This window comes from Diadema antillarum, unplaced genomic scaffold (genome assembly GCF_040938485.1).
Source record: "Diadema antillarum isolate AM-2024a unplaced genomic scaffold, OU_Dant_1.0 seq00000658_RagTag, whole genome shotgun sequence".
Taxonomy (NCBI): Eukaryota; Metazoa; Echinodermata; class Echinoidea; order Diadematoida; family Diadematidae; genus Diadema; species Diadema antillarum.
In genome coordinates, this window is record NW_027271570.1 from 152,900 (window position 1) to 224,988 (window position 72,089).

At 37.8% G+C, this 72,089-nt stretch overlaps 1 protein-coding gene across 1 annotated transcript; it reads left to right on the forward strand.

Annotated features, from left to right (window-relative positions):
• Positions 1 to 3,345: 3,345 nt before the first annotated feature.
• On the forward strand, positions 3,346 to 28,474 carry LOC139736609 (galactosylceramide sulfotransferase-like). The gene is made up of 4 exons (XM_071647355.1): positions 3,346 to 3,761; positions 10,332 to 10,401; positions 12,743 to 13,154; positions 27,539 to 28,474. Exons 1-4 carry the CDS (start codon positions 3,643 to 3,645, stop codon positions 28,318 to 28,320), a joined length of 1,383 nt encoding a protein of 460 aa, XP_071503456.1. The 5' UTR covers positions 3,346 to 3,642; the 3' UTR covers positions 28,321 to 28,474.
• Positions 28,475 to 72,089: the final 43,615 nt, after the last annotated feature.

Here is a 72,089-nt window from a genome sequence, read left to right on the forward strand (position 1 = left end):
CTTAGCACAGCCCCTCTTCCAGTATGGGCTACACCCTTATCGTTCTCATTACCACAGCATTGTCGAGTAGGTCTAACTTCATCCCAGTTAGTAACAAATATACAAATAAAAATAAAAAATCACTTTTTTTTTGGGAGGAGGGGGCTTGCTTATCCTACATCACAGGCAAATGTTTAGAGTAGTAGAGGTGTGCAAGCATGAACAGGTAGACTACAATTTAATTTTTTTCAATTTATTTGTTCAATTCCACCAAGAAAACAAAGTACAGAGATTGTAATACCTCAGTATTGGGTGAAGACAAGAAATCAATGATTACACAAACATGACATAGCTAAAAAAAAGAGTTAACATATACTAGTACATGAGGTGGAAAAGATGGGAGTCCTGCTGAGAAGCAAAGCTTGTAAATTGCAGAAACTCCTATTTACAAATACAAAACAAACAAAAAAAAAAAACACCAGATACACAAGACTGGAAAATTCAGCCTGAAAACTATGTACAATATATACATACAATATGCGAAAATGAAATGATAATTGTGGGGGGGGGGGGAGAGAAAGCACACTAACGGATGTTAAAAAAAAAAATGTATTTAAAACAGAATACGGGATTGAATAATGGGAAGAAAAAAAAATAACTTGGACTTGAACACACAGTTACAGGGACAAGAGTAAAGAGGGTGAAATAAAGGCAATGACTTACAAGATATCCAGTGCTTAACTAAGATGTAGCTCAGCATTAATCAATGAAAAAAAAATGTCAACCAATAAAGCAGATTATATCAAAAAGCCTACTTTATATCTGATTATTCATAAAGATGTGAATTTAACACTCAGCCCTATTTAAAGATTACAATTTATGGAACTTTATCAACAGTGGAAACACATGTATGTATTCCCTCTGACAAATTTCAGTGTAAAAAAAATATATATATACAGGTTCAAATTTCAATACACAGAAGGTCAAAATATTTGACACAAGTTGTATGTCACACAAATCTTTTGTACAGTAGGACCTCAGTAAACAACAATTTGAAAAAGGTCCCAATTGCTATTCATAAAACAGACTCACATTATGCACAAAATGTATATTTATAACTATGCAAGTTATTTCATCTGAAGTACAGTAATACAAAAAAAAACCCCATCAGGATTCATTGTATCTGTCAAGAAGATAAGATTTCATCTTATACGTTTAAATCCAGATAGGCTAATGGCCTGTCTAAAAGAGGATTGCAGAGAGTTCCAGTATTTTGGGCCTGCCAATGCGACAGTGTTATTTCTGAGTTGGGTTCTGACTGATGTGAAATGATATAAAGCAGCCTGTCTTGCCAAAATGCTATTTGGAAGAAAAGACTTTAGTTTGTTCATCATACCTATATTTCTAGAGAGAAGATTACAAAGGTGAGTTGTATGCATTTTCCAATTCAACTTGTCATCGATATGGATGCCAAGAAATTTGGTTGATATAACTCTTTCAATCTGAACATTATCAAAAATTACAGGACCATGGCATTAAGGTGTCTCTATTACTGAATAACATGTATTTTGTTTTAAGCAGATTCAAGGATAACTTATTGGCATGAATCCAGTTAGTTAATCCATGTAATTCCATATTTACTGTCTCCAACAGGACACGCAGGTCTTTGTTAGAGCAAAAAATACTAGTGTCATCTGCAAATAACAAGAAAGAAAAGACATTTGATGATTTTGGAAAGTCATTTACATAGAGAATAAATAACAGCGGTCCTAGAAGAGACCCTTGGGGTACTCCACAGGTGACAGACTGCATTCTAGAACCAATACCATTTAGTTGTACAAACTGTTGTCTGTTTCTAAGATAACTTTTAAACCATTCAAGTGCTGATCCTCTTATACCATAGTAATAGAGCTTATGCAACAAGATATCATGATTGACAGTGTCAAACGCTTTGGAATAGTCTAAATATATACCAATAGTATGAAGATGATTATCTAGGAAACAAACAAAGGTGTACGTTTTTGTTCAAACACCTTCAAAGGTCTGCTAGACTATACATATATATTTTTTTCCTTCTCAGTACTCACGAGCAGGGCGAAGTATAGGTACAAGTTTGTTTGATTGCTCTGAATAGTACTTGACAATTCGCTGCAAATATGCTTGTCTTGTGCGCTGTGTAAATTCCAGACTCGATCCCTGGTGGGTCTAACTTATAAGCTAGGGATATAGGGCCTACATGATATTCACCACCGATAGAATGTAATACAGGGCCGGCGCATGCACTGTTTTCAAAACTGTGGGGGCTCACTTCCGGGTTTCATGAGCTAACAAGCACCCAAAAAAAAAAAAAAAAAAGTCCTCAGCTCATCTCTCCCCGTCCCCGTCCACTTCCGGGTTTCTTCAGCTGACAAGCAAAAAAAAAAAAAAAGAGTGGGGGGGGGGGGGGGGGCCGAGCCCCCACGGCCCCCACGGCTGCGGCGCCCCTGTAATATACCATCCTCGGCAACTCTGTCATCAAACAATACATGCTTATAAATTACCATCATGGCAAAAAAAAAGAGAGAAAAAAAAAGAAGTAGGCCCTAATACTAATAAAGAAAAAAGAAAGTGTTTCCCTTATTCCTTAGAGACACAGTACAGTGTCATCTACTCAGAGATCCCGTTTCGGATATGAGCATTAAGATCAGAGGTAATGGTCATTGACTACTAGTATTGGTATCAGTTTTTGAAGAAATTCTCCTTTTGACGAAAGTATGCCTCTATCGAGTCACGTTATCACGCTTTGTACTCTGGTCTGTCATCATCTTGGTCGTTTTTTAAATACATGTACAATGTTGTCTTATTGTAGAATTAGACTTGATAAGATAGAACAGATGAAAGGATATTAAAAGCTCACTGAGAGACACTATGGAAAACAAAAACAAAACATTACATTTTAACTCTAGCTCTCTAACGACCAAATGCAGAATATGTTTGTCGCACACTTCTGTCCAACAACCAAAAATTTCGCGATGATTAGTGGGCTTCCCTCCTCCGGGATGCGCTTGAAAGAAACAGGAAAGTGCATTTTACTGTTTATTCATAGTGTGACACCTCAGCGGAGGTAGGACCACTTGGCAGGCAGGAAAATCAATAAAAATGCTGGTGGTCTAGCAGAGGAAGTACGAATGAGCACTGAGTTTTATGAGATGCACTGACCAACTCACGGGCGGGGCCGGGGTAAACAGCACTGGGAAATTATACACTGCCCGCTCGCGATCGCTAGCGCTGCGCCGACACGCGGAGCCAGGCGTTTCGCATGCCCGACCGACTCCTTACGTACACGTACAACGAAATGATCTTGCACGACGCTGCGGCGAGCAACGAGCCTTGCGCCTGTAGACACTCCATCAGTGAAAGTGATAACTAATGTCCGTACAACTTTGGCTGGAAGTTAACCTCTTCGGAAGGCGATTTTTCTGCTTCAGTTGCGCCCTGGCATCAGAAATAATGCCTTAAAAATGACTGTTACACTCGTTTGAGTTTAAAACCAAATGAGCATTTGTCTTCGGAAGGTCGTTAAAGAATTTAGCCGGTAACCCGAGAATGAACTGAGGATAATTGAACCCACCTACCCCCATCATAGGGGTCATAACAAAACAACTTTCTGTTGGCCCTGTTGCAATGGCGAACCGCGTACCGAAGAAAGTGATCATTTTCTGTGTCATACTTGCCACGGTTTTTCTCGTCTTTCATGGAGTTACTAAGGAATACTCTCTAAATGGAGTCTTGCAATCTGAAAAGTAAGTATTTTGACTTGTGTTTGATATTTACTTTGCTTCTTCTTAAACGAATTTCGTCCTTTTTAGTTCTAGCGGTTAAGAAGGGAACGGTGCCAGGCAGTACACGCGTCTAAACGTCTTTAGTAGTGAGGGTGAGGTCACATATACCTACAATTGTAGTACCGGTACCGGCACCTCAACAGTCGCTGAACAGTCTGTAATAACTAACGTTTAGTAGGGTGGAAATGCAACTTGGGCAGTTGGGGATGCTAGGTAGTAGAGACGCGATGTCTAACGTTATTATTAGATCAAGATAGTTTTAAGACATTGCGATGATATCATGAGAAAGACCCCTGCTGCATTTAGTAGAGAGCCTCTGCTCTGGGCTGTGAATGATGGAAAAGTGCGAAAAGTGTAGGCTGTAGGCCCTATAACGTTAGAGTTCTATTGTTTAACGTGTTGTTAAAGGGATCGTATAGTTTTGGTTGAGACCTAATTTCAGGTTTCCAACATTTTTGGTGAGATGATGAGAAACCTCTTATGAAATATGAAAGAGCATGTAATTCTATGAGGAATTCAACATTTATTTGATGAAAATTGGTTTTGAAATGGCTTAGATATCCAAAAAAGAGCGATTCTATTTCTAATAAAGTGTGGGACCCACACTTTATACCATCGCTTTGTTTTACATTGTTTTTGGATGTTTCAGTCATTCCAAACCCGATTTTCATCAAATAAACTTTGAATTCATCTTAAAATGGTATTTTCTGTACTATATCATAAGTGTTTTCTTGGTATCTCGCAAAAAGTTAAAAGCCCAATTCTCATCTCCACCAAAACTGTACTATCCCTTTAATAGATAATCAAGGAAAGCAAAGATTGAAGTGGCTTATCTTTCATGATAAGAAAAGCTTCCTTCTTGAAGTTGTAAAAAGTTGTAAATCTCAGGGGCAGATCCAAGAATTCAGTAAAGTGTGTGGGGGGAGGGGGGTTGTTATTTATTTATTTTTTTTTTTTGGCGTTGCATTCAAGCAAAATTCGAATAGACCTATTTCACTGCAAACAATCTTTTAATGTTTTATTTTATTTTTTGATAGATCTACATAAAAAAATGGACAACTCGCCCCCTCCATTTTTTTTCTTTTTATTCCTTGTGTTTTAACAAAAAATAAAGAGGGTGCCTGGTGCGCTCCCCTGGATATCCCACAGAATCTAGACTTCTAGTTGTAAAAAAAAAACAACAACAAACAAAAAAACAAAACAAAAAAACTCCTGAACAAGTCCTATTGCTATGAATCATATGATTGACATACAAAATGCCCAGTAGGGATGCATGTTTAACTCGCCTTTGGTCATAGCTAACATTAGAACATCTGTAGGCCTACATAATTTGTCCATTCTTCATGTTGCAAAATAAACAATAAGAACTAGATACCCTATATCAGAATGCTCCTTTTTTATCAACTTACTTGGTCTTGTCAGACAAGCTTGTCCATTGCACAAGGAGAGGTGATATGATCGATGTTTACAAGTATCTCCATGGCTTATATACACTGTAACACTGACACTGACCTGCTACATCTTAAAGGACAAGTTCACCTTCATAAACATAAGGATTGAGAGAATGAAGCAATATTAGTAGAACATATCATTGAAAGTTTGAGGAAAATCAGACAATCCGTTCAAAAGTTATGAATTTTTGAAGTTTTTGTGCAGTACCCGCTGGATGAGAAGACTACTGCAGTGTATGAATAACTTAGATGTCACATGCGTACAACAATATAAGGAAAATATAAAGAGAATTTCACAAAACTCCATCTTTTGAAAAAAGTACACATTCCCCTGACTCCTTACCGACAAATGTTATGGGTAATATAATTCCCCCTGCCTTTAGAAAGAGGCAAGTCAAGTGCTCTTTTATTATGCGAAAAAAGTGAAAATATGTTGAATTTTCTTTTACATTTTCTTTATACTGTTGTACGCATATGACTCACAAGCTGTAGTTAGTCTCCTCATCCAGAGGTTCCAACACAAAAATTTAAAAAATTCATAACTTTTGCATTGATTGTCCAATTTTCCTCAAACTTTCACTGATGTGTTCTACTAATATTGTTGCATTTTCTCAATCCTTATGTTTATGAAGGTGAACTTGCCCTTTAACAATGAAGACGGAACACGTGGTCGCACTCTGAATCTAAAGAAGACATTCGCTCACCTTGTTGTTAGAAAAGTCTTCTTCTCAAATAGAGTGGTGGAATCATGGAATAAGCTACCAGAAGAGGTAGTCAGTGCCCCATACCCCATCTGTGAACTCCTTCAAAAACAGACTAGACAACTACTGGAAAGAATTACCATCTGTAATGACCCTGAAAGATAACAGATGTCTTGAATCCTCTCTCTCCACACACACATCTTGCCATAGAACCACTCATAATTGAAAGATTGATTCAAATGACCACCAATCGATCGATGAACAGGCCCAGACCTACTAGCATCGATGGATTAAAGTAAAGTAAAGTAAAGTAAGCAGATTTTCAGATTGTTGCAGAACACTTGCCTGAACATGACTTTTAATTGCATGTAAAGAAAGTTTAAAAAATATATAAAATGATATAGAATATCACTTTTAAGCCAAATGCTTGATAAAACACAGTACACATGAACTGCACACTTTGATTCATAGTTCACCCACTTACATTTCACACATTGGGGAGTAATAAACTTGGTTGGATCGAGTGTTGCTGTTGCATTGCATTGGGGCTTCTTCACCTATTGTATTCCCCCCATGTGCATCTAAGTAACAAGTTATTACCTTTGGGCCTCTGTATGGTTGACTTTGTGGGTTTGAAAGAGGAAAAATGAGAAAAAAAGTGGCTTTAATACTAATTGCTCGCCCAATTAATGCAAGCATATTTTTTTCTCATTGTTTCACAACACTTGCCCGACTTTGATGTTTACTTGCCCCGGCAATCAGGCAAGTGCTCACCTTGTTCATTTGATCAAGTCAAATCATTATCTCCATTGAAGACTTTTCTGTAAAACTCCTACACTGTGTATGCCAGTTGAGTTTCCCTCAAAGTCAAAGGTGTTGACATTCTAAAGTCAGACAGTGTGAGATGCATGCACACATATATTGCTTGCATATATAGATTATAATTCAAGGGATACCACAAAAATCTTTTAAGGGTAAAGAAGTTGTCACTAGTAATGCCTTGGAAACTTGTGACTGCAAGACTTCCCTATGCACCCCCCCCCCCCCCAAAAGAAAAAAAAAAGAAAAAAAGAAGCTATACTGGGATGATAAGCAAATAGAGCCATTGGAAAGAGTGTCAGAACGTGCAGAAATGGTGGTGGGCAGACATAGCAATTAATTACAGTTGAGTAAAAAACAGTTGTATGGCAAAATATGTGTGGGGGCACAAGGAAGTCTTTCCCTGGTGACTACATGCCATCCTATTTGTTCCTATGGAATTATTCTAACATTACAATTTGATGTCATTTTTATGTTCAAAATCTTGCCTGTATTGTAGCAAATAGTAATGTAGTTTAACAAAACAAAAATAAGTACACTGTACATCAGAAACTTCCTAAGGTGACAAATGTGGATTATATTGAAATGTATATTTTTGCAAAGATTATTTTCTTGTTACTTTGTTGTTGTTATTACCTATGACAGTTACACAGAATGTATGTGGTGTAAGTCTTCTGATCACATGACTTACTTTCATTCAGGTGAAGAAGGGACTGTCATTATGGACAATGGGTGTAAATTAAAAATGCCCATTAACTCAGACCTGTCTGAGTTTGGCAATACTGCACACAAACATATAACTGCTTCACCTATTATTATGCAGAAGTGGGCTGAAGTACAATTGTGTATCACTACCAACCGAGACTGCACTAGCTGATTTCTCTGTGTTGCAGCAAAGTTGCTTCTGTCACAGGATGTACAATTGTGTGCAGTCAATGGTTAATCGTATGATTTACATTTATAATGCAAATCATATGCATGCAGTTAATGACGAGTGTCCCTTTCCACTAATTTCATTGATCCACACTTCCACATCTAGGGATGCGTAACGTGGATTTATTGCATCTCTTCAGTTTCTGCATTGAAGCTGGAGAATTTGCTAATGTTGTTGTGGTAGCTGAAACTGAATTTCCTGCCCTGCAGAGAAAGTCCTGTTTTGTCCCTGCTTTGATATTGTACTTTGTGTACACAATTCCTACCAAGGTCTGTAATTCATGTATGTATTCTGTGCACCAAGTAATGCTGCCCACTAATGGAAATTTAAAGAAAGTTTGAGGATCTTTGAAGGAGGACTATACTTCAATGCCAGTAGGCAGTATTCAAAATTGCAAGATCCAAATTTTAATACTTTTATGGTCAAGATAGGACATGGTACTATTAAAATTTATGAGTAAACGTAATATTGTGCAACTTGTATAATGCACAAGTTGGTTGCCTTGCCAGGAGTATCAAAGGTTTAGTAGAGTCAACCCAAAGGTCATATTTTAATAGAATTCAGAACAAGCACAAACTTTGGTTTCATGATTTCTACAGGCTCTCAAGAATCGCCGTTTTAGATACTTTGTGCTATCAGCACAATAAACCACTTTTTTTTTCTATTCTTTTTATGTGTTAAGCTGTACAAGGTGTACAGGTGTACCTCTATGTAACAAATTTTGTATTCGTTCCTGACAACCAGGAAGTTTATCCAAGGACTGTCCAGCAAAGCAGCAACTACTGTACAACTCGTACTCTACATGCTGGATTCCAAGCATACAGCTGTAGAAATGTATTGAGTGTCGTAACATACATTTTGTACCATTAGTCTGAACAGACCTCCCAACCATTCTGAATTTGGAGGAAATAATTTCAATTTTGACCATTCTCAGCTCGTGTTTCAATTTGAGTTTCTTATTTAACTTGATAATTTCACTACACACTTCTATGTTAACTGCTCTTTCTTTTCTATCTCGCGTACTTTTGCAGCCCAGTCATTCCTATTTTAGAAATCTCAGTTTAAAATAGAAAGGTTGGGAGGCCTTCCTGAAAATTAAAGGCTTGTTTATACATGGAATCTAATACAAGTAATTGGAATGCATTATTTATATGTTTTTTGTGTGAAAACGATTTCCATATATTGTTATATTGAGCAAGCTTTATTATTTGCATGTGACTTTGCAGGGCTCGACACTAACGGTGGCCCGGTGGCCCGGGGCCACCAAAAATGAAAGTCGGGCCACCAAATTTCCAAAAAGGGCAAATTTGGTGGCCCGCCTCGGGCCACCAAAATTTTTTGAAAAGTATGTCAATAAATTCGTAACTTTTTGCGCTGGAAATTAGCAGTTAAATTTGTTTAAAGGATAGATGAAAAGGACTGAATGAGTGCCTGAGAGTGAGTGTTGCAAGTTTGTTGAGTAGATATGTCCAACTTCTAATTCTTACTATCATAAAACTTAAATATTTGGCTCATTAAAAAAAAGGACTTTTAATGTTTTTTATTGTGTTTTTTTCGGGCCACCAAATTTTTCTCTCGGGCCACCAAAAATTTGAAATTTAGGATTTTGGTGGCCCCATCGGGCCACCGAACAAAAAAGTTAGTGTCGAGCCATGCTTTGAAAACAAGTGACGTGCCTAAACCAACTGAGAGAAAGATAGTTTATTATCCTTATTATTATATGCTCTTTATGAGCTAATTGCGAACTGACTTATACACTGTACAACACAGTACAAGAGCAACTCCACCAAGTAACTATGTCCTCAGATCAGAAATTGATAAGGCTGCAGCCAGAAATGGATTACTGTTTGTGTGGCATATTTTTGTGCAGATTTCTTTGCACATTTTGAACAATTTGATACAGACCCTTATAAGGCCGAGAATGCAAATGAATTATGTTTGATTTCATGTACATTAATTTAAACTGTTGCAACTGGTGACTTTTAAAAAGTTAATGAAAATTTATGAACTAAAAGAGAAAGTTCATTTAAAGATTGATAATGTGAGAATTTCTACTAAATATTTTCAGTATGGCAGTGCATGATGGGACTGAGAAAGTTTCATACAGTGTACAATACATTCTTATTTCACATAAGAGTAGTATTGACAAAAATAACCTGATTTCGAAAACTACATTTTGTTTTCTAGATGGAAATTTCTTAAATAAACAATGTTAGTTTGCTTTTGTCTTCAAGTGTCTGAAGTAAATAATACTATTTGTGTGTGTGTGTGTGTGTGTGTGTGTGTGTGTGTGTTTATTTCTCATACATGTACATGTATCACAAGTCAGGGCTCCATTTTAAAAGCTTAATCTTGTTAAGCAAACTACACCTTATGGTGCCAACTAGTGCAAGAGTGCAATGTTATTGATGATTAAAAGAGCAATTGATAGCAATATTGGAATGTTAACTACACCTATACTTCAAGACATTATGTTTTACATTGGTTTTTAGAAAGTCCTATGTTTCTTATATCCCACAACCTTTCAATACAGTGTACTTACTCTTGAACATTGATTGATTTGATGCGTGGAAGCTTAAAAGTTAGATTAACTGTGGTCTTTCTCTGTCTATATCCTCAAAAACAGAGCATCATTTCTGGATCCTGTCAGGATATGGAGGAACTCATATCACCAGACAGAACCAAGAGAAACATCAGTGAGTAGATTGTTTGTCTGTCGTTGTTTTCCCATTTTCAAGAAATGTCAGTTCGAGGACAAGGTCACCTTCATACATGTGGATTGAGTGAACTTGAAGGCAACAATAGTTACGTTCAGACGGCAGGCCCTAACCTCGAGGTTAGGAAACCTCGAGGTTTAGCTCTTGCCCCCTAACTACGACGTGTGTCCACACGACGAATCTTAACCTCGAGGTTACGAAACCTTGAGGTTAAGCTTCTGCCCCCCCCCCCCCCCCCCCCCCCCCCCCCCGTAACTACGAGTGGGTCCCACTGGATGTTAAAAACCACAAAACCGGAAGTTTCAGCCCACACTGCTAACAAGGCGTCTATTTATTCTTTAGTCCAACCCTGTCGGACTCGCTTACAGGTACTCTTTTTCTCTGTCATGGTATGCAGAGATAGCACTGCACTGATGACTTTATGCCTTTATGAAGATATTCGTCGAAAACATTTTTTTAGCGTCGGAGAAGAATATAGAATACAGTAGCGAGTTCGACGTGTTCAGTTTCAGAGATCAAGCGCATGGGAAGAAAAGATGATGTTGTTGTGTCGTGCGTCATAGGTTTTTCACGTGTAGTGTATTTGTGGTGTACGTTTAAGAGGTTGACCCGGAAGCAGAGGGAAATTGTGGGGGCTGGAGTTTACGGCAAGGTCACTCTTAACTTCGAGTTCGTTGTTTTTTGTGTCCACACGGTGCTTAACTACGAGTGGGGACCCCCCGCGGCTCGTGGTTAGAGCGCTAACCATAAGATTTCTCGCGGCTCGAAACATCGAGCAAACCTCGAGGTTTGCTAACTACGAGTGCGTCTTCACGGTCCCTAACTACAAGCTCTAACCTCGAAGTTTCCTAACTTCGAGGTTAAGGGCTCCCGTCTGAACGTAACTAATATTGGTAGAACACATCAGTGAAAGTTTGGGGAAAATCCGACAATCCGTTCAAAAGTTATGAATTTTTAAAATATCTGCGCAGTCACAGCTGGAGGAGAAGACTACTACAGTGTATGATGTCACGTGCGTACAATGATATAACGAAAATAAAAAGAGAATTTCACAAAACTTGACTTTTTGAATAAAGTGCACATTTCTTTGACTTGTTACTGACTTATGTTAGGGGCAATATTATTCCCCTGACTTCTGAAAGAGAGTAGTCGAGTGTTCTTTTATCATGTGAGAAAAGTGAGAATATCTTGAATTTTCTTTATACTTTCTTTATATAGTTGTACTCATATGACATCACAAGCTATAGTAGTCTTTTCATCCAGCCGTGACTGAGCAGAAACTTCAAAAATTCATAACTTTTTAACGGATTGTCCGATTTTCCTCAAACTCTCATTGATGTGTTCTACTAATATTGCTGCATGCACTCAACCCACATGTCTATGAAGGTGAACTTGTCCTTTCATTTAGACTGAGGTACAGTATTGTGTAATTCTGTAGTGGTACAGCATCATGCTGCTTTCAGTGAGAGTTCATTAAAATGCAGTGGCACTGTATCAGTGTTCTTCTTTACTAAGTGTACACAGGATATTTGTAGCTTTTACAAAAGATGTGCAGAACACCTCTTTGTTCACTTAGATACAACAGGGTTTCTTTTTTCTTCATTTTGGAGAGTGTGTATTTTGGAACCAACCAAAGTTCCCTGATTGATAATGTTTTGAATACAGTGTAGCTATTCGTGAAGACAGTTTAATGCTGGTCAAGAAAATTGTGAAATTACAGGTACAGTATTTCATGCACAAAACAAAGTATGTAATAGAAGTAAGTTTGAACATAATACTTACACTGTAGGACATGCTCAGGATTCCAATCCTAATTGGAGGAAGTGACTAAGAAGGGATCTAGTACTTAGTTATTTTTGATTTGTTTGACCTTGCACTAACCCTTTGCTTTCTATTTCTTGTCTTAATATTCCAAGATATACGTAGTATATTTAGCATGGATCATGTCTGCCTATTTTTTCTTTTAATTGCTTTTCCTGCTGATATTGTTTTGTGGTACCGTACCAAACTCAGTGTCCTCTTATACAGATCAATAAAAAAAATATCTCTGACATTCATGTTCAATATCTTATTAAGAGTAAGAAGAGTGTTAATTGCTTTCATGACTTTCTCAGATTACACTTCATTATTGGTTGTTGTGGTTGGTGTAGCTACTCTAAAGGCAAGCCATGGAGGGGCTGTATTAATGTGATTGATGGTTGCATAAAATGCCATGGAAATCTTTTTTTAAATTGAAAAGTTGTTTAGTTCTTCCTAAAAGACTTTATCAATTCTGACATCTAATATATTCATCTTATGTTCTTTTGTCTTGTTAACTCAGATTATCAGCAATTTAACAAGAAACACTGGAAGATCAAATGCAGAGGAATCAAATGTAGGACAGTCAAAAAAGCAGTCGAAATTTTGGAATGGGACGACTCATGAAGATGAAGAGAACGTGATGAAAATGAACAACCAGGATGCCAATGAGGGGCCTATGGTGGAGGGGGAGGGGGAGAAGCAGACAGAGTGTACAAGACGAAACAACATTGGCTTCTTCAAGATGCACAAATGCAGCAGCAGTACTGTGCAGAATATCCTGATGCGCTACGGGGACCGATACGACCTGAACTTTGTTCTGCCACCTGCGGGCAACTACTTGGGGCAGACATACTTCCAGAAGCAATTTGCCATGTCCTTCCCAGTCAAGGAGTTTAATATACTGTGTCACCACACACGCTTCAGCAGAGAAGGTGAGAGGCTGCTTTGACATTTGTTGGAGATAGTAATTCTCTTAAATGCAGTTAACACAGTTATTTCCCTACCATGGGGGGGGGGGGGTCCCCCATGGTAGGGAGGTTCTTTTATATTAGTATTTTTGTCATCATGCGATTTCATGCGTACTTATGGTAAAAAAAATATATTATATAAAAAAATCAAAGGGTGGCATGTTGCCCCCTGGATCAGCCACTTTGACAGACCACAGCTAAAAAGAGGCATGCATTACACCCCCCCCCCCTTCCTCCCCCAAACCCAATTTGTTGCAATTTTGGGTAGAAGACACGTGAAGTGTTTTGATCATCAGAATAGCTTGTAAAGAACCGCTCACCCACTGGCATAAGCATGGGCCAGGATTGGACACAGATGTGTCATCTGTGCTGTGTACACTTCGAAGTTACAAGGGTACTATTCTTCTTCTCTTTCCTTTTAGCAAATCTTTAAAATCAACATGCATCACTTGTGTGACTCTTAAGGCACAAAGACCTATTTTGTTGGCTTCTATTAGCATGCCAATGTATATTGCAGAAACCCAAGTTGTTCCTAGAACTTCAACATTATGTGCCTGCATGCGGATGCAAGGGCTGTATTAGTCAGTAAACAGTCTTGTATGAATGCAGGAAGAAGGAGGTCAATTGGGGGGAAGACTTTGGAAAGCTTTCCACATTGTGGTGCCACATTGTTTAGCCCATCGTCTGCCGCTTTCTGCATATTGAAGCCATGAAAAGAGCAAGGTCTTGAAAATCTTTCTGACTCTGGAGTCTTGAGTCAGTGCAATGACAGTATCCCTGTGGTGAGAACAGCAGCTGTCCATGTGATCATTCAAATGCTCCCATGGAATGTCAAGCCTCTTCTGCTTTGTACATTTGCACTTAAAGGACAAGTTCACCTTCATAAACATAAGGATTGAGAGAATGTAGCAATATTAGTAGAACACATCATTGAAAGTTTGAGGAAAATCAGACAATCCGTTCAAAAGTTATGAATTTTTGAAGTTTTTGTGCAGTAACCGCTGGATGAGGAGACTACTGCAGTGTATGAATAACTTAGATGTCACATGCGTACAACAATATAAGGAAAATATAAAGAGAATTTCACAAAATGCCATCTTTTGAAAAAAGTACACATTCCCCTGACTCGTTACCGACAAATGTTATGGGTAATATTATTCCCCCTGCCTTTAGAAAGAGGCAAGTCAAGAGCTCTTTTATTATATGAAAAAAGTGAAAATATGTTGAAATTTCTTTTACATTTTCTTTATACTGTTGTACGCATATGACTCACAAGCTGTAGTAGTCTCCTCATCCAGCGGTTCCAACACAAAAATTGTAAAAATTCATAACTTCTGCATCGATTGTCCAATTTTCCTCAAACTTTCACTGATGTGTTCTACTAATATTGTTGCATTCTCTCAATCCTTATGTTTATGAAGGTGAACTTGTCCTTTAAGCATCCTTGTACTGGTCTGCATACGAATACCAAGGTACCTAAAACAAAACAAAAACAAAACAAAAACAAAACAAACAAAATCAAAATCAAAATTGAAAAGAAAAGGAGCATACATAATGAGGAATTCCTATAATAGTGCAGGCAATGAATATATATATATATATATATATATATATATATATTTTTTTTTTTTTTTTTTTTTACAGACTCTGTTAGAGATTTTTTTTGTTTGTTTGCGACTTTGTATTTTTTTTTTGTACTTGTTTTGTAATAACTGCTAGTAATTGCTGGCCAGTAAACAGTCTTAAATGCAGGGAAAAGGAAGTCAATTAGCGTGAAGACTTTTGCAAGCTTGCCACATTATCATGCATTATACATAGTGTTTTGTCTGTCGTGCATTGTACATAAACTTTTTAGCTCATTTGAACTGTTGTTATCATTCACTGTCTGGCTTATGGTACGTGCATACATTAAACTTTTATTTTCATCTTCTTCTTTAAAATCCTATAATGAGTTTTTACCAACCTTGGAAGGCAGCATCCCAAGGGGAAAAGGATGTCAGTTTCATCAAGTGGGCCCAAAGCCCCGAAATCAAGGATATATATAAAAAAATCTCTTCTCTAGAGCCAGAACAAGTAGGGCAAAGTTAGTGCTACAACTAACCATTACTTGAGTAAGGACATTGGTGACTGCATTTTGAAGTTTGTTCATTGTGGATCCAAGGGTGCCCCCTCACAGATTTGTTAGGGCACCAAATGGGGGAATGATTTCCACATTGAAGTCTTTTTCTTGAAAACTTAGGGGCAAAATTTTGCCAAACTTGACAGGTACATGTATTATCACTGTGATTGTAGAATATTTATATGCACAGATGGGCTCCATGCCTCAATTTGGAGACCCCAAAGTCCCAAGTTTGCCATTGTAATTGTCTACAAGAATGTGTGGAAGGTGAACTTGCAATACTCATGTGAGCACTAGTCTCACTGGGTCTCTTTGTCATATTTGAAGTATAATGAAAGCGTACTTGACTTACTTCTTTCAGAAGATGGGGGAATAAATATTGCCCTTTATAACTAAGGGGAATTCCAGACCAGTTAAAAGTGAGTCTGAAAAGAAAGAGTAAAATATGACAAGCACAACAGTTGAGATATGATAAAAATTGAATCAAAAGCAAGGAAGTTATGAAATTTGAAAGATTTGAAAGATTTGCTAATTTTTGTACAACAGTTCTTGAATAGCTGATATGAAAATGTGTAAATGAGTGAGGCAGTGAGGTGATGTATGTTATCGCCCCACAATTTTTCATTGATCCTGTACCCCCCCCAAAAAAAAAAAAAAGATGGCAGTTTTTTTGTCTAAGAGTATAAAACATCATTTTGTCCCTGACTGAATAATTTCAAAATAATGACCAGTCGAATATGTCAGGATTTGACATTGTGAAAAATTGAAAACTGAAAATGTTATGATTTTATGTATATGTGTATACTACATTCTGGCATGAAGGAGATGATGGCATCAATTTTGCATAATTCGTATTGACTGTTTAAGGCCTGTTTCTTGGAAATTAGCAAAACTTCATAATTTCAAAACTGCTTTCATTTTTGTCGAGTGCACCGGAGGTGAAGGTAGACTAAGGGATGGCCTGTGGCGTCTGTTCGTCCGTCCGTCCGTCCGTCTGTCCGTCGTCCGTCTGTAACGGTACAAAAACTTGAATAACTCTCTACTGCGGACTTCAATTTCAATCAAACTTGGAGGGAAGAGTGGTTATTCAAGGTTACACGTTTTACTAAACACGAAGGTCACTCAAGGTCAAAGGTCACAGGCAGGGGTCAATGAACTTTGCGGCCCAATGTTAAGTTTATGGCGCATACTGTAGCTTTAGATGTTTATAAATTTCCGTTTGTGACCAAACTTGGATGGTTGATGTCCCTTGGGGAGTTGAAGGTCACTACAAGGTCAAAGGTCATAGACAGGGGTCAACAAGCTTTTACGTGTAGGGCCCAATGTTAAGTTTTTACGGAGCTTTTTGATTATGTCTTAAAACTTTTGATCCATATATGGGTCATTCCATGGGGTTGGGTCTTCTCTAGATTTTCATGTTGTGTAGGGAATAAAAGTCATATTCTGCAAAATTTATCAAATAATTGTCCGTGGTTTGCAGTTATTCTTGGAGAGAAATGTGTGAAGAATTATTTGATGAAAAAAAACAAGCCTGTGTACAAATGTATTTTGTCTATGACTGTTTCACTAATGATGTCCCATGGTTTTTTGTGGTTTATGTTGTGACATAAATATATGCCATTTTCATGGCAATGTAAAACAGGAATATACAACCTTTCAGCATTATGCCTATCATAATTAAGAGAGGCAAGGTGACTTCTACAAAGACTATAAGGCACATAAACATTTGTAACAAAATAAGAACACCAGAGCATCTTCAAGCAACCTCATACCTATGTTACAAACGATGTCCATGGCAATTTTTGTTGTAACATAGGTATAGCATGGTTTTACATACACTTCCAATCATATGATTAGAAACTTTATTTCTATAATGAGATTTATATTTCAGGAGTATTCTTATCCAAAAATTAGCATCAAAATCCTCCAAATAAACGAGAAAATACGGAACATATCACTGTACTTCAGTGCGATGTCCGGCCTCTTCGTGTAACGTAGGTAAGGAAAGATGCGTCTCGCGATAAAAAGAAGAGCTACTAACTTCAGCAATCGTATTCATGTCACTGGCAGTCCTCCCCCAATGGCAGAAAAACTACTCACAGCCAATATACACCTACCTGGACAGCACAAGATCTGTTTTTCTGCCGTTGTCCATGTAACGTAGGTACAGGAGTTTTAATGTTTCTGATGTCAATTGGTAAGCTTTTACGCTATTTTACGAAAATAATAACATTTGTCATATTCTGTAACTCTATTAGAGGAAAAAAACCGACATCTAAACCTCTGAACTGGCCAAAAATACTGTGGACGATGATACTGTAGTCCCACATACTGAGATATTTGTTACAGGTTCATGTTCATAATTTTGATTGCCAAATTTTCCGTCCATGCCGGTCTCTGCAAAAGGAGCATATATTCCTCTCTTAGAAAACCATACAAAAGTATATCAGTGTATCTTCACTGCAATATTAAATTGTTTTACCTCCCGATTATTGCGAATTTTTGGACCCTTTTGTCATTAGGTATCTACCAAGGTAGACGTGCTAGAGTTAGTATTAATCACTATATACTAGTTGGAAAACGTAGATGTCCAGACTGCATCTGAACTAGAGAAATAGAGTTTGCCTTATTTTGCTGGTGATATTGAGGGAACTAGGAGCTGTGAAATTCTTTCTCTTTAACAGATTTACTTCGAAAATGTCAATGTTTTCCTTCCAAGATTTCACTGACCTGTTAGATGCTCTGATGAAGTTGTTAACATTTCACAAGGATTCACCATTTCCATTCCATGTTCACCCACTGTGAAGTCTCAAAGCTAAAATGCCAGTGTCCTATTCAGTTTGGGTGGGTAGTGGGTAGGAAAGGCTTCAATAAAATTATGAACCCCAATCAAAATTGGACTATTATTGCTCTACACTATCATTCAAAAAGAGGGCGACAATTTCGATGGGGGATGAATATAAAATAGGGCCTAGTATTATTTTGGGAGTCTATTAAGGACCATAACCGTAAACGTAACCCTGACCCTAGCCCTAACCTTAGCTAGGACACTGGGGGCAGCGACCTGCCCTTCCTACAGTGTAGCTTGCATCTGAAAACAAGTTTTTAGCATAGAGTATGAAAATGATATTTTCCTATGTTTTACATGCTATATTATTAATATTTACATCATTTTAAGCATAACCCATTTTTTTTTTTCAATTTTGGTGGGAGGTACACATGGAACTCTAGCTAATGGGTATGCCAAGAGGTAGAAATGTAAGCAAAATTGTTAAAATTATTTAAGTTCATTCATAAACACACAGATACATCAACAGGAATATATAGTCAACCCCGACAAAAATTTTCTTTTAATTTTTTTATTCTATTTCTCTTTACACCTTTTGTTCAGTTTTTTGATGAATCTGCCATGGCTCCTCCTCTACCACCGCTACGTGTTAAACTACATGAAAGAGTGAAAAGGACACATCCACAGCACTCCACAAACAGAGAGGAAGCCAACAAAGCAACACCCAAGAAGAGTGAATGTAACAAACTAGACAAGAAGAAAACTGCACAGAGGGAAAATGGACAGAAGAAAAACAAAAATCGAGGGCTAAATGGACATTGGACAAAAGAGCAGAAATTAATTTCAAACAAAGAACATGGAAAAGACAAGAAGACTTGTCTGATTTCTCTTTATTAGTTTTGTTAGTTAGTTGCCAACTAGTTGATGATGTTGTTAGTGTATATTAGGTCAAATTGTGTAAAGCTTCACTTTCTTCTTCTTCTTCTGATTAAGTCTGCCTTCTTTCATATCAGAGTTACAAAGAATTGAAGTCTGTGTAACATAGGTATTGTTCCACAGGTGTGCAGTAGATATAATTCCAAAGAACTGTTACAATAGTGTTATTTTTGGGAACATACATAAAGTCTATATGTGTAGGTTTTAACATCTCACACCACAATAAAGGAAATCAGTTGATATGTCGTAGTGTACCTATGTTACAAAGACATACTGTCTGTGTAACATAGGTAGTACACCGTGGGCGAGGTTGTTGTCTGAAAACCCCTGATTATAACAATAAAATCATGTTTTCACTTGAATACCCATACAAATCACTTGCTTCAATTGTGGTGCTTTTAAGAATATTGTCATTGTATCACTCTTGATGAAAAAGTTAAACCTTTGATTGAAATTGTTAATGGTTTGTAGAAAAAAACATGTTAATAAAAGTGGCTTGCAGTTGACATCAGAACATACAATCTTACTAATAATGATCTCATGCGCCTGTTACATAACATGTTGATGTGCTATGGACAAAAAAAACGTGGATGTGTTCATTGTTATCATTTCAGAACACAAAATGATGAAGGATGTCAACAAATGAAGTCCGTGTAACATAGGTATTTTGCCATACCTGTTTACCCATGCTGACTGGAAGTGTGCGAAGTAATAAACAGATTTCTAGTGGAATATGTTGAAGAATGGGAGTAACAAATCAGGGGGAAAAAGGAAATTTCAATTTACCCAACTTGAATTTTCAACTTGTATGTCACAATTTCAGTCCCAACCCCATGGAATTGCCCATATATCCATTTGTGACCAAACTTGGTTGGTAGATGTCCCTTGGGGATTTGAAGGTCATCACAAAGTCAAATGTCATAGGCGGAGTCAATGAACTTCCAAGAGTTAGAAAAACATTAATTTCTTCTACATAAATGGGCGAGACGCATTTTGGCACTGGCCTTGTCATCCAATTTCGATCAGACTTTGACTCTTGTGCCCATAAAGTATTACTTTTTCTAAAGCTAACATTTATTTGTCCTGGATTCTCCCTTTAACATCAGTAACAAGAGAAAGGGCTAAATTTTTAGAACAAATAAAACATCTACGTTTCATTAAAAAAGAATGAAATTTTATGGAATTCTTATTAAATTTTCTTGATCTTTTTGCCCTACAGTAACATCAAGTATTGATTGTAGCCTTTTCCACATCAATGACCAGCACATGGATTTAACCAAAATTTTAACATATTGTAGTTCTTTTAACAAGTCAGATTTTCCTCAAACTTTACCAATGTGAATTATATTTCTGCATTCACTGAATGTGCATGTTTATTTGAGGTAAATTTCCCATGGACAAAATGCTCACTCACCTGGTCTGGTGACAGGGGGAAAAAATTAAGAATATTCATGAGGATGGCTTACTGTGTATTAATCTATTAATTTTCAGAGGTAGAATCACAATCCTTGCTAAATGTGTTTGAGGCTTTTTTGGTAAATAGATAAAGCAACCGTGTTTTCAATAATGCATTTAGAAATGCCAATTTGAAACACCATTCAAAGGGCAATTTGGAATGCTTTTGAGACCAAGATAACCTTTCTGCGAGTAGATAGATGCAATGCTGTTTTGAAATGCATTTAAACCCCTGTTTAGACACAAACCAGATTATAACAAAACTTGATAAAGAGGCAACATATAAAAATTTTTCGTTCAGACGCATAATCTTGACTGTTCTGGAAAACATCGTATAGATGCACAGTTCTCACTGCGCATGTTGTTGAGGTCATGATGTCGTTGCCAACAACGGCCTGACCTTCATCTTTTGTGTTAATGCCATTCTATGGTCAGCATACATTCAGATGCACACACAATGGTAATTTGCTATTGAGTTGTAGTTCATTTCTTTATGTGTCATTTTGTTACACATTGTTTTGTTCGTCACCATTTTCCTTGAATTTGCTGTATAGATTTTATCAAATGATGATTTCTGAGGTGAGATACTATGATTGTCCTGCCTGCAACACTTTTCTAGCCGTTTTGCTTCAAGAAGTTGTTTACTTTTAGATGCAGATTAGGCAGCAAGGGTGAAAGCTTTTGGCGAGTTAATTGCACTGTATCGCCAAGCCTGGTCAGATACATGTAAATGCAGCTTTAATCTCCTTTCCAGTACCTTTTCAGAGAGCTTTTCTATTCTGTTGTGTTGGCATTCAGCAATCCACTTGTCAGAATAGAGATTTGTGCCAGCGAATCAGGAAGTGCTGGATATTCTGACATTCTTTGACTATGGAAGGTATTTGCCCACTTCAAGCTGTCTTGTTTTGACTTAAGAAAGATGGTGAGAACAGAAGCGTGACTCTTGGTATTTGTGGATGGGGCCAAGGTTGTACTTTACTGCTGAGAAAACCACTTCCCACTTTGCTACAGGTTAGGGATAGGTACAGATAATAGCCTATAGATGATGGTATTCATTGGTATGCACCTTCAAAATTGACATAATTTCATCTAGTCAATGTTTTGCTTTTTTAAACATTCAGTTTTTCTCGCATCCTAATTAAAGAAATAGTGCTAAGGCAGGAATACATGTACAGTGTCAGTGGGTGCAAGTTATAAAGAGAATCATAAAGAGGGATGCTGTTCTTACTAGAGATAATTGAGATTTCAGCATTAATATTCATGGTAGTTGGTAGTCTTGCTCAAAATCCAAGCCTAAAAATTGATAATCAGTGTTGTCATTCAGAAAAGTTTTACAGTGATATCGCTTGACTGCTGTTTCCTGCATTAATCACAGACAGGAAACGACAGAAAAAACGTAACCCATCAAAGCAGGTCTAGCTTCTCATCCTCAAACATCAACTTTGTCCCAAGGCTGTGGATTTGACAATTTAGGAGACAAGCATCTTTTTTGCTTGCTGTTGCAACCATACAGTCTGCAGAGTCAAGACATGCTCATGTAAGAAGCTCGGCATTTTAATATTCAACTAGTGTTTTTTAGGATTTCGTAGTTTTGCATGGCTCAGAATCTCATGACCTTTTTTTTTTTTTCTTATTTCTTGTTTTATAAACGAAAGCTCTTGCCAACTTTTGGTGCATCGCCAGAAGATACCCTGGAAATGCACAAATCCCCCTATATCCTGCCCCAACAAGGCCAAAGCAAAGCCATAGTGAATGATGACTTATTCAATAATGTAAAGATCAGTCGTGCGTGGGGCACATGTGGGCTTACATGCTTTTTTTTTGTCAGCCTGATTTGCTGAAGATACATCATTTACATTGGTTTAAATAGTGGTTTGCCCTCGGACCCTGTCAAGTGGCACAAGCAAGGTCTGTCTACCATAGTACATGTAGGCCCATTCGCTTACAAGAGTTATTAATTTTTGCATCGCAATGTAAATGTCAATTTCATTGATCACTGTTGACACATAATCTAAACAAACTACTGATGTATAATTCTGCAAGCCAAGCACTTTAAATCTCTCAACTGCATGTGCCTAAGCAATGATAGGAGCATATCACCCAGTATTATATAGTGTGGATTTAGTGTGGCTAGTTGGATTATGGGATTATATAGATTTGGGGTCGCTTGATTTTTTTGTGTGTGTGCCATTGTAGGTTTATACTACTGTATACGCTATATATTTCGCGGGGGTTTTATTTTCGCGAATTTCGCGAGTTGGGAGCTATTCGCGAAATTAACAACACGCGAAAATATTACCTTCCAAAATGAATCCCTTGCCTTGATGATACGAACATTTCAGTACTTATACCATGTCATGACTTACCGAACAGACCATACTGGCTGAGCTTGTTTACGTACATGTAGCACGTTCACGTCTACTTACGAATACTGTAGAGAGCCGATCCATTATCGCAAGGGGACCACTCATCAGAAATCTAGCGCGATGGACTTAACCACTTCAAAAATGTTGAATTCTAACTTACTAGTTCGCAGAGTTTGGTAAGTTTTTTTCATGCAGTGTATAACTAGTATCATTCTTATTTGCTAGTAAGTTGAAAATTCACACTTTCTTTGCCACTTCATATTTTCTCTGGTCCCCCAATCGCGAATTTAACCACTCGCGAAAATGTGTGACAGCGGCAATTCGCGAAAATTTATGTACGCGAAAATTATAGCGTATACAGTATACAAGGTAGATTATCACAACGCAGGGCTGCCAACTCTCACGCATTGAGCGTGAGACTCACGCATTTTGGTCCTTTCTCACTGTAAAACTTTATTTCATTTGCATGCATTTCTATTTATCTCACTCATTTTGACTCCTAAATTATAGCATTGGCCTATGGGAGTCTCACTCTCAACTAGTTTCCAGTGTTGGCAGCCCTGACAACGGTCAAAACAGAAAAGAAAAAAAGAAATGAACTAATTCTTGCATTGTGATGTAGATAGCTGTATGTAGCGATCTGTTTGTGTTTCCACACACAAGAATTAACAGTTTTTTGCATCACATTTCAAAAGTAAATTTCTGAAAACATTTATTTTGAATATGTGTGAACTGGTCAAATGATGTTTGCTTCACTTGCACAAACTCCTCTCACAGCTGACTGACAATGCAAGCAGCTCCACCAATATGAACCATGTTCACACTGCCAATGAATGAATGTGCTTTATCTCATACTCTGCTTTAATATGATAAAAAATGGTGACATATACAATGTGTACTGGTATCTCCTGGAGACGCGTCGCATGCCTGTACTGCAGGCACTGTAGTGTGGGGTTGATACCCATTCACTCGTTTGCTGACAGTACTGATCTCTCTCTGAGACGGGTAGAAAAGCTGGTTACCCGTATCTGTTTTAATTCTGCAGCAAGGTTAACTCATACCACATTCACATGGTGCCCTGCTTCCTAACTTGTATTCATACTGTCGCATTATCTGTGTGAATGGGAATCATATGTTCTGTGGGATTGGACAGCCCAATCACCTTTTGTGCACCACCTGATTAACCCGTTGAGGACGGTCTGACTTTGCTTCAATACACATTTCCCATAGACCCCTGCCCAAGTATACTCGGACTCGTCTTCAATGGGTTAAAGGGTATGTACAGTTCTGGTCGAGGTGAGGATTTAGCTTTTAACGTTTTGCGAGATATTCAGAAACCACTCTATGAGATGTCAAAGAACATGCAATTCTAAAGGGTATCAAAAGTTTATTTGATGAAATCAGTTTTGAAATGGCTGAGATATCCAAAAACAAGGTGAAACAAAGAGATCCTAATAAAGTTGTGGCCTGTCGCCTTTTATTATGATTACTTTTTTGGATATCTCAGCCATTTCAAAGCCAATTTTCATCAAATAAATGTTGAATCCTTCTTAAAATTGCATGCTCTTTCATATTTCATAAGAGGTTTCTCATTAGCTCACTTAGAAATATTCAAAACATGAATCCCGTACCTCAACCAGTACTGTACAGTCCCTTTAATAGCTCAGGACAGTAACAAAGAAAAGTGTTGTTTTATGTGTGAGCAAACATTTGCTGATCTACTTGTATGTACTTGTTGATGGCTTAGCAGTCAATGCCTCACTAAGTTCTGTACATTCAAAAGCAAATTATACAAAATTATTCAATTTCTATAATACTATTCGCTTTCCGTAGATAACACTTGTGTTGTTACAATGTATACTCTTTGTACACTCTATGGATTTTGACTTCAGCAATTGCCGTCTGTGCCCATATTTTAAAGTGTAAGATAGTGTGTACTTATCAGCTGCTTGACTATGCCAAAATTCAATTTTACTAGAGAACTATTCTAGGGCCCTGTTTTATCAAAAGATATAAGCGATTACATGTATATGTATTTCATTAACACATACACTTGTAGACTGCCATAGACTTATGATAGCAGTCTACTACATGTATGTAATCAATCGTAACTCTTCATCAAACAGGGCCCAGGTCTCACAGCTGCTCCTCACCCCCTCCCTGTCAGAGCAGTGTGTGTAAAGGCAAGATACAATGTATACAAAGTACATTCAGTTACTTCCATTCAAGCTAAAACTGCTCCACTTGGGAGGGGAGGGGGATCAGTGTGCTGGAAGGGGGGGGGGGGGGTCTCTACATGTATGGTCTCTGTGAGCACTTGCAGGACTGAGTAAATCCTGCTAGCCTAATTAATCGTCGGCACTCGCAGCTCAGTTTATTGATTGAAGATGCCATTTACCGTAACTATGTAGTGTGTATGTTCAAACAACATTGTATTTACATAGGCCTACTATGCTATAAGTCAATATGAGGTACAGTAAGATAGAGATTTGCTGTGGGGTCATTTGTACACTAGTGCATTTTTTTTTCTATTCAAATTCAAATCTATTCAGAGTTTGCAGCTTTGAACTTACACTGTACGTCAAATAAATTGCAGTTGTTTTTTCGTATTTTTTTTTTGCAAGACAATAAGACATACAATTTGCACATTCAAACATAACAAAAAGTACAATTATACTATGTACATGTACAGTAATCTGATAAAAGATGGAAAGATCAGACAAGATGTTGATTTTGAACTATTCAGGAGAGGGAAATAAACAGTGATCTGACTGAATTACAGCGAATGTGCTGGTGAGATTGGAATGCAGAAGAATTTCATCAAATGAGCAAAAAGAAAGTAACAATACAAATGAAAGAGAAGCCAGATTATCTATTATTCTAGCGTTGCATTGTGATGACAATAGATTGGGTATTTATAAGGGGGAGGGGATTTAATAGTTTTACGTGTACAGTTGACTGCTGGTGCGAATGTGTACACGTATGCTCCGTAATAGTGCAGTACCAAATGCCTTTTAATATGTTCTATACCATGTGAATAAAAGAGATTTATGTCATCAGAGATTAGTAAGGAATTAGTATCATTTAGAAAACGGAATGGGTCCCAGAATAGAACCTTGGGGCACACCACATGTAGAGAGGGAAGAAGTTGTTATTGAAAAAAATAATAAATTGTTAACAATTTGAATGGTAGTTTTTAAACCAAGAAAGGATAATGCGGTTCGTTTTATTTTATTTAGATATTGGTAATAGGGATTAAAATTTGGTGATCAGTGGGATTGACTGCAATTCTTGAATACCTTTGTGAAAAATCAGCTAACACCAAGCTTCAAAGTGTGTATTGAATCTGTGCTTGGTACTTCTCCAATGCCCAGGTGTGAACAATAATGTAATACTTAGTTTGCATGGTTTTATATTACTTGTCACATGCCAGAGGAACATACAAGCACCTCTGATCTAGTCTAGATGTTATGGAAGTAGCTCATTTACAGTGTAGGTGTTACAGTGAACTGTGTACAAGTTCACAGGATCAAAATAGCTGCACCCATCAATTTGCAGGAAGTTGTATTAGTCATCCAATAATTTTGTCTAGTACCAAATAGATTTCCTGTTTGAGTGTCTTTACTTTTTTTATCATTTATAAGCAATATCCTTTAAGGTCTTCCCAATTCACATTATATGTAGTGTTGGCACAACATTTTATCTAAGGAAAGTGTACATTTACAGTGTATTTGAAGTGTCATACTGACTGTGCAATACAGTGATACATGTATATAGCGTACCAGGCTTTGCCCGCTAGTAAGAAAGAAAATATCCGTTCCTAATAGTTTATTCTACAGTCTATGAATGAGAACCAAGGATTAGAAATATGATACAAGGACATTCATTCACTGTAAGCTCAGAGCCTGAACTTATTTGTGTGACATATGTGTTTGTGTAGGTTTGTAGTATGGTAGTACCCAGAAATGCATTACACTTTCTTTGACATTACATTGTAAAGATCAGAGTTGTAGTACACAGGTCTGTAGAAATGCATACCACTCTTTGTAGTGTAGAGTTTACTCTAAGAAGTTGGGAAAATGTTACAAAGCATTCATAGCCAAACTATCTATAATTAGTCTTGTTTAACATGAACCAGAAACAATAATTTTCCTTCATCGTACAATTCTGGTACAAATCCCATCTACTTTGTGATGGTGTGATGACATCACTAGTGTTTGGATTAGATAGTTATAGTATGATTGGCATGGCTTACGTTGATATGACTGTCAGTATTAGAGCGTGATTTCATGCTGCCATTTGCAAATGACATCAAGCCGTCAGTTACATACATGTTGTATTTTTGCTTGCTTGCTGACATTCATTGATTTCATCAGGGTCCAGGGAATAATTCTACCTCTCAAATTTGATTTACATTGTATAAATAGCAGTTTTGATCAATGGTTAAATACTTTAAACAAAGTTCCGACATTTCTATACGTAAAACCTGCTACACACAAGAAATTTTGTATAGCACTCATGTAAAAAAATGCATAGCAAATTGCGATGCGATACAAGGAAAATTATTCCCTGCGGGTCACATGAAACAACTCAATTTAAATCTGATCAAGTACACTTAGTACATCATTCTTTTATTCTTGCTCTAATCTTGCTTTCTTTCTCTTCTTTATTTGTTTTTCTACAGGATTTGAGTCAATTCTACCGTCAGATGCAGCTTTTGTGACAATCATCCGAGACCCTGCCACCATGTTCGAGTCAACCTTTACCTACCTGAACTACCCCGCAAGGTATGGCATCCCTGAGCCAAATGCCCTGGCAACGTTCCTAGCGAATCCATCCCGCTATTACTACCATAGCTTTGGGCAGAATCATGCCAAGGACTCCATGCTCTACGATCTGGGCCTCCCAAATGAACAAAAAGAAGACCAGAAAGCAGTGGACAAGAAGATCGGTCAGATCGCTCAAGAATTTGATCTGGTCATGATGACAGAGTACTTCGCTGAGTCCCTCATCCTGCTCAAAGACCTCATGTGCTGGGACTTTGAAGACATTGCCTACTTCAAGATTAACGCTCGCAGCAAGACGTCGGTGAAGACTGTCACCGATTCGCTGGCGCGGAAGACACGGGAGTGGAATCGGGGCGACACCAAACTGTACAACCACTTCAACAGGACATTCTGGGAGAAAGTGCGGGCATTTGGCGAGGAGCGGATGCGCCGCGAGGTCACCAAGTTGGAAGAGATGAATCAAATGATGAGAGACAAGTGCGTCGAGAAAGTTGTGATCAATGACAAAAATGTGTGGCACCCTGCCGGGATCAATGTTGAAAGCCTCCGCCTGAAACCCTCCGCTGAGAACGATAAGGACTGCCAGCTGATGGTTAAGACAGAACTGCCATTTACAACTTACATCAGACAGAAGCAGCTTACAAAATATTTTGGGAGACGGGCGGCCACTCTTTTATGAAAAATGCAAGAAACGAATGTCATATCCTGATATGGAGGAGCGGCCATGCTTCGCCAGAGCATGCTTGCAGTAATAGCAATTACTCCTTTTAATGTTTTTTTTTTTTCTTACTGTAATTCAATTGCAATTACTGCATCTGTAAATGTTTACTTTTTGATGCCAAATACTGCAAATTCATTTTCTGATAATATCAAATATGAAATCTTACATTGGTTAGCAAAGTACCAGTTATTTTCACCGTTCTCAATTGACAGCACATTTTGGAATGCCCCCCCCCCCCCCAACCTTTGGGAGAAAATCTTCATGTGATAAAATAAATGATAAAACGATACCAAATGTTTGAACACAATGGATTAAATACATTTTCATACTAAGGCAATGCATAAAAATGATAACCTGTAACTTACTGCTAGTGAGATAAAATGTCATTTAGGGAAGGGGCAGGTAAAGAAATTATGTGTGGACTGCTTGCATGAGGTGCAACAGGCACACTGTACATGCAATACTGTGGTCTTGATAGAGTCGTTGCGGCAATGGCTGCCATAAAATATTCAAATGGCAGTGTGTACATTAATCTCCAAAGTACTTTGATTAACCCATATGATGTAATAGATGATGACTTTTGTTACCATGAACGTTAGGAATGTGCTTACCTCGGTGTTTGAAGTGGTATTTTCGGGAGGTTACTCAAGGCTCGATTAAACATCTCAACCCTTCTAACCCTTCTAACATTCTGCATTTATTTTCTCCTTCCCTGCCATCAATCATAGCTGAGCTGCAATTGAACTCTCGTCCCCTGAGATAGCATGTGTTGCAGCATTCAAGGTAAAATTGTGAAATAATGTGTACATGTAACCCCTGCTGCTTTCAAAAAGCTGCTGTCACTGTTGTTTCTCTCTTCTTAATGTAATGCAGTGAAATACACTGCACACTAAGTGGAAAGTTCAAGAGTGAGGGTAGATAGAATATGAGCTCCTAGTAACTTCAAGGGGAAAAAAAGACAAAAATAACACTTGGATGAAATGAACAACTCCAGCGATCATCACAGTACCAGTATAAAGCAAATTTTCCATGCGGGTTTTCAGGAAAGTGACCTTGGCATTGTGGGTTCCAATCTAAAAACAGACAAACAAACAAACAGGAAATTGCATGATGAATGCAAATTTCACATTAAAATTAGCTTTACAGACCAGTCACCAGAGTCTTGTTAGGTGGAATCTTGTTATGTCTGATGGACCATGCAAGTTTTCATCAGATGTTGTTGAATTTGCAAGCACAGCTTGACAAAATGTACCTTTCACTGGTTGCCATTTGTTAACATTTCTTTTTGTTGCCTTCTGGCTTTGCGTATGTATTCTTAGGCAGTATTGCACAAGTATTTGTTGGATATTAACTTAAATTTATGAACAATAAGGCAAACCACACCTGCATTTGTTAGGTTCTGTTGCTACTGTAGGTAAACGGAGGTTGTTAAAGAATATGAGCTAGCTTATTTAACACCTCCTGAAATTACAGTGTGTAAGCAGATATTAACCACTAATAAAATCCTTCAGTTTACCAGGCAGGTGGATTTATGGTTTTTATAGCACCACAATAAAGTTGGGGACCATGGATACATAGCACCTCCACTCACAAGTTTATTGCATCGCTCTTTCATGCCGCAGTATAGCAGATGATTTATGCAGGGTTATGATAATGCTCACACTATAAAGTTTGCTGTTTGCTCTTACTACATCTCACTAATATCGCGTTCACATTAGAACCTGAATCGGTCATGGGGACAGTCACGAAAGATCTCATCTTTTTTACGACTGACCATCCACAGAATTATCTGGACTGTCCCCGAGCTGTGAAGGCATTCCGGCTTGGGACGAACCATGCCACTTTGAAACCAGGCATCGCGCATGCGCACATTTGATGAATACAGCTGGGTGCCATCAGTTACGCCCCAAGGTCACTCTCCCCTCCAAATTTTGTCCCGAAACCGACTAGCTTCATGGGAATGGGGGAGGGGGTGGGACAAGTCCCAGTAAGTGTCCACACTATGGTTTGGGAGGGGAAAGTCTTGCGGCGTGACACTCACCCCCCAATACGGGGACTAAAGTATGAACACTGTGTGCATGACTTGGCAGGCATCTACAACTGTACCTTACCCTGCATTCACATTGGACCCCTTGTTGCGGGGACAGTCACCAGAGATCTTATCTTTTTTATGACTGATCGTCTGCACTGCTATCTCAACTGTCCCATAGCTGCAGGGGCAATTGGGGCTTGGGGTGAGCCATGTTGTGTTAAACTAGACTTCACGCATGCACATAATTGATGAATACAGCTGGGCACTTTCAATTATGGCCAAAGATCACTCTCCCCTCCAAATTTTGTCCCTGGACCCGACTTGCTTGGTGTGGGCGAGGGGACAAGTCCCAGTGAGCATCCAGACTGTTGTTTTGGAGGGAAAAGTCCTGCGGTGTGGGACTTTCCCTGCAACTTGGGAAACAATTTGAATGCAGGTTGCAAAGGACCCAGTAGGCCCACTCCCAGATCAGGGAAGAGAATATGCAAAGTTTTAAAATGGTTAGCAGTTGATGTTATCATGATCACACTGAGGACATGCAGTGTTTATCTCAATCAAGTAAAAGGGATGACTCTCCCTTGAACTGATGTGTAGAGTCTTACCCTGTGCTCACATTAGGCGTGTCTTCATCAGCCCGAAGTTTCAAAATAGCGCGCTATCTTGCGGTTACCAAACTAGTCCGATGTCAAAATAGCGCGCTATCTGTGTAGTGAAGACGCAGATAGCGCGCTATTTGATCGGGAAAATTTCCCCCAAAATCTTGGTCTAGTTCGTCAACTAGAGCGCTAATTCGTGAAATAGCGCGCTATCTTGGGTGCGTCTCCATCAGCCCGAAATTTTCTTGATCCCTCCACGCTTCTGGTTAGCCAGCTGGCAATGGAAAGCGCATGTACAAGCAGCTAGTGATTGTGTGTAGTACATTACATGCACGGTGTATTCAAGGATCACATGTGTGTACTATAGGCCTACTGTTGTTGTCATCTGAACCAGGGAGGTGATTTCTCTCACCTCCCTATTAAAACAGAGCCGTGCATGCTGGCTGTTCGTTTGTAAACTTCTTCTTCTGGTCCACTCTACCTTAGCTGAAGATTCTTGCAGATTGTGTACATTTTGGATTTGTTTAAACATTTCAATTCGTTAATTTCATACACGTGTATAAGATGCCTCACTGGACAGAAGAAAGAGCAGCGTTATTAATATCCCTTTGGAGAGAATTTGCTGTACTGCTCACCTCCCTGGTTGTAGAATCGTACATACGGTGATATGGGAGATTTTGAGCGGGGAAATCCACTTTCGAACCGCGAGCCAGGCAGAGTAATATTGCAAAGTGCGCATGCGTCAATTTTCGAACTAATTTCCCGAAGCAGGCTGTTCGAGCTGATGAAGACGCACATTCGCTGTATCGGGCTATTTTCTAAGACCGCAAAATGTCCCGCTAGTTTGAACTTCGGGCTGATGAAGACACGCCTATTGGACCTGATTTGGGGGGACAGTCACCAGAGATCTTATCTTTTTTACGACTGACCGTCCACACTGCTATCTCATCTGTCCCAGAGCTGTGGGGCAATTGACCCCGCGTTCACATTGGTCTGTGAGCTGTGGGACTTTCTCCCCCAAAACCATAATGTGAACGCTCGCTGGGACTTGTCCCCTCGTCCACGCCAAGCAAGTCGGTATGGGGACAAGATTTGGAGGGGAGAGTGACCTTGGGGCGAAATTGATAGCGTCCAGCTGTTGTCATCAAATGTGCGCATGCGCTATGCGTGGTTGCATGGTTTCAAGTGGCAGAGCTCGCCCCAAACCCAAATTGCCCCCACAGCTCGGGGACAGATGAGATAGCAGTGTGGACGGTCAGTCGTAAAAAAGATAAGATCTCTTGTGGTTGTCCCCGCGTCGCGGGGACCAATGTGAACGCGGGGTGAGGCTTGGGGTGAGCTCTCTCGCTTGAAACCAATCATGGCGCATGCACACATTTCATAAATACAGCTGAATGCTATCAATTGCACCCCAAAGTCACTCTCCTCTCCAAATCTTGCCCCTGGACCCGACTTGCTTTGAGGGGACAAGTCCCAGTGAACGTTCACATTATGGTTTTCAAGGAGAAAGTCCCGCGTTGCTAGGAATAATGTGAATGCAGGGTTACTGCACTTAAGCTCTTTTCCTGAAGGACACTTGAGAAATACACACAAATCTCGTGGGGGCAGAAACAGCAATGCACTGGCAATTTCTTTATCGTTCAAAATGACGCAGCCTTTCATATCGGGCAAAGTACAGGGATCCATAAACCTATAAATTTGTGCAATAATAGCTTTGTTTTTATTGTATGAAGCATGCATGACTGTTACCTGTGATTGTGTAGCAGGAGAAGATATACTACCTGTATAAATCTCTGCAAATATGCACAACCTGCTCTGTAGTGTCATATTACTTTTACAGCGTTCTAGTAATAAGTATGATAATATTAATTGACAATATTTATGATATTTACTCAAAAGCCAGTCATTGCTGGTAATGACTACCAAAAAAAAAAAAGATGAATCAACACACTTGCACAAATTTGGCTTCTGTACTGCCCCCGCATTATGGCGTGCCAGCGTCTGCTATGTATAGTGGCATGTACTCAGTGTAGCCCCTTTTTATGTTGAAAGGTTGTGTCGAATTTACAAATAGTTCAAGAAATGTGTTATCTTCATGACACGCATTGTCATGCCAAGTTTACACCATACGCATTGTCATGCCAAGTTTACACCTTACACATTATTCATTCATCGATATTCATTGCCACTACATACTTGCTGTGGTCATTTTTTTTTTTTTTTTTGTGGGGGTAGGGGGAATCGTGAGACTTGTTTCAAACGGTTCATGTACTTATGCACTGCCCTGCCTGAAATGGCTAGTTTGCACATAGGCTGCCTGTAGTTTACGAAAGATTCTGCATAGTTCAAGAAGGGTTCATCATGAAAGTTGCCCAAAAGTTTAGTTGTGCCAAAATTTTGAACGTGTTGACAATTTGTTAATGCAAATTATGTATTGAACGCATTGGCCAACATTCTCTGACACTTTGTGAATTGCCACAATTAATTGTTTCCCGCATTGGTACTAAATGGTATGTGCCAAGGCGCAAACCATGTGCAAGCCCAATGTGTTCAAGTGTCAGGGTAGCTTTAGACTTACTGTTCACTGCTAAATTTTGTGCAATTCTTCTTTGAGTGACAATGATTTTTTAATATCTGTATGAAAAAAAAAAAAACATGGACAAGATAAATTTTGTGCAAATTCCATGTTATGTATTAATGCATGTATGTAGCTTTCTTATTTTGCATTTCATGTAACATTTTAATGTAAGGACGATTGAAGCAAATTGTATTCCCTTTATGTACAAGCGTATGTTGTTTTCTAGGAAGTTGTAATACAGCTATTCAAACTTCAGATTACCTGTGAGATGGCAAACACAAAACTTCTGGAAATGGAATCTAGTGTGAAACTTTGCTTGGTAGGAATGGTGCAAGATGTGATCATCCCATTATGACAGCAAGAAAGGGGTAAATGTACAGATGTGAGTACTGCCCTTCTACCACCACAACAAGAGGTGCATAAGTTTCTTACTACTTCTCTGATTTTAATGAGATTCTTGCTGTTATCGAGGGGAGTTCCCTTTGATTTCACAGTCGTGATTGCGGTTCTCACAGCCTCATTTCTAGATGATAAAGTCATTGGATTTTACATTTGTCTGCATTCATTTCGCAACTACGTATCTATCACTGTATTGTGGAATCTTGCCTCTTCAAGCCCATTTTTCAACTCGACTCCCGATTAAACTTGGCCTGTTCTGTCAAAATGTTCGCATCTATTCCCAAATGCCTTTTATTTGTCTATTTAAAAACCTATTCATACTTATGTAAGTGATGTCTAGCACAACATAAAAGTGATTTTAACTGTTTATCTCCATGTTTCTTTCTCTATCAGGCATCAATGTATACATGTATTAACTCTGTTTTACCATCTTTTTATTCAGCATATATCTATGGTTTGTATAAATTGTCTATCTGTCTTCAGTAATAATCATCTATTGTCTATCTAGCCATTTATGTCTTTATTTAGATATCTTTGTCTTTTTCATGCTCATCTTTGGCATTGGGCTAAATATGAGCAGCTTTACAAGCCCAAACCACTTTCAGTGCCGCCCAAAGGCCGCCAACGAAAAAAGAGACACAAATATCAAGTTTGCTTGTCTCTTGTAAATCAAAGCTTATGGTGGAAAGGGGAAAGGGTAAGTGCTAAAAGATCTCATTGCTGTGCTAAAAGATCACATTGCTATGCTCGAGTCAATGTCCACTTCAAAATTGAATAATACTCATCTGGCTGTCCATGCTGGGCTGAGACAGAGAGGGTGTCAATAGTAATACCAAAAAAAAGAAAAGAAAAAAAGTTGGGCTCGAGTGCCTCTGCACTTCTCAACTTTCACTGAACTTTTAAATTCCATTTTAGGATTCTCTCTACTGCAACTGTAAAACTTTGTTCATGTTCTGAGTGAAAGCCCTGGCATTTCAGGTCCATTGATATTTCATCTAAAATTTGCTTCATTTAACGATTTCTTATTCCTTTATTCATACTAACTTTTCTTGTACCTATGCCTTAGCCCTAAAAAAAAAATTATATAAAAAAATTATAAAAAATAAATTTTGTGATATTTCATCAGAGGAAACTAGCAGCTCTGCATGTATGCCTTTTTTTAACCAGCTGTTGTTGAACATGAAAGTTTTTGAACCATTTACTACAACACATTTGCTGAGCAAACTGAACTGTCCTAGCTTATGTGAGTACCCCTTATTTCATCACAGTAATCACATTATCGACCAAGCAGTTTTTAGGGTTTTTTTTTTGGGGGGGGGGGGCGGGAGGGAGGAGGGGGTGTTACAGTCCCAATTGATGTATGAAAATCCATATTTTTAGCTGATTTTTCTTTAAGAAAAAGAAAAATTGTTGGATTCCCCATTGATTCAACATTTTTCTGTCTCCTATTGCAACATATTTGTGCAATACAGAGAAAGCTTCTTTTTTTTAATATATGGCGAAAAATGGTTTCAGCTTCTAGGCATTTCAGAACTGTAATGGCATTGGTCGTAACCTTGCTTTTAAGAATGTATTCATATCTGCAGATGATCAACAAGTGTCACATGTTTCTGAAGATGTCGTTCATCCTATTTCGGGTTGTTGATGTTTATCTAAACCTGAGGAGTTCAGGCTAATATGCAGTCTCAATGCAGAACTGCTTTTACACCAATGGACTCCACACAATGTTGAAATTCAATGGTAAACTTGGTCCTTTCAGCCGTGATTCATTATCAACATTTGTGAAGACACTTTGTACGTGTGTGTGAAAGTAATGATGTTATCTGCTTCCATATGTGAGAAGGGAAATGTTGAGCGGCAGAATCATACTCTTCATGGCGATGCCACGGTGCCATGGTTATAGTGCCATCGCATTCTACAGTATATGCCTCCACTCTAGAAGTGTCTTGTGGTAATACATTGTATCATCTGGTATTAGATCAGAGATGAACAAACACTGAGTTGGCTGAATTTGCCTTTATAAACAATGGGTAAGAGTGGTCCAAGGACAAGTCAAGGACCACCAAAATCAAGTTAAAATCTAATATTCTGGCCATAAAATTCCATCTGGTAAGTCTTCTGATAACATCAGTTGGTGTAGAAGGTAAAAATCAGTTGGAATATAATCATTTCCTGTATGCAGAAAGGGCTAAAGGGTCAAACCTTGAACAATGGTCAAGATTACTGAACTTCATCATCTATAAATGAAGGGTCATAAAGCAAATATTGTGATTAGCATGAGAAGAGGAGGCATCCCCAGTTGAATGAGGGGCAGTGAAAATGCACAAGTTTCCAAAATGTTTGTGTATCAGTCAAAAAGTATAAATAGCACTCTATGTATCTTGCTCTGCTGTTTTTATTGCCCTGTCATTACTAAAGAAACAACTTTTTGTTTTGTTTTGTTGGAATTTGTATGGCGGAGCTTTTGGCGAAGCGAAATTTGGATTGGAATCAGTATTTGGGATATTATCATGTTTTTAAGTCGTGAAGGAAGTTAATGTCCTGTGAGCATGGGACTAGCAGCTGGGATAGTCATAAGGTTGTGTCATTTCTGGCACATCACGTCGTAGTTGGCCAGAGCATGAACTGTCACTGATGTTGTTTTTATCACCTCTGCGGATGTACTCCCTCTCCTCCTCACCACCCCCCCCCCCCAGCCTCTTGATTGCTAAAGTTATAGCTGGCTCCACATCTGCAGGATTCAATACCTGTTTCTCTGTCTCATGATGGCAAATTTTTGTGAATTTTTGTGAGAAAAAAAAATTGCGGCATATAAACTTTGTGAGAATTATGCTGTCACTTATAGACTTATAGACAAATATCACCATGGTAATAAACCATTTTACTGAATGGTGTGTTTGTACACCTCAGTCTGTGGGGAAAAATGATTGTAGTCACTGGTCACTACCAGAGTTTCCTTTTCTTTTTTCTTTCTTTCTTTCTTTTAAAGCATTTAGCATTTTTTTAAAACTCTTATATTATTTTTCATAGCTTTATATGTACAAGACATCTGATACTTTGACAATGCAGTTAAGATATTTCCAATAGGTAGTATTGTTGAACAGTGCCTTGAACGATATAAATTGTTATATAAAATAGCATACATACTTATGATACAGGCCGGCAGTGCATGACAAAAGTTATAGTGCACGCAAAATATAACGATTGCAGACGATAACCCACTATCGATTTGATATCGGTTTTTGCTCCCTCATTTTAATCATCGAGTACTGAATCCCGCACCTCATCGACGCGATTGCGCCACAACCGCGATATGCTTTGCTCGATATCATCGTTATTCTCGATTCTCACTGGCTATGCCAGCAACTTATCTGTGTGGGATTAGACTTTCAGCGGTAGATTTAAACATGGAAGCTGAAATGAACATGTTCGCTACTTTTACAGGGACTGATCTATATAAACAGTATCTTAGACAATAAGGACACAAAGGATGCCATCAAATACGTATTCCTACTGTTCTGAAAAAGGAATAAATCCGACGGATATTGAGCAAGTCAACCCAAGATTGATTGTGCCGCTTTCTCCGTACATTCTACGCCGTGGAAATGGGTAGCGTGTGTACGGTATACGCTAAGCGCTCTTTGATCACGCTACGCTATGCACTTTTACTACGACATTTACAACACACTCTCGGAATCCACTTGTGCAGCAATGGTGACTTCAATGATGCCTGGCACGAGCCTTGTGTTTAAATCCAGTAGATCCCTAATCCTACAAAACATCATCTAGTTCTGGTCCTGGACCCACAGTGCAGTAAGTAAACTTAGGGCGTCTAACGTGTTACTGTGGTAGACCTATTGTAGGGTCAAGTGTTAACTACAATTGTAACGTTACCTCTGTCCCTCGTAAGTGACGTAGGTCTAGTAGTATAAACGTTAGGCCAGGGCCCCTAGACCTAATCTATCGTAGGGCCTAGAAATCGTCAACTTAGATATAACCACGTAGACCCTAGACTCTATAGCTGAATTTGGATCTTCAGGATTTTGTCTACACAGGTTCAAAGAAACTGGTATTATTGCTTGTCTAGACACGTGTAGAGTCTTTTTTCAATACATTTATCTTGCCTGGGTATGTATGCTATTTTATATAACACATAGTGCATGACATCTTATTGCACTATAACAAGTACCAAGCACCTCCAAATTCTGAATTTGCCCTCAGGCAATTATATTCAATTCGGCCTGCGGCCTCATTGAATATAACTGGCCTTCGGGGCAAATTCAGAATTTGTCGGTGCTTATATTGTTATAGTGCACTCAGCCTCATGCACTATATATATAATAGACCACACATGTGTCTGTCCCTGTTTCAGAATTATCATACTCAGTGGTAAACATTTTGTGATTGCATATTAAAAGGGACATTTTTAATGCATAAATCTATAATTTTACTTCTATTATACACTTTACCCTGGTTCTTTTGAATGTTGTTTACTCATAGTTTGAGCCATATTCCACGATGATTTATTTAGCAAGATTTCTGTATTATGTATACATTGCATGTTTTAGCGTCCATCATTGCATTGTTTGTGAGAGCTATCCAATGAATAATGAAACTGGTGTGTGATTTTAATGTGTGAGTATAATGTGTTGTGTGCATGAAAAGAGAGGGAGAGATGGTGAGAAAGGTGTAATAAACATTTTGTGATAGAGTAATGCTCAAGAGTGACAGAAAGAATTGCTCTGAAAATATTGATGTACACAAGAATCATAATAATGAAGGGCAATATTTCTCTTCCACCAGTTTTTAATTGAGTAATAGTTATGATCATTGTGTAAACTACAGTGCACTCCTGTTATAACGAACACGGTACACTTAATGATCCAAGTACTTGTATGGTAAAACAACGCAAAGACTGCTCATACAAGTGCAGGTTTGATTTCTCGGTATGTGACTCCACGTTTATGTTTTTCTTCATTTTTAGTGTGTACAGTTACAACGAGGAACTGCTAATATTGAGGTAATATCGACGATTCCAGGGACCTTATTATAATGGGGTTTCACTGTAGCAAAATTTTTGTTACAACAAAGTTGAAATATGCAATATTGTAGGTCCCTAAATTATCATCTGTTTCTCTTTTAGTATACTTTGCTGTTTGACTGTGACAAAATTTTGATGTAGCGAAAAAAAAGCCACCAGTTCCGAGGACTTCGTTATAATAGCAGTGTGCTGTAGTGTCGGTACACTGTCCTGATGGTAGATCATTCCTAGTGGTCCTAGAAAACATTGACTGAAATCACCTCACATGACTCAGTATGTTTTTTTGATTCAGCATTATTTTTATCTCAAACACTGTCCTGTCCTGGAATGTTCCTTGCCAGTTGTGTTTTGCCAAAAAGGATGAATCACAAAATACTATGGTTAGTGTCACTAGTGTGCTGTTTTGCGCAGTTTGGAGATAATATGTCGAGTATATTGTTGTTGATATATTTTGTATTCAACCATTGTGTATAATAATTGCCTGCTTCCAAATCCACACTCTAAACGAATGAGGTTCAATATATAGGAGTTTGTCACAGGGTCTGTTTTTTTTTTTTTTCTTTTTTTTTTCTTTTTTTTTTGGGGGGGGGGGGGGGGGCTCGCTCAAATCCATGCGTTATTGTCCGCTTCGGTTGTTTTTAATGTACCCACAAGCAGAAAAGTGTGTGCACATGACATCCATTTCATGGCTATGAAAAAAACCCAACTTATTGATCAGGTATTGTTGTAGTGATCATGCCACAACACTTTGTTCTTTCAGCACAGTGTGGTGTAAGCCATTTCTCGTAAAAAAAAAAAAAAAAAATGCTATCTATCAACAAAATGTGGACCAAAGTGGTAAATTTGGTTCAAATGAGGTGGTGCTATGGGAAGCAACTTCCTGTGTGTAATCTTGTGGCACTGTAAGAAGTAGCAGCTGCTTATGATATAGCTGACAGCATCAAATTTTTATTGATTTGTGTTTTTATGCAAGCAGATCATAGGGGACTGTCTACCACTGAATACTGATATTAGAGTAGTAATAGCAGGCAAAAAAAAGAGACAACAACAAAATACAGCATGTGATGAAATTGATACACATATTTCAATCAGCATGTCTATCTTACAGTGCATTGCTTAATGAGTGCACTGTGAATTATCATGTGGAAAAAAAAAAAGAAAAAAAAGATATCAGGGAATTGTTACCTGAAGTGAGAAATAAAGATTTCAGTGCATTTCTCAAAACAAGAAAGAAAAAAGAGTGTAATACATGTGTATAGTTTGCCTTGTTTGCTATCTGTGTGGAAATGTGTGGTCCTGATGAGATTTTGAATTTCACAGTGGATTGTTCTGTTGCAGAGACTCCAACCCCAAGCCCCTTCTGATCTGGAGATTCTCCCGCCTGAAACCCCTAGCGAACGGGAGACTCTAACTTGATGTGCGCGAATGGGAGACTCTAACTTGATGTGCGCGAAGCGCAAAGTTCTAGGGTTCTAGATTCTTTCTCCGTGCTATCTAAGGCTTATTTTTCAACATACATTGACAATAAGTAAGAAGTCATTTCAAGTGGGAGACACAGAGCCAGGGCGGGAGAAATTAACTCTCAAGCGGGAGAACGGGGGATTTTGCAAAAGTGGGCTTTCGGCGGGAGATCTCCCGTCGAAAGCGGGAGAGTTGGAGTCTCTGCTGTTGCAATTGCCATTTCAAACTGGAATGTAATGACAGAAATGTTTTTATCACAAAATGATTGACATGTCTGGGAGGTGGAGGAGATGAGTAGTTTTGGTAATGGGTAATCTATGATTTACACATCAAAATTTGCATAAAGTTATCCCTCAGCATCATCTAGTTTAATCAAATATTCCTCAAAAACATTCTATTCAATAGGTAGAGCAGAGGCGATTTCTATGAACCTCTTCATTCCAATTCTTATAGGCAATATCATTTTAATCTAAAATGAAAAGACCATTAAACCCACGTGATATTCGGTACAAGAGTCCGATCTGAACTTTGACTTTCCATATTTGTCCAAAATGCTCTTCACGTTCACCACCCACCTTGATTTAAACATCTCTTTATCGTAATTGAGGTAAAAGATTATAAATTATATTATGTGCTGGTTATTATTTGTACTTTGAGTCATTTGGTAAGAAGTCATCCCTTGAATTGCAAATGATTTAACCAATTAATATATGATGTACATAGATAATAGTGGTATAGCAAACACAATACATGACTATGAACCAAAACAGAATAAAACACAATTCTAAATGGAATCGTTACAGCATATTATCCTTTCAACTTTGCATTGTAGACAGAGAAAGAAATTTGAGATACTATGTCCAGATATAACTGAGTACTAGTTTGAGATTAATATTAATATTGCAAAGTGGGAGGGTTTAAGAATGAAACAATGATCACAATAGGAAGGTGTATCAAGTGGTTGTAATGGGGTAGTAAAGACGTGAACGTAGAGGTATTCAATTTTGAGTATGCCATAGAGATAACTTAAATTGGAAATGACTGATGGCCATCCTATGTATTGTACGAAGTAATTGTATAATTGATGGTAACGAGTTATTAAATTGAATGGAACATTCAGTATTGATGTACAATGTTGATACATGAATTAAGCGTGCATAACAGTGTTAAATACCTATAACAGGTATAGTGGAGGAAAAAAGAGAGGAGGAGGGAGGGGGGGGGGAATAGAAAGAATAAGGGAAAGATATATGGGAGGGGGAGTATTAAGAGAGACAGAATCATGAATTATTCAAAAAATATAAGATACCACTTCATACACACATTGAAATACCTGAGCTGTAAGAAACATAATAGCATCTGATTAAATAGTAACCTTTTTCCTCCTGCAATGTCAATTTACTTGCCTTTCATACCCATTAAGCAGATGGCATGATAGGCAGATTTTGAAAACAAGATATTGAGAAAATTTAGATAGGGAATGGATGATTAGGATGAAAGGGAAAAAATAAGAGAGGAAGCAAAAGAAAGAGAAAGATAGAGAAAAAACAAACGGACAATGAATGAGAGAAGACATGCCTAAGAGACATTCAGATACCTACTATTTGAAATGATCTAAATTCTAAGTATATAAATCACCTAAATATCTAATTATCAAGAATGTGTGTGAGAGAGAGATAAACAGAATTGGCAAGTGTGAGAAGATATGCCTCTGTAACATTCAGCTATTACACATTTGATATGATTAAAAATGTAGGTGCACAAACCATTTGAAGATTTTAGCTATTGAAGTACATTTTAAAGGCATAATTTACTATTTGCACATGAAACAAAAACCCAGCATTAGGGCTTTAAAATAGTTCTAAAAATAGTGTGAGCTAGGGATAGAAACAACCACTGTAAAAATTTAAGTCCTTAAAATCGATGTTAAGTATTGTTAAATGCACCAAAAAAATGTGAACAATACTTATAATAAAATGTTTCCAGGTCCTGTCTACAGTTATGGTTTATTGAGAAAAATACTGATACCTCCTTCTATTTTAGGCTTTATTGCAAAAATTTTATACGGTAGGATGTTTTGTGATACAACATACCTACACATATGCATCAATGTGATATCTTGAATTTTTTTTTAAATCACTACTCCCAAAGGTAAACAGGACCTTTAACATTATAAATAGTCTTTTAATGCTTTAGAAGTCTCAAGTGTTAACAATTATTTCAACATGGTCAAATTGAATATCTTTAGCCAGATGTTCTTTGTCATTTCAATATCAGCAATTAGATAGCGTAGAATTTTTTTTTAAATGTTGAAGAAATATGGAAGAAAACAAGACACAGTGACAGAAAACGAGAGGTGGAAAGAAAGAAGAGTACAGGAAAAAAGAGTAGAAGAAAGAGGATCAAAGAAGAAAAATAGGGGAAAGGAAGAAGGTAAAACGTACTAGAGATTGTATCAAGTCTATCTGGCACACGAAGAGAAGGAGGGAAGGAGAGAAGGATAGAGCGAAAGACAGGGAGTGGAAGAAAGAAAAGAGAAACAGCAATATGAAGGAGAGAATAGAAGGAAAAGGAAAGGAAGGGAGAAGGATGGAAAAGCAGTAGAAGCAATAGTAAAAAAAAGTGTAGTAGAGTGCACTCTCGTTACAACGAACACGGTTATAACGAAATGCTCATTACAACAAAATTCAGGTCAAAAGATTATCATATTTTATATATACATTTATGTATTTCACTGTTCGGCTGTATGTAACAAAATTTCGTTAGAACGAAAGAAAACCGCCGGTCCCGAGGACTTCGTTATAACGGGATCGAGTGCACTGTCTAGCAGCAGCAGTAGTAGTGGAAGTACAAAGTACAAGAAGATGAAGATGAAAGAGAAGAGGAGCAAGAAATATGGGGAGACCTATAGGCCACAGAAGCAGATAGCGGGAATGGAAATAGTGTGTTGGGAATAAATTATCTATGTTTACAAAAAAGAGAGAAATAAGAGAAAGCAATAAAAACGAGTAAAACAAAATGAGGGGGAAAGACCAAGAGAAGGGAGAAAATGAAGCATTCTCGACGTTATCGCATAGCCTTCAATGACTCAAGTAGGTACGCAATTCAACTTCCCCTCATACCTTTCTATTCTACACCTCACAGTGGGGTATTGTGTCTATCTCCTTGAGGATGAAGAATATTTGGTATGTTTTCCAAAATTCTGTGACTTTAGCAATGACTTGGTAAATTTGTTGCATAGATTATGCCTGCGAGTTTTTAGAGACTGTTGTTGTATTAATGATCATTCTTAGGGCTCGTTTCAGATCTTCCATGGATACATCATCATTTGTCCTTGCCAGAAAACTTATCATATTTTCACATTTTCTCAATAGTGTAAGGCAGGCTTAACCTTCAAAGCTCACTATAAGTTGTACATTAAGCTGTCTCACTGTTTAATCGTAAGAGAACTCTTGTAGAATTTCTTATGAAACATTTCAGTACATCTAAAATTCACAACCGTTATAAGCACAATTGGGACCACAAGATATCAAGCAGTTCACACTGCACATCATCATGTAAGGATAACTTTGAAGTTCTGCTCTTTATATTAAATCAAATTATATTAAATTTGATTTAATTTAATTCATTCATTTTCATTCTTTTTCCAACAAAACATAACACAGAATGGATCAGGAATTATATCATAGACATACATGTCATAGGCATACATAAACGTAGCTCACGGGCTTAAATCATTTTTTTCTCATAGCTTTTTTAAAAGAACCATTATAATAAAGTAATAACCCCAAGTTAAAATGTAATCAAGGCAACTTCCAGACAGCTGACGCCAAACATAAACACCATGGGTACCTGCGAACTCGATCTACAGAGAAAAAAAAAAGTAATAACCACTTTGGTTTGACTTCGATTGAGAGAGAGAGCTTCCATATATCGCAATATCGATGAACAGCTGATACAGCAGCCTGAAGCTCTTCAGCGGATTCAGCTCATATCACATATCACCAGCATTTTTATGATAAAACATAATACAAGTTTTTGTAATCATGAATAGATTTCCACATCGTCACCATCATCATCATCATCATCATCATCATCATCATCATTTAAATGTTCCTTTATCGGACAACGTTCTCACAGAAGTTTCTCACACAAGGAACAGAGGCCCCTTTCACATCTATCGCAAAGCGCATTGAGATGGAAATATATAATGTCATATAGAAGATTGTTGTTATTACTGTTGTTCTTATCATCATTATCATCATTATCATAACAGCTCTTAATGATTAGGAATTATAGGACTATATGGGTTGTTCATAGCCCCTTTCACACTGGTATTGAGGACAGGTCCTTGATGTACATAATTTGTACTTAACACATTGGAAATGTTTACATTACAAACATAATCTGTGCAACAAAACCAAGTCTATAAAAGTATATGTATACCTAAAATTATGTGATCTGCTTAAACTCTCAAATTGAATACGACTGAAACTTGAGTATGAGCATAATTATATATCTACGCACATACACAATCACAATTACATTTCTATACCTTACAAATCAGTGCATGTTTTCATATGTGACATCAATAACACTTATCAATTATAGAATCATCTTGTGTCATTCACAAATAATTACTGTTGTTTCTCAAAAGTAGGCGTAATTAAATAAAAGTGAAAGCAGCTTACCCGAAATGAAGAACGGATGAGAGAAGACATGAGTTGTATGCTTGTGAAAGTGGTGTCAGCATGTGGAATGACAACAGCAGCCACGGTACATAGATAAACATATCTGTGCTCATCTTCTCTACCAGGACTCTACCATTTATCTGCGGGGATGTCCTCTGCCTTTCCTGAAGATCCTTATTAACCTGCCATGCAGGTATGTACATTGCTGATCAGTCAAACCCTCATATAACATAAGAAATAAATGGGGAGGGGCCGAGGGGCACAAATTTGTTTGTCAGGATCACACTCATCAATTGGCTCTGATATGTTACTTTCAACAGGTACACTTTTGACACTTTGACCTCTAGTATTTTTACCTCTGACATCTGTACCTCTTCAATTTTTTCTCTTTTTTTTACCACTAATAGTTTTGTCAGTAATTTACACCACTGCTTTTTTCTGTCATATTTACCTTCTTCGTCTACCCGTGACATTTTTTTTTTTTTTGGTCTTTTGCCATTGATTCTCTTTGACATCTTTACCTCTGCTAGTTTCTGTTGCACTGACCTTTGACAATTTGACAGCCAACATTTTTGCCAAAAAGCATGGCATCAAACGCGGCTGTACTCTGCCTCTTCTGAAATGCTAACTCAAGAACAAGCAATTTTAACCCCTTCTGCATGACTATAACCAGGGACTTTGAACATTGCGTACGATAATATGGGTTTTCTGTTGTGTCAATTGGCACTCAGAGTACCCAAACGTGATGGGGCAATACTGATGTTTTGCGGAAGAAACAAATTCAGGATATCCGATGAGTGTCTGCAGTAAAAACAATACACATTGACAAGACGTTTGCTCATGCGACAATATTGCTCGGGTCTCATTTTCTCCAAGAACTTATAGGGTTATATAGGGTTAGGGTTGTAATAGGGTTTCAGGTTTAGTTTGATGTGAGGATTAAGATTAGGATTAGGGTTAGGATTATGTTTGTGGGTAGAATTTATGTTTGGCTTAGTATGCAGACATTGCATGACATGGGAGCAATTGTCGCAGGAGCAACAAATGTCACGATGGAACCTTTGTATACATCTCAATCTGATTTACATCTACTTTAGTCATACCTCGGCTTTCGACAGGTGAGGTGGAGGGGCAAGACGCCAGACGCATTTTGGATGAACGCATTTCAGTTAAATTTCCTGATTCTATCCACTTCTTTGATCTGCACGCCCCCCCCTTCATATCTCACCCTCTCAATGTTCATGTTTATCAAGCCATAATTTTCACAAAGTGATTGAACGGTGACCAATCAAATACAAGTACACACACACACACACACACACACACACACACACACACACACACACACACACACAAACAAACAAACAAACAAACAAACAAACAAACAATTACAAGTTCCTCACTACAGGTTTACAGTATTTACCAGACATCTTTTTTTTTTCTTTAATTGTTTCAATCTTCCATCAGGATGGCAACGTCTGGGGAAGAGACGAACATGAAAGTGGCTGGGTTCTGAAAAATCACGCAAAGCATTAAGCGCACCGACGATGACTTCCTGTCCTTCACCGGACACACGACCTTTGACCTCACTGTAAGACTTCCATTCGCACAGCACGTTTGAAAACAACAGCAAAAGAAAAAACAAGAAACAAAACACAAACAAAACATAAATGCAGACAAAACAAAAACAAAACAAAAGAAAAGATCATACAGAAATTATCACAGTTTCGATATTATTGGTGTTATTATTAAACTTCTGGCACGGTATGTCATGGCATCTCGTATACAATGGAGAAATATGCGTCGGAAAAAAAGAACACCCAATACTCAAATAACCTCTATTACGCAATATATATGACGTTTCCTAAAAGCACCTGCCACTGAAAGTGCTTCCCATTCATTCTTGTTGCTCTTCCCATCTCCCTGCTATTACGCAACTGTATAGCATTGGGAGACGCTATGTTTACGTATGTACACTCGTATAAGAAAACAATCATGATTGTCTGTTTGCGAATTCGTTGTAGTTGTTGTTATTCTTTGTTTGGCGTTTATACACGCTTGTTTTCAGAACTGATTTTTCCTCTAAATTTGGAGCGACACAAATACGGTGTACAAAAAAAAAAAATCCAGACTTAACTGTTTAATTTCATTGTTTCGTCTGTCATGTCTGGAGTACACAATATATGAGTGCGAGTGTGTTGCTTGATCACATGATTCATGAAATTAGATAAATTTATATCATGATTACACCTTAGACTTTTGCAAATTCATTGTAAAAAGTGTTATCCTTTTTTAAAACAAATTCCATCTAGTCAAATGCTTAAATCATCAGCCTTGATTTTTTTTTAAATATCGGTAGAAAGGTAAAAAGTCGACGTTTTTGAACGTACTTCTTCATGTTTATATTCTACCATTATTGTTTTCATTGATTATTTAACGTATGATTTGGTGACAGGCTTTTTTTTTCCTAACAATTTTTGACGCGATGACCACGAACGACGCAAACACATCTTGAAGCCTATGTAATTCGCATATATATATATATATATATATTGTGTGTGTGTTTACACTGTTGATACTATGTAGCAATGTCATTTACATTATCTCTTAATGTAATGCTAATGATAATCACAATTTGCCTTTGTAAACCATCGCTATCAGCGTTTCGACTACGGAATTACCTCCATCTGATCATCATGATAATATGTATAATTTAATTTCTACTCAAAAACATTTCCTCTCCCCGTTTCCATACGCATTCAACAAAGCACCTCTTTCCAACTCCTTTCAGTGTCACCCTATAAAAAGATTTTTTTTTCTCTACACAGACATCGGATTGAATCTTTATGTCACTGATTTGCGCCCAATTACCTCTGTAAATGCTGCATCTATACATAGGCCCCTTCTATAATCCATTTAACCTTGCTCCGTGTGAATAACTATAGCCTGAATTTGTGAAAACTCTTTCACGCTATTACCGGTAACTTGGAGAACATTCAAGAGACAAACACGTAACATTGCCAACTTGTCTATATGAAGCTTATACAGTATAATACAGTTTCACACGTTGTTTGAACGCTGTGCGAAGACACGAACATCGAGTCATCTAACAAGTCCCATATACTAAACTGCGATATGGACTGTGTTCGTTGCCTTTCTTGCGTCAGTCCCAAATTAGAACTTCCTGGCACTAAAAAACCCGCCGGTCACGTATAACGTAGCGCCCTTCTACAGTGCTTCCTCTAACTTTTAAGCAGACACTAGAACGAGATGCCCCCACCCCCTCCTCGACTTACTTCCCTCCCTTAAAACTACTGCAGATAGAATTAGCAGAATGACGTGGGAAATACAGTAAATCGCAATATTACAGGAAGCCGGTGGCGTGATTTTAAGTGGACATTTCGAGTGCAAGGAGAAACGAAATGTTGATCCATGGGTAGTAACTCAGAACCATCGCGAAGACCAACATATAGTCTGTGCATTACAACTGCTAAAAGGCGGAATTTTATGTTGATCAAAAATTATAATTTTTGACAGTGCACAACGGTATTTTCATCTCACTTGTTTCCCAAGGTCTATCAGTATGCATTTATATAGTTTGATCATGGCGCTATAATAGCTCAATGGTTTGATCAACCTTCATATTTATTTGTAAAAATGTCTGTATTCTTCATAGTGTGAAGCCATGTTAACAAAATCTCATTTATTCAAGATAGAGCAACAAACAAGATATAAAAAGGACGTTAGAGATTAAGACTAAATTCATGAAAAAAAAAAAACAATAACAAAACAAACCAGCAACTCAAAATAGAGATTAGAATATCTTCGTGCAATATTCTGGTTGAATTTTTGTAATACTGTCAGGGTCCCATTATGCCATGAAAAGAGTTGTAGCAAAATTAGTTGTTTCAATCTGAAACAAGTATAATAATGTGTGAACCATGATAATAATGCTATCGGAGGAATAAAGTAGGAAATGACATGATCTTACATCAAAATTATTAACTCTTGTATTATACCTGTCAAAGATAACAACTGTTATAAGGTGGCTAAACGTTACAATCTTGCCAGTTTCTGTAAATTGAAAAGAAAAAAAAAAGCACTTCCTATAAATGCCAATGGGGGGGGGGGGGGGGACGTGTACGAGCTTATAGGCCCTAATTAGCCCTATGCTTGCGGGAAACGACTTGGATATGCATAAATATTCACGAGGAATCATATTCATCACGGAAGAAAAAAGTTGATTTCGATCAGCAGCATTCACTCGGCATGGGATGTCTCTATAGTGTAAGGTGCAACGCGGAGTAGGCATATTTTAAAGGCCCTCATCATGTTGTTTAGACCGACAATCGCGGGTAAAAGAACCACAGTTTAATACTATACAAGCATAGTGTGAAGCGGAGCTCAGGAGTAGAGGGGCTATACCTGAGGCTTGCTGGTGGTTTTATTCTATTACACCTGTAGCAATGGTAGCCTTTTGTCAACGGCCGCTCGCTGTAGACGACTATAATGGGCGAGCGGTGTCAAAACTCAGCTGAGTTCGCTTCGTTCGCCCCCATTTTTGCTCACAACCATACAGCGAGAGGGTCTTGGCAAAAGGCTATTTCACGTGCGACCCTCTACTCGCTTGTCTTGTAATTATTACATCACAATGAGACGGGGAAAAATGATGATAATGACTTTAATCAAAAATGTAAGCTTGCTGGGGCTCCTGGGGTCCTGGGTGTAAATAGTAATTGTTTTCAAACCCGTTCCATACTCGTTAGACTATATGTTTACATTGTTGCCCATGCGTTATGAGGTAGCAATGCGAGGGCCTCCTCTCACCAGATGGTGCAGATAATGATACCCATGCAATAGCCATGTATTGATGTGTTTTGTTGATGTCGAGTTTCACATATATAGCCATCATGTGCACTAGCTGACACGTTTTAAGTGGCCAAGTTTCGAAAAGAATAGCAATTCGCCAGCAGAAGCATTTCCGATCTTTACCACCTGAGCTAACACTTATACTTCTCACTATTTTCAGTTCCCGAAATTGTTTTGGCAGTGACGAATGGCTATTTCCGCTATGCATCTGTTATCTCTTAAAATTTGCTGTAGGTCTATTCTATCATTGCACCGCATGTATAAACTCTGTGTAGGCCTACTTTCTTACAGACAGTTGTATATGTAATTCTCTTCAACTGTATTCATTAGTCGGTTCTTCCTTTCTTTCACATAATATATTCTTTTTCAACGAGTTTTGTGCTGTAAGCAATTAAAAATAAGTGATTCTATAATAAAACTCATGTGATTATGAAATGCTTTGTTTCACAAATTAATTGATCTATGCTCTAAGATCATAACATACGTTGTAACTTTCCTCTTTCATCATGTATTCGAATAATGTGTGCATGTTTGTTTGTTTGTTTGAAATAGGGGCAGAAATCTCATCAAATCAAATCAAATCAAATCAAATCAAATCACAGTTTAACTATAATGGGTGCATGTTTATAAATTTCCTGATCCAATAGCAACGAGTGATTCAGTCGATACCAGCGATGAGAGCAGAATGATGACAAAATATTGGAATTGTTTATGAAAATATGAATGAATGAAAGCAAAGCATGAACATGAACTCACCATTCAACTTCCTCCTTCCCTACTCGTTCTTTTGATAATTTCTTTTCTTCTCTTCTCTTCTCTCCCCTTCTCTCTCTTCTCTTCTCCGCAAGCATTATGTAGGCCTACTGTAAATTGTGTATAGTGTTATTGTATTCTTCTCTATTCTTTCCTGCCCCATCCTATTCAATTCTATACGATACCTATCTAAACTTTTATTTTGATACATTGTATACTCGTACCTTTGTCTATCACTAGTGGCTATCGGGCTACCACTGCATATTCGAAGAATGCCAGTATAATCCTTCCATTAAATGTTGCCATTCGTTTTGAACCGCGTCACTGACTCACGGCATCCCCCTTCCTCTTTTCCTGGCGTGTTTTAGCCTCTGTCAAAGGCCTTCTCGCTGTAGCATGGAAATTAAGTGAGCACGAAGGTCTTCAACCAGAGAGTTCTGCCAACAGCAGCTGAACAGCGAGAGGCTTCATAGGCGTGCGTCACTTATGTGTCGGTGCTAGGAACAGCATTGCGAGTTTTTTGTTTTTGTTTTTGTTTTTTTTAAGAAGGCTAGCAATGTGGCTAAAAATGTGTGGCTGTGTGTTCGTGTATATGTGTGTGTATGAAGGAAGGATGTGGCGCATTAATACATGGGATCTAGTACGCTGACACCTATATCTCAAGGAAGAGATGAACCCTCGTTGCTAGGACCACCGACTAATGACAATCGCGGGGATGTTGCTTTAAGGGAAAACTTCTGTTAATTTCCTGTCTTTTCAGTCGGTGTTCCGTGAGGAAATTCGTACTTTAACAATAAAAATGATGAACAGAAACAACAAAAATCCAAGCATTCCTACTCCTTAAACACGTGTTAAAGGTTGCATATTATATAGGGCCACCCTATAGAAATGCGATTCCAATCTTGTCTCTAGTCTTTGTCACGGTCTACAACCTACAAGCATGATCAACATTACGAACAATTTGTCACTCCACAGAGCTGGATTCTAGCCAAGACTGGCCGTAACCATTGGTTACGAGCCTTCAGAAAGCGCTAAATACGGATTGCAATGCGTCACGTTCGCATGGTGCAGTGATTGATGCTGTTGATCTTACATTTAAAACTGCATGTCGCTTTAGATAGAGCCATTGTTCATGCATGGACATCAAGATACACTTCCTTTAAATTGTTTAGATGTCCCATGACAGTCTGCGGAGATGTGAGCTGCTTAATATAAGCTTGGATTTAATGCAGCATTATCCTGAACAAAAGCTTATGATTTTGGCGAAGAAAAAAAAAGACTACTCATGACAGTGTCCACTCTGGGAAACACAAAACATCAGATTCTGCGCATTCGAGTCACGCTGCTTGAATCAATGATTTTGAATTCACTGTTTCTGTGAGATTCTCTTCATGCACGGAAACTAGTACTACTAGATAGTACGTTGAGCACTGATATCAATAGTTACACGCATGTTTGTTTATTCGTTTGTTTTGCACCATGTATCAATATAAAAAAAACTGCCTGAGTTTGTTCTCAATAGATTTCATTATATACATTTTTGTTATTAATTCGAGTTCGATTTTACATCTGTATTATTTTTGCAAACGGCATAAGAAGTATGAAGATAATTTTATTCGGAGAGTGTGTGGTTACAGAGCTTCATTTCCTTTATTTTTTTGTTCTGTTATTCTCACTGGCGTGGCTCTGGAATAAATATAGAATATCAACCAAAAAAAAAAAAGGCGTCACAGTCGAGATAACACTTACGTATACTCCTAGGTGTTGAACGCAGAGAGAGAAAAGAAAAGAAGAATTAGGAAAGAGAAAGAGACGATATCAAAACCTTCGCAAATTACAGAGTCAGACGGGGATTTTCCATGTTGAAGGCAAGCGACATGACCTCAACCCGCAGTGCGCAAATCATGATATCCTGATATGAGTCATAAGCCGCCGTCACACTGGCAGAAGATCGCGAAGTTTATGATCGCGATCTTTAAGATCTCGATCTTCTGCCAGTGTGAACCCAGCTATTCAGTTGCGCGGGAAAACTTTTTTTTTTTCGCGAAATGATCCCTATCTCGTATGAGGCAAGATGTCTAATCTGTTACAGTGTTTCCTTTAATACGGAGATTTCAAGGGGTGACGATGCAGGTATGTTTTGTTGTAATTTTTGGTGGAGCGAGACTACAAAAATACTTCAAAAACAGAATATGACAGCAATTGCCTTTTTCGTGATCCGTATTAATGATTTTGAGGTGGTGTGTGAAGACGCAAACGTGATCCATCCAGACATAGCTACTGTTATACGAACATCAGTCTGAAATTATGGAGCAGTAAGCCTTTCCTTTCTGTGTATATAGCTCCGACTTTATCAGATTGCTGTCACACTGTATCTGCAACAACCTGCCATGATGAGGAAAAACAAACAAACAAACAAACCTATTCCAAAAGCAAAAAAAAAAGTCAAATTAAAAACAAAAAAGCAAAAAAAAAATGGCGCGTCCAATAAAGAACAAAATGATTTGGCGTCGATTCAAATCACCATTTAGAAAATCATCGAATTGGACTGAGTTCACACCAAGAAATTGAATTTAACTTCTGCCGTATAATCCTGCAACGGAAGTGACCATATGTGCTCTAAATTTTGAAAGCAATCAAGATCAACAGATATGGAAATTTTTGGCTCGCGTCATGATGCAACACAAATGAAAGGAAGAGAGGCCTACTCGGGCACACAGTGTCTGCCAAGAGACAGATATACAGCGCACACTTCCGTGAATGCTTTAAGAGACGCAGTGGGTGGCATGAACATCACGTCTCCGGTAAAATACTCTTGAGAGCATGGAAATGCATAGATTATGAAGAGGATATTTCAGCAATCTGTAATCACTATAGGACAAGAAGAGAACAAAGGGTGAAAGTTTCTCATCCGATGCTGTGTTGATATTGATTGATGTTCAGTTTGATTTTGTAACGAATATTCTTATTCAATGATAATAGTATGCATGTTATACATGATTGCAATGTTATTATGAAACTTGGAGAATTTGTCAAAAATCTTTTGATTCGGGGGGGGGGGGGCTCAGAATCGTGACATCATTTCCTAATGAATTCAGTTCTTCTGGTCAAGGTCTATTTGCATTCCTTAGCATCTCGCCAATCGAGACCAGGAATATAGGCCCTATAATTTCTAACAATGGCAGCAGATACATATCAGTTACCGTTTCATGTTTGAGAATAGAACGATATTATCATGTAATGCAATGTAAAAAGTGAGAAGAGGAAGGATGCAGTGGACTACACTATAGGTTTCAGTGTGGATTTATTTAACCCAACTTTCGGTCCGTGCTGCAGATGTTCATCAAGGCTGCACGAGAATGACACAAAATGACTCACTGATACTGATGTATCATAAACTCATGTTCGGGTTGATGATTACATTTTATCAAATGACTCCTCTTGGTGATTTTTTTCTTTTAATTTCATGCTTTAAAAAAAAGTTAGTGGAGATTTTCGTGCGGGATATTTTGTGAGACCACATCCTCAACCAAATTCAATTCAATTCAATTCAATTCAATTTTATTTCCATTTCCATTAAATAAACAGAAAAAAATATATATATACAATACATATACAGAACATATTTGTAACAATTTCAACGAAAACGTACAAGTGATCACGAGTAACAACAGAATTTCCTTTCTAAGGTATATACATATACATAATACAAAGATTGGAATGAAAATGGAGGGTCCCACTATAAAAAGCAAAGCTTGTAGGGTATGGGACCCTCGAAAAATACGTACACAAAATCAAAGAAACCAATGTCAACTGACATGAAATTAACTTAGGAAGGAAAAAAAAAGAAAAAAAAAGAAAGAAAAAGAACAAAAAGGGGGAAATGAGACTATGGTACAACACATGCCATCGTGGACACAATGATGGAAATGCAATAATAAAACAATAAAACGCTCCCTGGTTCGATATTGCGATTGATTGGGTGTATATGCCGGTATGAATGCATAGGAACGGATATAAAAAAGAGAAAGAGAATAGACGCACTGTTGTCTGGTACAATAAAAGAAATATCTGAGGTAAACTTATGTTAGACAGATTGTTTTCCTTAAAAAATGATTTCTGTGTGATATCTTAATACTTGTAAAAAAAAAACCGAAATCAATGGGTCCATGGCTTCCTTAGACGTATCATACTACTGCAAGTAAGCCTACTTCGCAATGTTTTATAGATAAAACATTTTAAGTGCCAAATGTATGAGTGGCGCAGGAAATCAAGATGTTGTAAGCTGTCATGCTATGGTGTTCGTACACGGTATAGAGATACAGCTGTATTAAAACGTCAGTGTGTAGCGTTTTACAAAATACGGAGTGCGTCTTTTATGATACAGGTCCGAGACTTGATGGGGGGGGGGGGTGGGGGAAGGCAGAGAAAATATGAAACAAAGAATGTTTGAGTTTCTCGTCTTAAACAATATGTGACACACACTATTTCGATACTAGCAGCATGTCATTATTTTTCAACTGAAAAGCCAAGAGAACGTGTTTCAAGTGTGCGACGATACTCCAGACTTTAAGCACAATGAAACAAAACTAAAGGTAGGTAAGCCTACGAGTGCATCGCACAAACCAAACACCTGAAGAAATATTTGCCCGAAAAACTGCAAAAAATTAAGGTCAAGTTTGGTATGCAGAATAAAGAGATCAAATAGACAGAATCCAAGTGACCTATTATCATAAAGAACTGAAACTGTAACATTAGCGAAATTGTAGGACTACCTTGTATTTTCATCAAATAAACATTGCACTCCTCTTAGAATTGTACACTCTTTCATATTTCATAAGAGGTTTCTCATTATCTTACAAAAGAAGTTGGAAACCTGATGCCCAATCACAGCCAAACTAAACCAAAAAGTGGATGCTTTTCACTTATTGTATATGACGCTGACACAAAAATTCTGGCGATGTGTGAAAAGTAGCACCATTTCATTGAAACGCATACGTACACACGCAAGCAAAACGCTAATTTGTATCCCGAAGTACAGGAATGGGGGGGGGGGGGGGGGGATGTAACCATTTCACGGGATCTCGTACATGCCGATTCCAAAGACAATAGATGGCGCTCTTTATCTATTAAAAAAATTTTAGCTGTTCGCAAGACGTGACAGTCCGCATGGTATATTGACACCTCCAATGGAGCCTAATCGAGTTTTTAATGGTCTCAGTGTGAATAATTATAGACAGTATGAATATGGTATAACATACTGAGGAAATAAACCATTACATAATAGTAGACAAGTTCCGGGACAACTTCACATCTTCTAAAGATTGCGCTATGTTTGTATGTGTGTGTATACCACACAGACATTCAGACGCACGTATGATATACACACATCACCCTTTTACACGTTGAGTAGAACCTTTAGACAATTTTCCTGTCTTTTATTTGGCCTATCAAAATAACCCCCTCCCACACCCACACACACACGCACACACACACGCACACACACACACACACACACACACACACACACACACACACACACACACTCACACACATACGCATTGGCACCTAGGATGTACGAGGTGGAAACCTGAAATCAAATTATACTGGGCTAGAATAGCAGCTCATTTTCCACAACCTTTACATTCCCTATGCACCTGTATTTTTTTTAATTAACTTTACGTATGAAACTGAATCAGAGTGTCCCTATACATGATAAAGCCTAAAGCTGATCGTCTACGGCTTCTATTGGTTCCATCTGTTGTCTAAACACGCAAGGTTTCTTATACAGTAAAGTGTTCGAGTGTTTGCACGGAGAACACAAAATTAACTTTCAAATAATTAGGTCCCATATTGAGTTTTTAATGGTTGTCAACTTGTCTTTTGAAGGAGGCGATCCCTACCTATAATCACAGCTGGCGCACCAAACTGTAAGCTGTAGATAATCACTTGAAGTGGTTGTTATTGAATTCCACTCACGCCACCAGCTCTTTTATCAAGATACGTTGCACTGTGATATCGAACCAGGGAGGAAGAAATACTTCCGACATTAAACAGATCTGATTACCATGATTGCGTTTTAAACGTGAAATGTATATGTCTTTATCATTTCAAGTGAAATTGATATTGTCTTCTGTAATGTTTCACGGGTCTATTGCCCTTTGTGGAATGGCAATGTTAACGAAATGGATAACCTTAAATACTAGATTAAACTCCTATTAAAGCATAATTGTCATCAACGATTTCTCGCTCTACGCCATTGTATGTCAGCGATTTCCGTTTTTGTTTTGTTTTGTTTTTGTTTGTCTTTTTTACCCGTCGGTCTTTCCATGATCTCCACATAATCAGTGGCGTATCTAGGGGGGGGGGGGGGGGGGGGCAAGGGGGGCACGTGCCCCGGGCGCCACTCCTTGGGGGCGCAAAAAAAAAAAAAACCCCGAAAAAAAGAAGAAGAAGAAAAAGAAAAAAAACGAAGAAGAAGAAGAACAAATAAAAAATAAAAGAAGAAGAAGAAGAAGAAGAAGAAGAAAAAAAAAAAACCCGCCCGGAAAGGGGGTGGGAGGGAGAATGGTGGGGGGCAGAAAACCAAATCAAAAAAGATAAAAACAAAACATGATGACGCGGACAAAATGACAATGTTTATTGTGTTCACACAATAATTCCATGTTTTGTAAGCTGAAATATGTACAGAAATTTTCGGCTCGCTCGCTGCGCTCGCTCGCCAAAATTTATCGAAAAACAAAGATAAGAACAAAACGTGATGATGACGCGGACAAAATGACAATGTTTATCGTGTTCACACAAGAATTCCATGTTCTGTCAGCTAAAATACAAAATCTTTCGGCTTGCTCACTGCGTTCGCTCGCCAAAATGTATATAAATAAAGGAGGTAAGAAAAAAAACGTGATGATGACGCGGACAAAATGACAATGTCTATTGTGTTCACACATGTCATTTTATATTCAGCAGGCAAAATGTTTCACGGAACAGCGGCTGCAATTTCTTTCGTCCTAAAGCAATCGCCAATTGGATCAAAAGAAGGCGCCAACGGTTTCGAACATGGGGGGGGGGGGGGGGGGCTCAAAAAAATCAAGCAAGATAAGAACAAAACGTAATGATGACGCGGAAATATGCAAATTTCGATTCAATGTTTTGTAAGCTGAAATACAAAAAATTTCGGCTCGCTCGCTGCGCTCGCTCGCCCAAAATTTATCAAAAAAAGAGAGAAGAAGATAAGAACAAAACGTGACGATGACGCGCACAAAATGACAATGTCTATTGTATTCACACATGTCATTCTATATTAAGCAGGAAAAATGTTACACGGAGCAGCGGCTGCAATTTCATTCGTTCTAAAGCGATCGCCGATGGGATCAAGAGAGGACGCCAACGGTTTCGAACATATGGGGGGCGCAAAAAAAAAACAAATCAAAAAAGATCAGAAGAAAACGTAATGATGACGCGGAAATATACAAATTTCGGCTCACTCGCTCGTACTAATGTAGAGTACTAGTGTTATAAGTCCTCAGTTTGTTGGTATAAATCGTTTATAAGGTCGTCACTATATCTTGATTAGAATTGTAAGATTTAATAAGCATAAAATGACAAGAATTCCATGTTTTGTAAGCTGAAATACAAAAATTTTCGGCTCGCTCGCCAAAATTTATCAAAAAAGACAGAAAAAAGTGATAAGAACAAAACGTGATGATGACGTGGAAATATACAAATCTCGGCTAACTCGCGCGTACTAATTTAGAGTACTTTTTAAATTCCTCATGCAATTTGTTGGTATATATCGTTATCTATAAGGCCATCACTATATCTTGATTGGAATTGTAAGATTTGATTAGCAAAAAATGACAAGAATTCCATGTTTTGTAAGCTATAATACCACAATTTTCGGCTCGCTCGCTGCGCTCGCTCGCCCAAAATTTATCAAAATTCATTACATTTAAATCACCCTCAAAAGACCCCTTTTAAGTGCTTGAAAAAAGCATATTACGTGGACTTTGTTGAAAGTCCCTACCGGGATGGGGTTGGGGTTGAACACTTTTTCAGAAATTAGGGGCGCAATTTTCGCGCTTGCCCCGGGCGCCGTTTTCCCTAGATACGCCTCTGCACATAATAATCATCTTCTTTTTTTACTCTCCTTAATTAGGCACACACACACACACACACACAAATCAGCAAAAGAATTCTTGCATTTCTTAATATTGCAAAGAGATGGTTGAAAGACTGGTGAGACTACAAAGTGCTCGATTAGAGAGATGACACTGGACATTCATTAAAAGCCTGCTACCCTGACAGACATTTTGATAGAGATGTGAAAACAGTTCAAAATTTGACAGGACTGTAGAATGTCTATAGTATTAGTATTAGTATTAGTATTAGTATTAGTATTAGTATTAGTATTAGTATTAGTATTAGTATTAGTATTAGTATTAGTATTAGTATTAGTATTAGTATTAGTATTAGTATTAGTATTAGTATTAGCATTATTATTAGTGTCAGTGTCAGTGTCAGTATTAGTATTAGTATTAGCATTAGCATTAGCATTAGCATTAGCATTAGTATTAGTATTAGTATTAGTATTAGTATTAGTATTAGTATTAGTATTAGTATTAGTATTAGAATTAGCATTACAATTACCATTACCATTAACATTAGCATTAGCATTGCCATTAGTATTAGTATTAGTATTAGTATTAGTGTCCCTCAGCAAGGATCGGAACAGTAGTAAATGATAACCGGCATGGTACTCATTACTGTACAATTATTATGAAGTAATTTAGTTATCTGATGATTACTAATAATGCGTAGGTTTACGTGGATTGATGATGCTACCGAGGATTCTGTACTGATATATGTATACATATACATGAATATTCAATTATCAATCAGAATATGTATTTATGAAATATGTGTATCCAATAATTAATCGGAATATATGTGATATCTATTTCCGTCAATTCGAAAATACTCCCTTAACTCTCGAAGCCATGTTTGCAAGGCTAAATTGATTGTATAAATTAATGAATTGCCGGAAAGCATATTATGAGTAATTCTTACTTTACTGGTTCTCTTTAAACACGGTTAATGAAGATATTTGTTCAGGTTGAGGGGAGATTCTTAAAACGGGTTACATTATTTACTCATCTAATTTGCATATAATGTGATTGCGGCCAGAATCACATATTTCTGGATAACAAATGAGACGTTTAACCTCCATGATAATAGTGATTTCATGTTCGATTAAAATGTAAGTCCTATCTTAATTATATATATATATATATATATATGTACATTGTACTGTTCTTGCAGTTATCATGTCTTAATGCCGTAAATGCCAATAAGCTAATAAACATGTATGCTTGTTCACAGAAGCCATGACGAAGGTTTCTATTTAAATCTGTGTGACGTCACTTCTTTTCGATAATCGTACAGTCGAGTATCCAATAATAACTTATGGTTATCTTATGAACATTCAATGATCACTGACAATTCTACAAGCAACAAGTTAGTTGTTGACGAGTCTGTTTGATCAATCGTGGTCGTAATGAAGTCGTAGAAATTGTGTTGAAAGAGCCGGAAAATACATGAATACCATTTACCAATGATTTGTATTCTTCGGTAAAAGCTTGAAATGCGTAATGCTTACTCAATATCATACATGGTGCTGGAGCTACTCAAGATTGCGTATACTGGGCCTATTTCCCGGGACAATTTTAAATCGTTGTATAAACCATGTTCTATTGGACCAGGGCTAAGTAGGCCAGGACTTAAAATCTCCATGGTTTAAATTTGTATACCGCTTTCGTGGATTCGGGCCTTTAGTGTTCAGTCTATTGTGTCCTTGTGCAAAGGGGATTCATAATACAATTATTCTACAGAACTTTGTGCCTGTTGAACAAGTTTGAACGAATATGCAGCGTATTTTCTTCGTTTTCTTCGTCCTCCCCTCAGCAATAATTGCAAAGTCAGCAGGAAGTATACCATGTTCCGTAAACACACAACAAAGGAAATTCACATACACCAGGAATAGAATAAACATCGATTGACATCAAAACAAAGTGATAATTACAGTACAAGAGAGGCAAAAGTTGTATTTGGTTCTGTTTTATTGTGCAGGATGTGTGAATTTCCTTTGCTGTGTGTGAACCAAACATAGTACTTAATGCTAACTACAGCCAATGACTTACTTTATCTTCCATAATCAAACTATTCTTATTGAACTGACTCGACATGTATGAACATGCCAGAAAGTATATGTGGAAAAGTTTATCTTTCTCGACAGTATTTTGCAATAGAGCGGTTTTTTTTTTCATGGTTTTTTTTTTCATGTATAATTATTATGACTTGATATATACAGGCAGGTCCCCGCGTTTGTTCAGGGGGTCTAGTCTGCAGTTGTGTAACTGATGATCCTTGCGTGCTGCACTTGTACGAGAATTTAATGGCAGTAAGCGCTTTACGTTTGAATCCTACTCCAATTTTTATAAGGGCAGAATAAGTACGTTTCGGGATTATCAGTGCGTTTTATTTGAACCCTTCAGAAAGGGTCTCTGACATACAAGTGCATGTTGATTTGTGTTAATCTATGATACCCTCAACATCACTTTTGCGGTGAAACGAATATCTAGAAACATTCCATATTATATTTGAATAATTTTTCTTGTATTCTTCTTCAGATTTCTGAATTGGATACGCCCACAAAAAACAAACAAACAAAAAACTACTTTCCACACCAATATTCTGGTTGTGACCTCATCTGTCAATCATTGCTAAAGTACTGACATGTTTAACAAAAGACATTGGAATGCATCTTCCTCTCGACTCAGCATAACTTGCATACTTCTGTGATATTAATGTGACTAACAAAAGACATGGTGAGGGAACATGCAAGTTATGCTCGATCTCATAAAGTATTGGTTTGGAAGGTTTTTTTTTGTTTTGTTTTGTTGTTGGCGTATCCAAGTAATTTGAAGAAAAATAGAAGAAAAATTATTTCAAAATATATGGACTATTTTCAGATGTTCGTTACACTGCGAAAATGATGTTGAGCGTATCATGAATAAACACAAATCAACATGCATGCATTTGCATGTCAGCGACCCTTAGTGAATAATTGAGACAAAGAAAAAAGTCTGTATGTATTTACTACGTTTGATGGCGACCATGCTAAAAATATTGCATTCCCTGAAAGATCATGGAGACTTTGGACTTCACTGAGCATGAACGATATATCAGAAACGTTGGACGCTCATTATTATTGTCTGTCAAGCGGTCTCGTCTTTGTGGAAAGGGAGTATCAGTCATCTCGACAATCTCGAGTGCGCCGTACGTTGGCCACTAAAGATTCAACCAAGGAAGTGCTATATACTTCCTGAATTGATTCAACCTGGCGGTGTAATTTACATTGATAATAATCAACGCCTTTTATAGCCAATTTGGGATTTTTTTTTTTAGTGACAAAACTGTGATGACGCGAAGTTGCCTAACTTTACATTATCAATAGCTGAACCAAAAAACTGAATTAGACCATGAGATACCAATCCTCTTTAAAAGTAGCGTAAAGAATTAATTTCTATATAGGAGTAGCAGCAGCACAATTAGTAGAGAATGGCGAAGGAGGTAGAGGAAGGGAAGCGATGGAATCGATTCTTTCTCTCTTCTGCCTTTAGCCTTTAATTACTCGACATAAGCATTTTAACGCGTTTTCATGTACATGTGGGCCTTATACTTGACTTGATCCGCTGGTCAGGCGCATCGCGGAGCAGTGGGCAGTCCGAGATCTCGCAAGATCATAGTGAGGTGTCTCTCCCTCACTTTCTTCTCTCGCCCCCCCCCCCCCCACCCCGTCTCTTTCTCCCTCCCTCCCTCTCTCCTCCTGACGAATGTGTGAAAGCCAATCTACATGCCGCTTAGTCCACCGACGCGAAGAAAGACAAAAACGACTCTTGTAACTCAGCAATTCTGTCACGCCTCGAAAGGTCCGTGGGGAGCACTCGACGGGCCCGTAACGAGAAACGAGAAAACACTGCGCAAAACAAGAGAAAACTCAAGGAATGAGAATACAGTAACCAGACGAGCAAAGACATGCAGAATATAAATTGCTTAAAATTTGTCTTGCAAAGTGCACCTGCACTGAAAGACGAATGACTCATTACGGTACTACAAGAGATTAAAAAAAAAAGGAATAAGAATTGGATAAAATTCACGCATGCACAAAAATTATCAATGATTGAATAGTTCTAAAATATTCAGCCCTGCTGATGCATTATTCCTGTCCTTCAGCATCTAGATTAGCTCATCTGAGAAGCAAGAGCAAGGCTCTTGTTATACATACATGGGTTAGGATGAGAAACAACTTCAGGCCTGCAACATTCCAGTAACCAATAAATGCACTTCCGTGTGCGTGTGTGTTTGTGTATGTACATAATACAAATTTAAATCTAATGTATTAAATTAATGACAACTGCGTCTTTCTCAATACGTTTTTATGCATGCGTGGAATTTCCAGTGCGTTATAAAATATGCAGTGAGAGTGTACAAAATCTTTCAAAAGGTGCCTTTCTGCGTAACAGAACAATACAATGCAATTTGTACAGTACAATGAATTTATGCGTAGAAGGTTCTTCCAAGATAAGGCTTGTATTTTAAATCACATGAATAGAAAATTTATGAACACAATATAGAATAGTAAATGAAAACACCGTATTTTGAACAAGCTGTATCTATGGATATCGCACGCTAAGTCCATGAAAGATACCTGTACAGCGTTAAAGAATGGATTTAAAATACGTATGTTTTCAGAACTTTTTAAACAACGTGTGTGGATCCTTATAATTGTCTAATGGTCAGGGGTGAATTATTCCGCATCAGCTTTGATGCAGCAACTGCGAAGGTGCTAAAACTATCCCCAGATAAATTTCAGGTAGATTGGATGGAAAGCTGTGGTGTGCTGTGAAGATGTAGGATTTCTACTTATATATGGGTAAAAACACAACATATCTATACCTCTCATTTTATAGGTTCCACCATTACACGTCATAATGATATAGGTATTTTCTTTCTTGTATGAAGTACATTGTGTGTTTTTTTCCATTAATGAACGATTTCACACATATTACGCTTTTCTTTAATTTTTTTTCTCAATTTGCAAAATTATTGCTGTTCTACATGTTGTTTATCACATAATAAGTAGCAAGAGCAGAGATATGGCGCCAAGAATAAAAATTCAATGCAGAAATACAAATCTGTAAAAAGGACGAGCACTTGCTAAAAAAAACTCAGCAGTGAAATAATCCGCGTGGACGCGGAAAGTGCCATAAACTGGATTGGTCTCTAAAAAAAAAATGTATATGATGTGAATGCTTTGTGTGGGAATGTGTGTGTGTGTCATCCGTGTGTTTGTTTGTGTATGTGTGTGTGTGTGTGTGTGTGTGTGTGTTTTCAGATCCTTTTCCACCGGAATACCAAATGATATGTAATTAAAAGCAGATCCATGAGATAAGATCAGAATTAATGCCTAGATGTTATTGCTGTTGAATCAGCCAAGACAATTTCTATAGGTTGCTACGGCGATAACGCAGATATCTTATAAAGCCATACAAAACTGATACATTTTTAGTCAAGATCAAACTAATATATGTGCACCAGTCGAAAGCGGAATTCTTATACTGCTGAAGACTAGAAGAAGGCATTCCGGTGGACTGGGAATAGCCAAAAAACGTTTTGGATGGAATAATTGACGACCGTGTCTGGGGCATGCATCGGAGCAGCTCCATAATTCATCTCCCCCGGTGACGACTAGGGCACCATTTCGCCTTGTCAGACAGACGGGCTTGTCAGAGGGAGATCGAAAGGTGGCGATGTGATGATGCCGGCTTGCAAAGAAGGGGATCTTGGGTTTGGCAAGACAACAGCCGTGCAGTAGGTTGCGGCGTGCATCGATCGAGGAACAACAAAGCAAAAAACAAAGAAAACAACAACAACAACAACAACAACAAAACAACAACAAAACAACAACAACCAACAAAAACATGCACGGAACACGATGCAAAATACACTTCCACATAAATGTATATGTAGGCCTACATATACTTTCTATAATTCCTCCTCGCTCTCTTTCAACAAGATTTATTTTGTGTAATTATAACACATTAGTAAGCGTGTATAGATCCACTATAGGCCTACGTAAATGTATTAAGAGCATAATTATATTATATATCAACATCTGTATATATGTATGTAAAGTTTTTTGTTGTTGTTGTTATATATATATATATATATATATATATATATATATATATATATATATATATATTGTAGTTGTTCCGCGTATTGGCAGTACTAGAAATAGCAATAATAAAGTCACAACAGAGGAATGCAGGGAATGCATTGATAGCCAATCTTGATTTAATGAATAATCCGAATTTTCGAGGAACCTTCCTCTTCTTCGCACTGTCATCCGTGAAGAAGAGGAAGGTTCCTCGAAAATTCGGATTATTCATTAAATCAAGATTGGCTATCAATGCATTCCCTGCATTCCTCTGTTGTGACTTTATTATTGCTATATATATATATATATATATATATATATATATATATATATACATGTGTGTGTGTGTGTGTGTGTGTGTGTGTGTGTGTGTGTGTGTGTGTAGATGTATATAATATAACAGGTACGCCTAAAATGCTCTGCTTCACAGCATTGAGCACTTTTCGTCAATCCTCAACAAACTATACCCATATCGGATATACCCATCAGATATATATATATATATATATATATATATATATATATATATATATATATCCACGTATACGTATGTGCGAATATAATTGATTTCATTCATTCACTCATTATTTCTCCACCTGATTCATGTGGTGTTAGAGCAAAATAAGTCCTAAACAAAGGCCCTTATAAAAGTTGGGACCCACTTTTGTTTGGATCATTTTTGTGTTTGGATATCTCAGCCATTTAAAAGCAGATTTTCATCAAATAAACTTTGAATTCCTCTTACAGTATGTTGTACGTTCTTTCGCATTTCACAAATGGTTTCTCATTATCTAAAAAAACAAAAACAAAATAAAAATAAAACCCGTAGCCCCATTTCAACCAAAACTACATTGTTCCTTTAACAGTGGCAGTCCGAGAGCTTGCTAGCGGAGCGGAACCACACGTGACAACACGCATTCAAGGTGCATGACAGTGGTTATCGTCAAAAGAACTGGAGTTGCACATACGCATTTATCTTTAACGGATTAATCACCACGCACCTATAGCGGTCCATGCAAACACTTAGAACTAGTAGTAGCAAAGCGTTGTCAAGATGAAACATGCACTCACTTCTTTGAATATTAGATTATGAAAAGAAGCATTTACTTGTGTTTGTTTTTGTCGTTTATCTTTGTATGGGTGCATAATTATGTATGTCACCGGGAACATCATTACGTATGAGATCGTAGGAGTGGATCCAGGAATTCCGTAAGGGGAGGCGCCTTTGCAAGATTAAAGAGGAGCGCCACCCCCATATTTTGTTTTTATTTCCTATGTTTTTAGCAAAAAAAAAAAAAAAGGCGCGCGCCCGGTGCGCCCCCCCCCCCAATCCGTCCCTGGACACGTTACTGGATCATTGTGTGTCTTGGGTTTTGTTTTGGTGTTTGAGCTGTCAAATCTAGGTTAAAGTCCCTATGACAAGAATACACAAATATGTAGGCCCTATACTAATTAGTTAAAGGTCAGTTTTATTCAAACTTGGCTAAATAATATTCATTTAGTCCTTTAAAAATGATCGATTCTCAGTTTCCCTATAAATCAATGAGGGAGGAATCTGATTCTGGTTCTGACGCGGCGGTGCGCAGGTTCATGATCACACTAGTGCGATTTCCTCATACACATCAAACTTCTTTCTATTTTTTTTTTCTTTTTAATACTGAGATGCCCTCGTTATTCTATACGTCTGGTCTGCTCCCCGGTATATGAGTCTCAAGTCTCTGAATCCCTGTTACATGATCTGACTCGAGGTCGTAGAGTCGCTTGATCGAGTATCAGTTACGCATCCCAGGCTCATCCCTCCTCCATAATGCATGGCCGTCTTAGGTCTCTATCTACGATGTCCCATCGCCGCCTGGTCACGTCGTAGTCTCTCAAGCCAGTCTTTTTTGATGATTCAACTATCGGATTGACTTTTCTTTCCCTTACCATACATTTTATAGCGGAACAAAGGGGGGGGGGGGGTAGAGGAAGAGAATAGGAAATATAAAAGGAAACTTTAACATTACAAGATAGTTTGTCAGTGAAAGAACACACATGATGCGAATGAAATGACGATAGGTTTACTTTATGAGAAGGGACTAACAGCGAGAGGAAAGCGTTAATTGCACCGCGATAAAATATCTATTATATGAATTTATCGGTGTTTATTTGTTCTGTTTATTAATTTACTAAAAATACAAGATTTTAAAGAGCGTGAAATTTTAATAAAATTCCTGTATTGGGCTAAATATTATTTCAAGTGAACTTTCCAACATTGATTTTTTTTCATTTGGATTTCAGAGCTCAAAATGTTATGATTTACTTTTTTTTCAAAATGTAGGATCCATTTGTGTTTTTATTAAGCCTTTTCAGAGTTTTCATGGAGTTCAATGAGCCATTTTATTGTATCACTATAGAAGACTGTTTCGACGTGAAAGCCTGTGTTATTACATTAAAGTTGACACAGGTTGCTCTTTATAATATCAGCGTGTCATCATGATGCTTTGTACTTTTTAAGTGCAATACAGACATTATTACATATTACAAATGTACCAGAACTTGGTCACTTCCAAGGGCCAACCCATTTTTCTTTCTTCTTATTCAGGGCATGGTCTGTCGCTGTGAGCTATGTGTTGAATACGAAAAGAGAAAAATGGACTGTATCGGTAGGCTTTTGAGGAAGTGATAAGGATATCGGAGAGGCGGCTACTAGTATATTGAAGGTTACGGACCATAAAAGGTTAAAAGAAACCCTAAACACAAACCTGCAGTCGTGCAGGTTGGCCTGTAAATAAAACCACTTTCATGGACAGATCTCATCCATTTCAGTGAGACATGAAAACACTCTAACTTGGAAAAAGTGCAATTTGTCATTGTTGTCTTTGAAGTTCATGTTCTCAGTCATGCATGACATTTGTCAACGTAACTAGGTATCAATGGAAAGAGGAAGGGTTCCACTTTCCTCACAAGCAACATAATACGCTCTCCATAGTTGACAATCTCGATAGTAATCCTGGATTATCTCTTTTTCTTTTTCTTTTTTTATACCCACTGTATAGGGCGACGTGCTGCGTCTACACTTGCCGAAGATCGTGATTACACAGAGATCTTTAAACCTTCTTATGCATTTCAGTTTCACAGATTCCTTAAAGGGTGATGAATTCAGTAAAGGAAAACTGCTCTGGAGCCTAATCCACTGTGGACTTTGTGAAAAGACGCCATCGCGACAGAGGCGAGAATGTGCGAAGGCCACGTCTTGATCCATCGCCACATTCAGCTGGGCGTGATCACCAACGCGCTCACAGACCGCCCTGCGGCTATAAACATTTCATCGAAAGGAAATTCATTAAAACCTCCTCTCAATACATCTTTGTCAGTGATTATGTCCGATATCCGCGACTGCGTGTTGTTTACGAGTAGATTTTCTCTACGTCTGACGCTTATAAGAGTTATATCAGAACACAATTTTTGCCCTGTTGGCTTTAAATTTGTAGTGTGTTTGTATGATCTTCCGTTTGTCAAACACACTGGACTGGGCTCATGCCGGAGGCTCATGGTCATCATTTCAAATCATTTTACGTTTCTAAAGAACACATTTAGGAGATGATTCAACAATTTTCATTTACAGGAAAGCACAGAGTGCTAACCTTGTTACTGACATACATGTATGTTAAGGGTAATTTTACCTCCGCCTTCTGAAGGAGGTATCCTGAATAGGATCTATCTCACAAGGGAGATGTCGCCGCGATTGCAGGCGACTGCTAAGTCATCGCAACTAGTGCGACTCGAAAGACCAAGAAATGGTTTGCACTCTCAATAAGAAGGCGACTCCAGGGCTACGTCCGAGAAATCTCCGAACAAGGCGACATAATCATATTCACTCGGAGGTCGCGGGGGCTTCACCGCGATGTCCCCGGGACGTCTTCAGGACGTCTTCACATCGTCGCAGGTAGGTCGCCATGGGTCTCGGCAAAGTAGAGGACATGTCTCGGAGACGTCGCGGACAAAATTAGTCTTAGCGACTTGGCCGCAAACTAAGGAGACGTCGCGGAGACGTCCGTTCACCATGCTAGAATATGCTTATAATATACATGTGCACAATAATATAATCTTTATCAACCACTTAGAATCCGAACTGCTCAAATCTCCTCATACGTCGTGTTTTTGTTTGTATGTGTAAAAATGGGCTTGATTTTGTTGGTTGGTTCGTTTTGTTGTTTTGGCGTGGTTCGTAGCATGTCATTTCACTCCCACACCGTAAATGACAGGAGAACACCATGGGATCCATTCTTTCACAAAAACAGCAACATGAGTTTCCCCCAATAAAGGACCATGTGCTTTGACATTCATATTTAATCAGTCTACTGGTTGTATTCGCTTGACTCCTCAAATACATGACAATTGTATTATGCACACAAGGTCCTGCCCATTAGTTAACCAGCTGTTTCCCCTTGGTATCGCCTATGAACAAACAGAACACCATGGTAACTTTCATTCTTAGGTAACAGGTGTATCTGCGTGCGTGTGTGTGTGTGTGTGTGTGTGTGTGTGTTCATGTATGCATGTGTCTGTGTCTGTGTGATGAGTGGAATAGGCCTACATGCAGTACCTAATTGTATTTTTAAACTTGCATGATTCCCACGTCACTGAATGAAATTTTAATGAAGGATATTATGAAACACTGGCTCTCACTGTGCATATACTCATGTCTACAAAATCACAGGCAAATATTTCTTCGTTGACACCCCTTTCCAAGCCAGTAATGTGTCTGAATGCGTCACTACTTGGAAGATTTTAGATTAGCATAACCGCTGCTAACTTATGTTGTTTAGAGAGACAGTTTTTTTTTTTACACTCAGAAAAAAAAAAGAAAGTAAACACCTTTTCAAGTTTCTATTTCTCATAGAATATTTGGCTAAAAGTTAATGTATTATATACCATATTGAAGGTTATTTAATTGGCTATCAGCCTAGTAGGTCAATAAAATGGAAAACCTTACGCATGAGTGAACACCTTTGTGTTTCTCTTCCAAGGCACCAAAGCAAAAATTGCAAAAATGAACAAGTTGTCATTCATGCGCAAGAGCTCCTCCATATAACAATAAGAACAAAAGACACATTTAACACAATTAGGTACATGAATTGAGTTGCAAAATGAACCTTTGATTTCTAAAATATCTTTGAAGCCCAAAATATCAATAAAGGCAAAAAATAAGGAAGAAAAATGAATCTTGAGTCAAGCCCAAATTCAAATGAAATAAGAGACGAAGCAATGTTAATAGAAATGGTAGAAATTTCAATTTGTTTCCAAATTAGGAGAATTGTAAATAATGTTTGGTGCTTAAATTTATCCAATGAATCCTTGACTTACTAAATAAAAAGAGTAAAATTAAGAAATTCTGTTTATTTAATCATCTTTGCATCACTACTCCCTATGTCGTTTGAAGGTTAAGCTGACAGGAAATTCTTATTTTCCCCTTTAGTTTCCCATTTTGTTTTTGTTTGAGACTTTAAAGAAATAAAGAGAACAGAAACTTGTTTATGCTATTTCATTGATGTCTCTCATTGTGTTAAACTGGCTTTTTGTTGTCATTGTTATCTTGAAGGGCATTGCCAAATGAAAGACAACTTGTCAAATTTTGCAATTTTTACTTCTGTGTCTTGGCGGGCAAAAATGAATGTGTTCACTCATGTGTAAAAAATCCTTTTGTATGAACCTTCTAACTTGATAGCCTATTAAATTACCTTTAATATGGTATATAATAAATTCATTTTCATCAAAATCTTCTATGAAAAATATGATCTCGAAAAAGTGTTTACTTTCTTTTTTTTTTTTTGCTGTGTATAAAACTTACAGCATTCAAATTGTCTTCCATGAAATTCTATAGGCTAATGTTATTGGTGGCATATAAACCTAGATTTTGAATACCACCCCAAATGCTTAAATAATTCAGATGCCCTTTTATTGAAGACTGGCGATGATGTGGACTGTAAATTATGGCATGATGCAAATTGTAAATCATGATGGCATGAATATGGACATTTTCATCATGACAATTAAATAACTATCACTTATTGTGATTAATATACCCCCACCCACAACTGAGGGAATTAGCTCAACCAGGATCTTTTATTTTTTACTATTAATTTTACTTTTTAATGAAAAAAAATACCATGGCAATGCACTGTTCAACAGTGAATAAATGTATTGCTCACTGTTAGTCAAATGTCTCACATCTCAAGTCAAGTGCTCAAAAACTGAGTGAGCAAGATAAATAAGCTGACGATTTCTTTGGTTTTTATCAAAAATTGTGTAACCATGAAAACACAATGTTGGACATTAAGAAAAAAATGAAGTTTGTACAACTATATATCATACCCGTCACATGTGCCAAATTTCAAGCCAAATGCTAAAAGGATGAGGGGCTTAGTTGAATTCACAATATTAGTGTATCATTTTCATTCAAAATATACTATTACCATGGCAACACATTTTCCACACTGACAAAAGATTTTTTGCACATCTAGGTAATGTAGAGGTAACAAATTTGAAGCCAAAATGCTCTAAAGAGAGAGAGTTAGGATCTAATCAAAATTTTTGTATGATTTTCATTCAAAATGCACTGTTACCATGGCAACACATTGTTCAACAATGATGAAATATGAAGTTTGCATATCTCTGTACTACAATGGTTGCATGTGCCAAATTTCAGGCCAAATGCTCAAAGACTGAGGGAGTACCTGAATCCACAATATTTTTATATGATTTTCATTCAAACTATGCTGTTACCATGGCAACACAATGATAAACAATGATGAAAGGTTAAGTTTGCACATCTACATACCATAGTGGTCAGGTGTGCCAAATTTCAAGCTAAATGCTCACAGACTGAGGGAGTTGGCTGAATCCACATGCTTTTTGGTGAAAAAATGTTGTTACCATGGCAACGCATTGGTCAACAATAATGACATATTAAGTTTGAACATCTTTATGCTATAGTGGTCGCATGTGTCAAATTTCAAGCCAAATGCTCAAAGACTGAGGGAG

Coding starts and splice junctions, on each gene's coding strand:
- LOC139736609 (XM_071647355.1), top strand. CDS start 3,643: ATGGCGAACCGCGTACCGAAGAAAGTGATCATTTTCTGTGTCATACTT. Junction 3,762..10,331: donor GGAGTCTTGCAATCTGAAAA/GTAAGTATTTTG, acceptor CCTCAAAAACAG/AGCATCATTTCTGGATCCTG. Junction 10,402..12,742: donor CAGAACCAAGAGAAACATCA/GTGAGTAGATTG, acceptor TTGTTAACTCAG/ATTATCAGCAATTTAACAAG.